Consider the following 71,665-nt stretch of genomic DNA (forward strand, 5'->3'; position numbering starts at 1 on the left):
ACCCTGGCCAGGGGGTCAGAGGTCCTGCAACCTCTCGGTAAGCCCCCGTGGCCTCCTCCCACTCCCCATCTTCACAGTCCCCAACATCTCCCTCCCATTTAGTCCTCAGGTTGCCAGGATATCAGGCGAATTATTGATTAGTTTCTTGTAGATAATCAAAAAAGTTTATTTGGGTAGTGGTTCTGTAAGGACTCTGTCCTCCAGACGTGAGGACTTCAGGATCAAAGTGTGTCTGGGGATATGTGTCATCAGTGCATGCTGTAGTTGCCGATATCTGAAGGATTCTGTGGGTGCCAAGTCATATTGGGCTTGCATGTCAGCCAGACTGAGTATAGCGCCCCCTTTCCACACTTCCCCCACTGTGGATACACCAATAAGATTCCATTTCTTGAACCCTCTGAGTCGTCCCACCTCCCCAAGGCGATCACTGCACCACAATGGGTCATTGCAGTTGGCTCTAGAGAAGGATTTAATCATGTTTAGGAAGTCGAGGAATGAGTTAGAGGTGGAAAATGAATGTGTCTTGAGAACTGGGCGGTTAGTTTAACTGAGCAAATTGAGAAGCAAGATTGTGACCATGGTATTGTAAAGACTAAGAGGAGAATAATACAGTTATATTGGTGGCCAGGATGTGATAAGAAAATTGAGGAGGTTGTGAGGAATTTTGAGAAATTTATTAATTTAGATAAAACATTGATAACTTTCAAGCCTCCCTTACATCCCATTGAGGCTCTACAAATGCAGTGGGAAAAAAGCAGAGTGGATATTTTTGGTCCTGTATGGAAAAAAATGGCAATTTGAAGTACACATTGGTAATGGTGGATCACTCTGCCAAATGGCAAGAAGTCAAAATTGTGGATAGAGCTGATGCTAAGAGTGTGATTGAAGATTGAATGGTTGGATGGAATATTTGTAGAGAAGATCTTCCGAAGGTGATCATTAGTTATAATGGTGGGCAATTTGTGTTTGATATTTTTAAGGATTTTTTTTTAAAGAAGGGGTAGAACATAGGACGACGTCCTTGGATCACCTAGAAGGAAGTAGTAATGTTGAATGGTTTAACTGTGTGATCAAGGGTATAGTGGAATTGTCTCAGAATAATCGTCTAGTATAGGAGAAGGTGTAATGAAAGGTCTCAGATCTCCCCTGGATCAAGGTATGTATCGTCACTTTCCCAGGGAGAGAATATCAGTTCCAAACGTATGGAATATAACATATACACAGCACTTCCTAAGGTGGGCAAACTTTCAACACTCCCCCAAAGGCAAGGCAAGAAAACAATATATACGCAGCACTTCTCTAGAGCGAAATATACTTTGCTCATCAATTGCCAGGAGTAGAACAACTTCCTATAACACAATTACCTGCTAGAAGGGAATTCACCCATCCTTCTACAACAGAATACTTGGCCAAGAAGAGTCCACACCTCCTGCTACAAGGAAAAGACGAATTGGTATATCTGGGATGTATTTATTAGTAAATAGCACCACTTGGTAAGCCAAATGCACCTATCATAGCAGACTCTAACATATCAATAGTATGGTTGGAACACAATCAGGGCAAACATATATGTAGAAATATATATGTATGGATATAAGAATCAGAAAATAAGAAGGAAAGGAAAGAATCAGTAAAGAATCAAGAGACAGTTAGTAGCAGAGACACCTCACCTACTGCTTCATCATTTCACCCCACTTTGCTCAAGGGAAGTCCATTGCTTGAACCGGGTGAAAGCTCAGAGGTGACACCAGCCTCCACTCTTCCGTGACAACACGTCTGCTCCATGGCGTGAACTTCCACCAGGCCAGTGTAGGCTCCCATTTTTAATACAAATTCAAACACAACGAAGCTTCTAGCAAACCTCGCCCCATCGTTCTCATGAGAGCCCGTACCAGCCTGCTCCAAGGCCACTGCATCGGTTGATCAGGCCTTTGCTATGGCTCTGAGACAGACCGTGTACATTCCTCTGATAAGAACCAGTTCTCTCTAGTCAGTAAAGTGTGAAAAACAGGAGAAGAGCAAAACATGCCCTCCCCACCTCTGTAGCTTCGTGCAGGCACAGGAAATAGCTTCAGTCACGAAAATTGAGTTAGTTAAGCCATGCACACAAAGGCCCAAAGCAAGATGGAATCAGAAAAGCAAGGATGACATGAAACCATGTCAAAGGCAATAGTCAGCACTGCCATAAAGCAAGGTAAAGTCAGAAATCAGAATGACATTAGACCACGTCAAAGCCAATAGGTCAAAGTCATAATTCACCTAACCCAAATAACATTATACACTTAATCCCTCAGTATCCAACATTGAGAACATGTGTGCACCATCACCCACAACACTGCACCTCGACATCCCACACCTCCTATTCTTGGCAAGACTATTCTACTAAAAGACAGCAAGATTACAGGACATAAGAGAAGCAGGCATATGCAAACCCATCCTACATTAAGGCTAGGGTAACATAACACACTTAAGTCAGTACAAAATGGTGGTGGTTGAGGGTCATCATAGGGTGTCAGACCACAAAAGTGGCTCATTCACTACAGAAGGAGATACTGGAAACGGTATGGGCATATAGGATCACTCCCAGTGAAGCCACAGGTGACAGTCCATTTGAACTGATGAGAGGCAGGACAAAGAGGACTAAAGATAACATGGGTTGGTTGTCTCGTACCTGTAAGGTTGAATGGTCTCCCAAGGAGGTAAGAAGTAAGATTGTGAGCAGACAAGAGAAGTACAAAGCTAAGTATGATTCATCTTGAGGAGTGAGGAAAGGGGAACTTCAAGCAGGTGATGTTGTGAAAGTAAAGAAGGGCAGACTAGTGAGGAAAGGTGAAAGTAAGTATTTAGAACCCAAGTGTGAGGAAAAAAATATATGCAACGCAACATTGCTGATTGATGGAAAGGTATAGAATGCTAGCTGATTAGTACAAAATCCGAAAGGGAGGTTATTAGACCCAGTCGTTAAAATGATTTTGTTGAATGAAGATTTGATATGGAGTTTATAAGTTATATTTACTATCAGAGTAATAAGTCTCATTCTTTGTGATGTTGTGGTATTATGTTTACATTATTAGAATCGATAAAAATGTGTACTAGAACTCTGCAATAGGGTACTATTTATTGCACATACTGTTGGCATCTGGTTTGGTTCTGCAATGTTAAACATGCTTAAATATTTGTTTTTAGAATGTAGTTTTATTTTGTATCTCTTATTTTGTTTAAAAGGAGAAGCTTTACGTTAGTGCATAGCATATTACATGTATAGGGGTTCCAGAACATGGATGGCAGTGGAGGTGGGAGGGGAGTGCGCATGGATGAAGGAACAGCAGTGTGTATTCTCTGCTGCTAGTATGAGTAAGAAGAGATAAACCACGATTTACAAAGATATGTGTGGAGTTTTTCGGATGAAACGACATATTTGATATTGTGTTCCTCTTGCCTGCTGTGTTTGATTCTGTGTCCTGCTATTTTTGTCGGTTCTATTTTGTAACATATCTCTCATGTAACGTAACTGGTTCTATTGTACAGCGCTCTGACACCTTCGGGTAAAGTCCGCGCTTTATAAAAATGCATAAATAAAATAATAAATAAATAACAGTTACAGGATAATAAATAAATAACAGTTACAGGAGACAGACCCCAATCAAGTGTGACCAGAAACAAATGTGTATTCCAAATAACACCACATCACTTCCGGACAATAAACAACCACCGAGAAACTACAACGCAACACAAGATTCAAATAACACAAACAAAACCAAAAAAACATAGCCAATTGAGCCTACCCTCACGCTCTACTTAACCCGTTCGACGCGCATGACGGAACGGTTCCGTCATTTAACCAATGATTAAACCATTCAAAACAAAGCGCCACCCAATCATAAGCAAGTCGCGTCTGTTGCGGTCAACCAATCAAAAGAGGAAAACACAGTCGCATTCTTAACGTCTTGGAAGAGCGCGCGGAATAGAACAAATTGCGAGTTGGGGGTGGGGCAGGGACGCGCAGTATTTACAAAACCTGAGCTCCCTGGTAACCTGAAATCAAACGAGCTGACGTCAGTCACTCCCCGACGCATTTTCTTTAGAGTAACTGCGTTCGCCATTTTGTAAATTTCTGGACAAAACGGTACCTACAATTTACAAATTAGGAAAAGCTTTATTTACAAGAGTTAAATTTTAAACTGTTTGCGTTTTTCAACGTAATGTCATCAAATTACAATTTCGAATAACGTGTGAAAATATTGCAAGGTGTGCTCGTCTATTTCAAAACTGTACAACTATTATGCCCTACAAATATAAAAGATACTATGGCCGTAGTTAATTTGTAGAAATGCACTAAATGCCAATAGGCAATAACAGTGGTCAACCACCGCTCTCGTTCAAGATGGTCGCTAAGCTACCTCTTTTGGCGCCAAAACGGCTACTCCCTCTTCCATTTTGTTATTCAAAATTAGGAGACTGCGCGAGCGCCGTTCTCCTCAGTCACAGGCCCGGGTCGAGGCAGGCAACGGGAGGGCGGGCGCGCAGGGTTATCTGGGGCACCGGAAGCGGAAGCCAAGGTTTGGTCCTAATACAGCGGCGGCAGAAGGTGGTGGTGGGGGGGGGGATACCACACAACACCGAGGCCTCACCATGGACACTAAGAAGATGCGTGTAGCGGACCTGCGCACCGAACTGCAGCGGCGCGGACTTGATTCGCGCGGCCTCAAGGCTGAACTAGCCCAGCGACTGGACGAGGCGCTGGAGGCCGAAGGGGGACAATCGAAGAGTCTCCGACCACCGCGGGACGAAAAGAGTGAGGAGAGCCTTCAGGAAGAGGAAGAAGAGGAGGAATCGGAGGAGAAAAAAGAGGGAGAAAGCTTGCGGAGTCCTCGGTCCCGAGGGAAGAATAGATCCTTGGCCAAGGTCCAAAGTGAGGAAGGCAGTGAAGAGTTAGAAGGTGAAGAAGATACAGGGAGCAAGAGGACGAGGTCCCGAAGGGCCAAAGAGACAGCAAAAACAGCGACAAATGTGACCAAAACTGCGACACCGACCAAAGAAGCGACCAGAACAGGCAGTCCGTCCAAAGACGCAACCAAGGCAGCTACCCCTGTCCGTGGCAGAGATAGGGTGACCACCCCAGGACGTAGTAAAGGCGCTGACGGCAACGATGAAGAGGAGACAGTGGAAGAACAACCTGGGTCCAAGAGACGACGATTGCGTGGAAGGGAGAAGCCGGCCACCCCTGTGCACGGAAAAGCAGGCCCTGACAGTGAAGCGGAAGACAGCCCAGAGGACGAACCGGAGGCCAAGCGGCCCAGGCTACGGGGGAAAGAGAAAGCAGACATGCCGGTGCGTGGCCAGGGAGCACTCGGCAAGGGCGATGAGCCGGAGGGTTCGGAAGAAGAGGGGCCGGTAACCGGGTCCCGGGGATTGAGCAGAAAAGCGAAAGCAGGCTCTACAGCCCGTGGGAAAACTTCTCGAGGCAAGGAGGAGTTGGAGAGCTCAGATGAGGATGAAGATGTACCACGGCAAACTAGGGCATCCCGACTACGTGGGAAAGAAAAGATTGATGATGCAGATCATGGGAAGATTGAGCACGATAAGGGTGGCGAAGAAGAGATGGTAACGGAGGAAGAAGATGCGGAATCGAAGACCACTGGATCACGTGGTAAAACGAAGGGTCGGAAAGGCGCTGTTGAAGCACGAGGGACCATAGAAAGGCCCAAAGATAAAAATGAGAATTTTGATGAGGAGGATGAAGAGCAAGGAACAAGACGATCTAGTCTCCGTGGCAAGCCAGCCTCATCTCGTGGAAAGTCTGGAAAATCTGAGGACAATTTGAGTGAAGCAAGTGAGGAGCGGGAAATAAAGAGCCCACGGTTGAGGGGCAGAGTAGCTCGTGGCCGTAAGGAAGAGGTGGGTCCTACTGATGAAGTGTCCGGAGAAGTTAGAAGCCCAAGGTTGCGTGGGAAGGCTGGATTTCAACTCCATGAGAAGGAAGGTGGCGGAAGTACCAGTGAAGGGCTAGATGAAGATTTAAAGAGCCCAAGGGCACGAATGACAACTGGACGAGCAAAGGCTGCAGCTTTGATGTCTGAAAAGGACTCAGAAGAAATGGCGGAAGGCTCAGTGGAAGAATTGAAGAGCCCACGGCTTCGTGGAAAAAAAGTAAAGGATAAAGCTGATTTACTGGCTCGAGAGAAAGCAGAAGCACCCACACAGGAGGAAGTTAACACTGAAAAGGTAGAAACATTGGTAGATAAGAAGGCTGAAGCCTTAATCCAGAAAAATCTAGAAAAGGAGAATTCAGAAAAGGAAAGAGGAGAACCTCTGCTCCTTAAAAAGGGAGAAATTTTGACCCAGGAGCAGACGGAAAAGGCTGAGGCCCACGAACAGGCTGAGAAGGAAAAGGCTGAGGCCCTGGCCTGCGAGAAGGCGACGAAAGAAAAGGCAAAGACCTTGGCCCGTGAGAAGGCAGAGAGAGAAAAGGCTGAGGCGCTGGCCCGCAAAAAGGCCGAGAGGGAAAAGGCGGAGGCGCTGGCCCGTGAGAAGGCGGAGCGGGAAAAGGCTGAGGCGCTGGCCCGCGAGAAGGCAGAGAGGGAAAAGGCTGAGGCGCTGGCCCGGGAGAAGGCGGAGAGGGAAAAGGCTGAGGCACTGGCCCGGGAGAAGGCGGAGAGGGAAAAGGCTGAGGCGCTGGCCCGGGAGAAGGCGGAGAGGGAAAAGGCTGAGGCGCTGGCCCGGGAGAAGGCGGAGAGGGAAAAGGCTGAGGCGCTGGCCCGCGAGAAGGCGGAGAGGGAGAAGGCTGAGGCGCTGGCCCGCGAGAAGGCGGAGAGGGAAAAGGCTGAGGCGCTGGCCCGCGAGAAGGCGGAGAGGGAGAAGGCTGAGGCGCTGGCCCGCGAGAAGGCGGAGAGGGAGAAGGCTGAGGCGCTGGCCCGCGAGAAGGCGGAGAGGGAAAAGGCTGAGGCGCTGGCCCGCGAGAAGGCGGAGAGGGAAAAGGCTGAGGCGCTGGCCCGCGAGAAGGCGGAGAGGGAAAAGGCTGAGGCGCTGGCCCGCGAGAAGGCGGAGAGGGAAAAGGCTGAGGCGCTGGCCCGCGAGAAGGCGGAGAGGGAAAAGGCTGAGGCGCTGGCCCGCGAGAAGGCGGAGAGGGAAAAGGCTGAGGCGCTGGCCCGCGAGAAGGCGGAGAGGGAAAAGGCTGAGGCGCTGGCCCGCGAGAAGGCGGAGAGGGAAAAGGCTGAGGCGCTGGCCCGGGAGAAGGCGGCGAGGGAAAAGGCTGAGGCGCTGGCCCGGGAGAAGGCGGCGAGGGAAAAGGCTGAGGCGCTGGCCCACGAGAAGGCGGCGAGGGAAAAGGCTGAGGCGCTGGCCCGCGAGAAGGCGGCGAGGGAAAAGGCTGAGGCGCTGGCCCGCGAGAAGGCGGAGAGGGAAAAGGCTGAGGCGCTGGCCCGCGAGAAGGCGGAGAGGGAAAAGGCTGAGGCGCTGGCCCGCGAGAAGGCGGAGAGGGAAAAGGCTGAGGCGCTGGCCCGCGAGAAGGCGGAGAGGGAAAAGGCTGAGGCGCTGGCCCGCGAGAAGGCGGAGAGGGAAAAGGCTGAGGCGCTGGCCCGCGAGAAGGCGGAGAGGGAAAAGGCTGAGGCGCTGGCCCGCGAGAAGGCGGAGAGGGAAAAGGCTGAGGCGCTGGCCCGGGAGAAGGCGGAGAGGGAAAAGGCTGAGGCGCTGGCCCGGGAGAAGGCGGAGAGGGAAAAGGCTGAGGCGCTGGCCCGGGAGAAGGCGGCGAGGGAAAAGGCTGAGGCGCTGGCCCGGGAGAAGGCGGCGAGGGAAAAGGCTGAGGCGCTGGCCCGCGAGAAGGCGGAGAGGGAAAAGGCGGAGGCGCTGGCCCGCGAGAAGGCGGAGAGGGAAAAGGCGGAGGCGCTGGCCCGCGAGAAGGCGGAGAGGGAAAAGGCGGAGGCGCTGGCCCGCGAGAAGGCAGAGAGGGAAAAGGCGGAGGCGCTGGCCCGCGAGAAGGCAGAGAGGGAAAAGGCGGAGGCGCTGGCCCGCGAGAAGGCGGAGAGGGAAAAGGCGGAGGCGCTGGCCCGCGAGAAGGCGGAGAGGGAAAAGGCAGAGGCGCTGGCCCGGGAGAAGGCGGCGAGGGAAAAGGCTGAGGCGCTGGCCCGGGAGAAGGCGGAGAGAGAAAAGGCTGAGGCGCTGGCCCGCGAGAAGGCGGAGAGGGAAAAGGCGGAGGCGCTGGCCCGCGAGAAGGCGGAGAGGGAAAAGGCGGAGGCGCTGGCCCGCGAGAAGGCGGAGAGGGAAAAGGCGGAGAGGGAAAAGGCTGAGGCGCTGGCCCGCGAGAAGGCGGAGAGGGAAAAGGCTGAGGCGCTGGCCCGCGAGAAGGCGGAGAGGGAAAAGGCTGAGGCGCTGGCCCGCGAGAAGGCGGAGAGGGAAAAGGCTGAGGCGCTGGCCCGCGAGAAGGCGGAGAGGGAAAAGGCTGAGGCGCTGGCCCGCGAGAAGGCGGCGAGGGAAAAGGCTGAGGCGCTGGCCCGGGAGAAGGCGGAGAGGGAAAAGGCTGAGGCGCTGGCCCGGGAGAAGGCGGAGAGAGAAAAGGCTGAGGCGCTGGCCCGGGAGAAGGCGGCGAGGGAAAAGGCTGAGGCGCTGGCCCGGGAGAAGGCGGCGAGGGAAAAGGCTGAGGCGCTGGCCCGGGAGAAGGCGGAGAGGGAAAAGGCTGAGGCGCTGGCCCGGGAGAAGGCGGCGAGGGAAAAGGCTGAGGCGCTGGCCCGCGAGAAGGCGGAGAGAGAAAAGGCTGAGGCGCTGGCCCGCGAGAAGGCGGAGAGGGAAAAGGCTGAGGCGCTGGCCCGCGAGAAGGCGGAGAGGGAAAAGGCTGAGGCGCTGGCCCGCGAGAAGGCGGAGAGGGAAAAGGCTGAGGCGCTGGCCCGCGAGAAGGCGGAGAGGGAAAAGGCTGAGGCGCTGGCCCGCGAGAAGGCGGAGAGGGAAAAGGCTGAGGCGCTGGCCCGCGAGAAGGCGGAGAGGGAAAAGGCTGAGGCGCTGGCCCGCGAGAAGGCGGAGAGGGAAAAGGCTGAGGCGCTGGCCCGCGAGAAGGCGGAGAGGGAAAAGGCTGAGGCGCTGGCCCGCGAGAAGGCGGAGAGGGAAAAGGCTGAGGCGCTGGCCCGCGAGAAGGCGGAGAGGGAAAAGGCTGAGGCGCTGGCCCGCGAGAAGGCGGAGAGGGAAAAGGCTGAGGCGCTGGCCCGCGAGAAGGCGGAGAGGGAAAAGGCTGAGGCGCTGGCCCGCGAGAAGGCGGAGAGGGAAAAGGCTGAGGCGCTGGCCCGGGAGAAGGCGGCGAGGGAAAAGGCTGAGGCGCTGGCTCGGGAGAAGGCGGCGAGGGAAAAGGCTGAGGCGCTGGCCCGCGAGAAGGCGGAGAGGGAAAAGGCTGAGGCGCTGGCCCGCGAGAAGGCGGAGAGGGAAAAGGCTGAGGCGCTGGCCCGGGAGAAGGCGGCGAGGGAAAAGGCTGAGGCGTTGGCCCGCGAGAAGGCGGAGAGGGAAAAGGCTGAGGCGTTGGCCCGCGAGAAGGCGGAGAGGGAAAAGGCTGAGGCGCTGGCCCGGGAGAAGGCGGAGAGGGAAAAGGCTGAGGCGCTGGCCCGGGAGAAGGCGGCGAGGGAAAAGGCTGAGGCGCTGGCCCGGGAGAAGGCGGCGAGGGAAAAGGCTGAGGCGCTGGCCCGGGAGAAGGCGGCGAGGGAAAAGGCTGAGGCGCTGGCCCGCGAGAAGGCGGAGAGGGAAAAGGCTGAGGCGCTGGCCCGCGAGAAGGCGGAGAGGGAAAAGGCTGAGGCGCTGGCCCGCGAGAAGGCGGAGAGGGAAAAGGCTGAGGCGCTGGCCCGCGAGAAGGCGGAGAGGGAAAAGGCTGAGGCGCAGGCCCGCGAGAAGGCGGAGAGGGAAAAGGCTGAGGCGCTGGCCCGCGAGAAGGCGGAGAGGGAAAAGGCTGAGGCGCTGGCCCGCGAGAAGGCGGAGAGGGAAAAGGCGGAAGTGCTGGCCTGCGAGAAGGGGGAGAAGGAGGAAGCGCTGGCCCAAGAGAAGGCGGAGGCGCTGGCCTGCGAGAAGGCAGAGGCCGTGGCTTGTGAAAAAGAAAAACCTGGGCTTCCCCAAGCTACTCCCTTTGACAAGGAGAAGACTGAGGCTTTAGTGCCAGAGAAGACGACTGAGACCATGGCCTCAGAGGAAAAGAGGGCAGAAGCCTTGGTGCCAGAGAAGAAACCAAAGAGTTTTCTGGAAGAGGCTAGCGAAGCTATGCTGAAGGAGAAAGTTCGTACCAAGGACTGTGACCAGGTCAGAGAGAAGAGTATTGCTCCAGAAGAGCAGAGAGTACCAGAAGGTCCACTACCTATAGTCCGCCCAGAGAGTGCCCCGAATCCACAAACACCGCTGGTGTGCAGCCTAGGAATGGAAGAGAGAAAGCACGAGGGAATTGGACTGAAGGAGTCGGAGACTGGGCAAGATGGCGTGAATGGGAGACGGAAGCGAACTTGGGAAGAGATGGAGCCAGAGGCTGGACCCAGTGAGGATGGGCAGAGTGGCGATGAAGCACACAATGACGATAAGGAGGGCACAGAGGAAGAGTTGGGTATGTACTGTTTTCCATATAAACAGCCATTGCTTGTTAAGCTTACATTTTAACTAAGTCCACTAAATATTTCCTGTTAACACATCTGGAGCATCTCTAACATTTGCATCACAGACCTCAGACCAAGTGATTGATTGTTCAGGTCCTTGGAAAAACCATGACTCAATATGTACATCACAGTATGAAGGACTAATATAACAATATAACCAGAAATGGGTCTACTCCCACACATAAACTTGCAACCTTTTGCACCAAAGCCTCTTTCTAAAATACATGAATTGGTTGTGTTTCACTATGCTGCCTGTTGGCCCCATTCCACTGTCAACCCCAATGGATTTGCATAAATTTACAATCCCTCCAACCTATATTTCTGAACACATTCTGCTGTCCATTAACCTCGGTCTGATTTCTGTTATCACATCAATCATTTTTCTGCAAGTTAAGAATGATAGGAGCAGAGAAGTGTGTGTAATCATTCACTTGCATGTTCTGTTTTGACTATGGAGTTGCTGCACCCACCTAATATGTGCATTATTGTGACCAGGAAGGGGTGGTGTTTACTTTGTATCAAAGAAAGTAGTGGATTGACTTTCAAGGATCATTTAAAGTGAGATGGCCACTATGTTGATGATTTGTATTACAGGCACAGATGATGATCCCAGGAGTGAGCGCTCTGACGCTGCTAGCTCTGACGACCAGCGACGTGGGGTGAAGAGGTCCCGTGAAGACCACGGTCGCACTTATCACGAGTACAAAGAGGAGGCATACTACAGCCGGTAAGGGTATTCTCTATTTAAATCTCACACTACGGAATTACTATTCTTTTCTTTTGCCCTCTACATTTGCCTTTAGTTCTAGTTTTGGTTCCCACACTCTTTGGTATTTTTCTTTTTTTACTCCAAGCCACCGTCCGTGGGCCCTACTTAACACACTTTTCCCAGCTCCTCTCCTGTTAAACTCCTCACCCTCTCAGCAAGCCAGTAGGTAATAAAGTGGCGTACTTGCATCTTTTGATGTAACAGTTCTTTTGTGAAGGCGCATTGTAGGATGTAAAATGGCAGTTGGTGCACTAAACAAGCATTAATTACCAATAACTTAATGCTGTGGGTGTTTCAGTAAATATTTAGGCGTGTGTGAGATCTTCCACTGGTGGGTGGTAATTCCCAATAACTTAATGCTGTGGGTGTTTCAGGCGGTAAATATTTAGGCGTGTGTGAGATCTTCACTGGAGGTTGGTGAGCAGGAATGATGGGGTGAACAGGGACTTTAGTAGGTGGTGGGGCCATGTTTATTGGCTTCATAAAACCTATGATGGTGAAGTGTTTCAGATGGGTTGCAGAGATTTTTTCACCAATCTTTTCTTTTTAGTTTTTTCCGGTATGATGTTAAGACTTACAGTTTGTGTGAATGTTGACCGAAGAATAACAATTATCGAAGAACGGGGTGTTAATCATTTGAGTTTTTATGTGTACTGAGGCTCCTACAATGGTGGGATTTTTAGTATGCTACATGGCTGTATAATTGCATTTTCTTGAACTTGGAAATCGAACAAGCTATTAGTTAGCTGTGTTTTCTCTCCATGTAGATCAAGATCCCCAGTGCCAGAGGAAGAAGAGGAAGCTCCTGTGGATGAGACTCTTGTGTGCCTTGACACATGTATGTGTTACGACTGCTTCACATTTCTGTGGATTCTTTCCCTGGTTTCTAGTAGCATTACAGAGGCATATCCGTTTCTATGAATGTCTACAATTTACACAAAATGGTTTGATCTTGGTTCTCTTTCTGCTTATATGAAGTGATTCTCTTGAAAATTCTAACAGTATGCACACAGGTGTTTGCCTGATCAGACTAGTTTCAAAGTTACTGGAAAATTGCTTTCTTTGTCTACACAGTTTACTGATACCACAGCTCTTTCTTTACCAGCAAATCTGAATAACGGGGCCATCAAAAACCTTTGTAATATTGTGAGGTCTTAATGGAACTGGATATGAGAGTTGTCCTAAGTTCTTTTGTGTTTTGGGTGAAGTTTTTTCCCAAGATACATTAAATATAATTGCCTTCTTCCAGACACCAGTGATCTTCACTTTAAAGTACACAAAGACCGATATGGAGGCCAGCCTCTCTTTTCGGACCGTTTCCCTGCACTCTGGTGTGGTGCCAGATGTACCTTTGGTGTGTCCAAGGGTCGAGTCTGCTTTGAGGCAAAGGTAAACATTTTTTATTATTTTATGGTAGCTATTTGGAATGAGGAGGTAGTGCACTGTCTTTTCAAACACTTACTCTCTCTGTTCTATAACTTTTTAAATTATTGGAGCACAGATCTCTGCTACACTGAGTTTTGAACATAGTATTCTGACATATGCTTTGGCTCTAATATTTGAGGCTGTAAAGCCCAAAACCTTTGTCTTCCAGTTGTGATACACACATATGCCTGCACCCTTTCTTGATTCTAATTTGGTGCTGACTTATATTATTTTGAGCAAATTGGGTGACTAAATGAACAGGAAGGTCTTTAGTAATGTTGAGGTATTGGTCTGTTTAAAAAAAAAAAAAACCAGTCCAACCTAGATGAACTTGCCATTCAGTTTCTATTTTCTGATCTCGGAGCAATGTTTTTACTCGATATGCTTTTCCTTTGGTACTACAGTGCCGTCATAACTAAAAAAAAATCTCTTGTGGTATACAGAGGACCAGTGAAAGTTGCGTGTGAACAGCAGTGAGGGTTTGACTTGCAAATGTTGGCAGAATATTCGACCTTGCTGATTCTGTTTTTATCTTTTGCAGGTCGTGCAAAATCTCCCTCTTCAGGAAAACTGCAGTGAGGTGCCTCTGCTCCGTGTGGGCTGGTCTGTTGATCGTTCGTCTTCACAACTGGGTAAATACTCCTATCTTTTCTCTTTGGGTGGCAGATTTTGAGTGGAGCCCATGTTAATTACGTCCCACTGTCTTACAGGGGAAGATGCCTTCTCATATGGCTTTGATGGAAGAGGTCTGAAGGTTACTGAAGGGGAATTTGAGGCATACGGGCAATCGTTTGGTGAGAATGATGTCATCGGCTGCTTTGCTGTAAGTAGGGTTACTCAGAGCTCTGACCTGGCTAAAGAAGTTGGAGGGATAAAAGTGAGTGCCAATCTGGAAGGTGTGAGGGCGGAAAGGGCACCAAGTGTAGATTTGCAGATGGTGATCCGTTGAGCTGTATCATGGTAAACATTGTGGGAAATTAGGCGAGCTGGGTCTAAGTAAAATGAAAATGGGTTCTACAGGACTCTAAATGAGTGGTGGGTCTTCATGACAAAAAGAACTCTGGCCCAGAAAATGAACTGGAAAAGTAGCCTCAGTGATTCCCCCAGCTGACATTTTTACCTCAGTTTGCAGTAGATTTATTGTCAGTGTTTGGTGGTTATTCTGGATTTTATCATTGCTAAAGTTGGTGTCACATGCTTTTTTGACACATCTTCCTCTTGTGACTTCTGCGGACAACCACTGAATCAGTACTGGAAGACAGGGACCCCGTCTAAACAACTTCTACTTTTTGAACATAAAAAAACAAGACTCAAAAATACAGGAACAAGTACATCTCAAACAAAATATGTATTTTATCTAATTGGCAAACTAAACAGTCATGTACTCCCTAAGTAGGCATTGCGGACGCCCAGGGGTCCGTGGACCACAGGTTAAGAACTAGTGCTTCATGTGAACAGTTCCAGCAGCCTATTTATTTTGGGTGCTATCTCTGTGTAGCCAGGATCTTCCTAACTGTTCCTGTTGAGCTCCCTGTGGCTAAGACATTACATTCCCAACATGTATACGTTGCAAAATGATTTGAGTCAAGTTTTCTGTTGTAGTTATGTTGATATTGTGTGATTGACTGCATTTGCTGCAGTTTGTCCCTTTCTGTACTAGATTCAGACCCAGAGGCTGTTGTCTGCACTGTCATGTTTTAGGTCTCACCTAGGCAGCGCGCATGCGTTACTCTAGGAGGGCCTTTAGCCATCGGTCTTCACTTTTCAAGCACTGCACTCGTGCTTGTGACGGCATCCACCTTGCCGGAGCGAGCTGCGGCGTGCCACAAGCACGAGTGCAGTGCTTGAAAAGTGAAGTCTGCTCTCAAGCGCGGATGTGCGCCCCACTTGCCTCCTGGTCCCCCTCCCCCTCTCACAACCTCTTCCTAAATCACTCCCTCCTCCTGACACCCGACTTATTTCTCAGTTTCCCCAACCATGCACCCCTCCGCTTTTGCACTTTACTTAACGGAGAAACCTTTGTGGTTAAATCAGTAAACAAGAGTAAGGTTGTAAATTAACCTCCAATGTGTTTTTCTTTTAACCCCACTGTAGCTCTTGTTCTGTTCAATGGCGTACTTTTATTTTAGTGGGGTTCTAACGTACTTTACCTCAATTCTCATACAAAGGCACAATTAACTCCCAACTTTAGTCACCCTCCCTGCATTCCACCAGCCTCACATCCTCACTGTGTGCAGCCTCTCCGCCCCTTTGCCCTCACATCTCCCACTCCTCCGTCACTCACCCTCTGCCTCTCCCCACCAGCTGTCTCACCCCACCCTGTCATACCTCCCAGCCCCGCATCGCCCCCTCTCACCCTCAGTCTTATCCCTCACCTGTCACGTGCCTGCACGCTTTCACCCACCACTCCCCTCATAGTGTTGCTTCCTTCCCATCGTATCTCACCCCTGCATCACCTCGCCCCCTGCCTCACCCTACCCTAATTTCACCACCCTCGCACTCTGCATCATTCCTGCCCATCCTATCTCCCCCTTTCTTAATCCCTCCCTGTCTCACCCCACCCTCACACCCAGAATCACCCCCGCAGACTTCCAGCGCCTGACCCCATTCATGCTGAAAGCTGGCAGTGTTTGCTGCATCTCGTGATTAATCCCTTTGAGCCCTCGTCCTGCCTGTCGGTGCTGCTGGGAGCCATGCCTGCCCTCCTTCCGGAGCGTATTCCTCACTCTGCCTTAAACATCTGCCCCAGTACTCTGCACCACTGCCCTTGCACCTACCCACGGGGGGGGCAGGGCACCCCAACGCCAAAGGAGTCCGCTTTTGAGACCTTATAAGTATTTCGTTATGCAGCACAATATCCTTGGTGCACCAACATTAACTGTTGCATAGTTAAACACTTATAAGGTCCCAAAGGCGAGACCAATTGGCTATGCCAATGCTTGTTTATTGTTATCCTGTGTATTTTCCTAATCCATAAGGGAATCTAGCCTCAACAGGTATGCTTGGAGTTCTGTTTCTGGTTAGTAAGAGGTGGGAGAATGGCTGACTTGTCCTGTCGTCCGCATTTACTCTTCTCTCACTCCTTGCAGGACTTCAAGAATGAAGTGGTGGAACTCTCCTTCTCTAGAAACGGATGTCCCTTGGGCATTGCTTTCCAAGTCAGCCAGTCGACTTTAGGAGATCGGCCACTATTTCCACACGTACTTTGCAAAAACTGCATTGTGGAGTTAAATTTTGGCCAGAAGGAGAAGTCCTATTTTGCAACTACAGAAGGCTTTGCCTTCCTCCACAATGTCACACTGGAGGATCGCGTGCGCACTCCTATGCCTCCGAAAACTGTGGAGGAATGTGAGGTAATGGCGCTCATCGAGTAGAAGTTTGAAGTCTCTATCTTGGTTCGAAAGCTTCAGCTTTGTTAGAGAAAGTTGCCTGACGTGGGAGATGCGAGTCTGCTGTCTGAGCAGTATCTTCAGTAAAGCAAATGAAGTTAACTTTCAAGCAAGCGCCTGGGAATTTTTTAAAACAACTATTGTATAGAACATTGCTGATGTCCACTGAATTGTTACAGATTGAGTCTTTATATATCTGAAAATAACAAAGGTGTAATATAAATGGGTTTTTGTTCTCATGTAGAGAATCTTAACCGATCCTACTAGGTGAACTCTCTCATTAAACAAGTGACTGTTTAAATGAGCACTTTTATACATATGTTTAACGTTATGGTTGTGTTAAATGTGTAATAGAATTAACATAAAATGAATACAAATTTAATTGAAATGACTTTTAAAGTAACGTGATTCTGTTTTAAAACTTTAATAATTAGATTAATTTTTAGACTGAAAACGTGCTTAAATATTTGCGTTTGGACTAGAAGTACCTACCAACTTACCTGTGAAGTAAAGGCACCCACGATGTAACTTACCTTGATGCAATGGTAATCCTGATGCACTTACAGCAATGTAGTAATTCCAGATGTAAAAGCATGCAAAGCAGCAACTGATTTTCGGGTGAGAAGTTTAATTTGTTTGCGTAGTAGCTATTTGGAACATAGTTGTGGCCCAGCAAGTGTATCCTGGTGGAGTTACTCCTGTCCAGTTTCCTAGTGGATATGAGTGGATGGGTGAAAGTGAGTTTATTTTCTTATGGGTGCATTGTAATTTATTACATAGCTTACTGTGTAGTTGCTGGCTTCGCCAATGCAAACTTCAAGCAGGTGTCTAGTATGATGTACTCTATTGTGGAAATCAAAAAAAGTCCTCAAGAATAAGTGTATGGATTTGGAGGATGGGGTTGGGTGAAGTGGTGAGACTCCTTAGACCCATGGGATGCATCCGTAGAATTCCTTTCTCAAAGGTATGTATTCTTCTCTCCTTACAGGTGCTATTAATGGTCGGCCTCCCAGGTGCTGGAAAGAGCCATTGGGTTCAGAAGCACACCCTTGAGAATCCAGAGAAGCGTTATAATGTCCTGGGTGCAGACGGGCTCTTGAAGCAGATGAGGGTAAGTACAAATCCTTGCTTTGCAAGTCCTGTCATCTTTGCTTATTGGAGCTAACTGTCGAGCTTAAATGCCAGATTCAGTTGATTTGCATGTAATCTTTGCTCTTGCTTAGATTTGTGGTCAGGATCTATGTGAACACCAGTCTCGTGGGGGGATCTGTTCTGAGCTGCACTACATATTGGGTTTGTCAGTCAGCTTTATGGCACTATGCCTTGTCCTGCCATTGCACATACCATGATTAGTCTTACTGTGATACCGAAGAAATGTATTTGCTTACCTGTATTGCAGGGAGGGCAGACGTAGCTCTTAGCTGTAGCAGGAATTGAAAGCACTATACCTAGGGCACCCCAGATCTATTCACTTCAGGGATGATCCTCTGAATGCTGTGAGCTCCCTACTATCCTTATCCTCATGTTACTTATCATGCAATCAGCGGTGTTGCCCATCTTTTCCCTTTTCTACTAGATGCAGGGACCTGAAGTCAGAGAAATTGATTCTCAGCGTCTGGATACATTAATCAAACAAGCCACCCAGTGCCTGATTCGGCTTGTCCCTGTGGCTTCCAAAAGGAAAAGGAACTTCATCCTGGATCAGGTATGCGTCATTTTAGCCAATTATGGTGCTCAAGGTTGAATTCTGACTTTTTCTCTTAAGTCTTTGAACGTGTAGTCCGTAGTTTGTCTCATGGCTTAAATGTTTTTAAAAGCTTTTCTGCAGAAGTTACAGCAGCCTTGGACCTGAAAGTCAGATGTGTATTAAAGTGAGCCTGGATTCCCCTGCTGTGTGAAGGTGTAGGTCTGATTGCAAAGAGACTTCCAACTATATGGCTAGTACAGATACTTAACATTAGATGATGTTGAGGCACTTGCTGTCAATGTGTCTTGTATGTATTCCTTTGTCTTTAAATTTAACTATTTAGTTGCTGTCCAAGTGTGCCGGTCAATGGCATGTGTGGCTTTAGATATACATGCTCTGCATTCTCTTGCCATCTAGTGTTGGGTTCGAAGTTGTGCAGCTTGTTTTTCTCCGAAGAAGTCTTTTGAGTGACGAGATAGAGGGACTCCTCTCGGTAATGCTGCACATGGGCACCAACCCATTTTGACATTTTCTCACCGCCGTCTGGTTTGGTCGTTTGTTCCTCTCCATGTTCAACTCGTTCGGTACTTAACTCTTTTTCAAAAAAGAGGTCCAAACACTTCTCAAAGGGGCTATAGAACCAGTTCCCCTTCATCTAAAAGGCCCTGTACTTTCTCATACCAAAGGAGGATGGGTCGCTCAAACCAATACTAGATCTCTGACCTCTCGTCTACTACGTTCTATCAGGACACTTTCACATGGTCACAGTATAAAGTCATTCCACTTCTACAGATGGGTAACTTTAGACTTGAAGGACGCTTACTTCCATATACCCACTGTGAGAAAGTGCAATCTTTCTTGCATGGTATGCCCCCACTTTTTGCTGAATTGCTGAACACCCCTAAATCTAGTATTTAGTGGCACCCTGAACCTTCCTTCCCCAGATTCCAAAATCCGAAGAAGAGCTAGAAGAAAGAAGACCTGCCCTGCAGCTGCTAAGAAGAGGAAGACACAAACTGCTTTGGCCCCAGCCCTACCGGCCTGTCGAACCTTGAACCTGCTCCTGCTCCAACCCGGCATCTCTTGTGGCCAGCAACCTCACAAACCCCGGAGGACCTGGCTACCTTTTGACTCTAAGCCCCTGGAACTCCCATGAGTAGAGGCTCTACTCAAAATCTACTTCTAATCCCTGGCAGCAGCCCGGAACCGCGAACCCAGCGCACACTGCACCAGCCAAGCCTGGCCTGTGCCGGAGTGAACAAAGACCACGAGGACGACCCCACGGCGACTGTGACCCCGAGTCCGGCACCCTAGGACCTTCCTCGACACTCCTGAAGAAGCCTGCAGCCTCAGAACAAGGTGCTTCCCCCAACCACGATCAACAGAGGGTAAGATTTCCCGACACCAAAAGGCACCCCGGTGCCCCGCGGCCCTCTGTGCCCAATCCCGGGGTACCTACCTATCCTCCCAACTACCCAACTTACCTCTCGAAGTGGTGTTGGCACCTGAAGAATCCTCGTCCCCGAGCTTGCAGTCTTTTTCTAAACCGGAGATTTCCCATTGAAATCAATTGAGCGCCCGAAGGCTCAAAAGCACCCTGCACCCAGCCGCCCGAGTGGCCCTGGCAGTGCAACCTCTACACCTATCTACTTCCCCACTTGCCCTGAGCAAGTGACCAGGAGCCCAGCTCCCACAGCCGCGTGGCCTGCTAGTCAGCAGCCACCAACCAAGGCCCCCCTACCTCTCATAGGATAACATTGGGCCTAACTCTCTCTGCACCCGGTCGCCCTTGTGCCGCTGGGGGTGAACTAACTGTACCTACCTGACCCTGGGGGACCCCTGAGTCTATGCCCAGAACCTTAACTCTGCCAGTTGAGTACTTACCTTTAAACCGGTAACTCAATTTTCTCCATAGGGTAACATTGACTGGCTTTTTCTGAAATTTCTTCTAAGTGTGGACTTTTCAAATCTTAAAATATTCTCCAAACATCAGCCGAGTAACGAAAATACTCACCTGCTCTTAGGTGAGCTCCCAGTGCTGGATCTTTGTGCCCAGCACTGACTCTGAAAAAAACTTACAACTGTACTTACCAGTAACCCAATTTTCTTCCATAGGAAATCATTGACTGTTTTTCTGTGAAATTTCTTTTAAGTGTCAATTTCTGTAATCTTTAAATATTCTTTAAAAATCGTATAATATCTGAAAACGTAATTACTTACCTGTTTTGGATAAAGGTCCCAGTACCGAGTCTAGGCACCCAGTACTGAATTACAAAAGTAACGAGAACATACTATACCTGCAACTTGAATTTTCTGCCCTAGGGAATCATTGACTGAGTTCTATGAAATATTTTCTAAGTGTCAACTTTTAAAATAGCAAAATATTGTCTAAAAATCATCACAGTAATTAAATCGACTTTAATCACTTGATTCTAAGTACTGACCCAGGACTGAATCTAGGATCCAGTCCTGGAATTCCAAAAGTAATCCTAAAAGTAATCTGTGGCAAATAACATGAAACTTCCATTGAACTCAATGCATTATTGTGTCTAAAATGGTGTTGCATATTGCAACCACTTGTAACTGTTTACAAAAGTCAATTGCATATTGCAAAATTATTTATATAAAGCATCTCATTCTGAGAAAGTATATTTTAATTCCAATTGCTGGTTCTAAAACAAAACAAACATATATTTTTATATATAAACCATTGGCCTAGAATTCAGTTATTGAGTGTGTGAGACCATTTGCTGACTGAGTGTGTACAACAAATTCTTTACACTGTCCTCTGATACTGCCTTACTGCTCGACCAAGCTACCACTTTAGAGAGTAAGGTTATATCTAACTTTAGCATCTGGGGACTGTGGACTCTGTACACCCTGTACCTATTTGGGAACAGTATATACAGAGCCACTTCCTCACACCCACTCATCCTGCTCATCGCTAATGCCTCAGGTTTGTCATAGCAGGAAAACACTACCAATTCAATGTCCCCCACCACTCCTCCCCCTGTGTCCCTACTGCAATAAGGGTTTTTACAAAGTGCCTAGCAGTAGTAGCAGCAGCACACCTACGTCGGCAAAACATTCATGTATTCCTGTACTTGGATGATTGGCTAATCATAACAGTGTCAACAACACATATAGATAATGGACATGCTACACAACTTGAGGTTTGCCAGCAATGCCCCCAAGTCTCACCTTCAGCCTCTACAAATTTTAACCATATTTAGTAGCAATCCTCAACACAGTTTGTTTCGGATTAGCCTACCCCAATCCCTCGCGGAGAAAAAACCTTCAGACACTTCTACATCAATTTCAGAGAAAATTTGCTTACAGTTTAGACTGTTATGAGTCTACTAGGTATGATGGCATATTGCATTGCCATAGTTCCCAACGCAAGACTAAACATGTGCCCACTACAGCAATCTTTCTCATCAGTGTTCTCAGTCACAGGGTCACCTCCAGGATCCAGTGTTGATAGATTGCCAAACTCATCGTTCTCTACAATGGTGGAACACCAACAATAACATAGAGAGCTCTTCGCAGCTAAGATGTAAAAGAGCACTCATGTTTTACATAGATTGAACTAAAACTTTCAGAAAAATAAAACGGTTTGTTGCTTTTTCACCATCACATATCCAAGTCTGACATAGCCAGATGGCTAGTAAAATGCGTTAAGACTTGCTACATTAAAGCCAAGAGACCTTTACCTATTACTCCCAGAGCGCACACTACTCGTAAAGAGGAAGCAACAATGACTTTTTAAGGAAATATCCCCATAGATAAAATTTCTAAAGCGGCTACATGGTCTACACCACATACATTTACTAAACTCTACTGTGTAGACTTTTTTTAGCAGGCCAACAAGCCAATGTAGGTCAGGCAGTGGTATTTACACTTTTTCAAACTGCTGCAACGCCCACACGCTAGCCACTGCTTCTTAGGAGGGACTGTTTTAAAACTATGCAGAGCATGTAGATCTACAGCCACACCCACACCTGCCATCGGACAGATTACATACCTGTAAGCATCTGTTCGTTGCATTTAGTGCTGTAGATTTACATGTGCCCTCCCACCTCCCTGGAAGCTTGTGGCTGTTGCAATTAGTTTATACAATTTTCATGGACATCTTTATACTGACACTTTACTTACACTCCTCTCTCACCCGCCTGTGGGAATACAATCCAAAGGAGTCGCCTATGCGCAGGTATCACCGAGAGGAGGAGTTACTCTACCTTGTTACTCGAAAGACTTCTAAGAAAAAACAAGTTCCAGAACAGAACCCAACACTAGCTGGCAGGAGTATGCAGAGCATGTGAACCTGCAGCAGTACATGCCACAAACAGGTACTTATAGGGTGAGTAACATAATCCTTCCACTTTGAATGGTATACTTTGTAGCTCTTAGGAGTTCTTTCAGTAGTTTGTTACTTTTGTGTCTTCAACTAAGCCAATTTTAAATGTGTGCATTTTCTGTGCAGAGCCAGAAACTGCAGCGGTTATACATTTTTAAACATCAGGAGTGTAGTTGGGCTTAAAGTTTGTGTGACCCAGCCCCCCCCCCCCCCCCCCCCCCCCCAAAAAGAAAAACCACCACTACAGGAGTAATCCAGTCTGCAGTGGCTGCTTTGGTGTTCTAGCCATGGATTACTATTTACTGTTTGACTAACGGGCGCTTTGTTTTTTGTTTTGCAATTCTTGCACCCTAACAGTCCCTTGTGTACCCACACCCTTTTACCTGATTGATTAACTTTTCTCATAGTGCACAGTTTATAACTCTGCTCAGCGAAGGAAGCTCCATGCCTTCAAAGGATTTTCCCGCAAGGCTGTTGTGGTGGTCCCAAGTGAGGAGGACATAAGGAAAAGGCTGGAGCTGCGGCGGCAGGAGGGAGGAGAAGAGGTCCCTGAGCATGTGCTATTAGAGATGAAAGGTATGGCACCAATGCATTAAAGGTTTATTTACGTCCTGGCTGCTTGATGGGTAGCTATAGAGCAGTAAAGTAATTAGATAAAGTATCCAACCCATTTAGGGATTATGTGAAGTGATTTAATTGCCACTGTTAACAGACTCCTGTGTAGTACACTGATCTAAGTTGTAATCAAGTCTGCTCTCTCATCCTTGTCTTAGCTCTCTCATCCTTGTCTTAGCTCTCTACCCTTCAGGACTGCTTGAGCTTAAATAACCGTACAGGAGGGCTTGTAGAGCCTTCAGTGTCTTAAGTGCCATCTCTTACTATCACCAGTGGCACAGTCAGAGTTACCTGCAAAAGCCACAATGTGTTACATAAATACAGTGGCTGCGGGAAAGTTTCCTTTTTGGTTACCAAAAAGACAAGTTTGGAATAATTGCTGCCAGTTAATTTTAAAATAGTTAACAGTGAAAACTTTAGCAGATGGTCAATGTTGTGTATCAATTGCAATATCTGATGCATCTAGGTTGCATGTTTAGTTTAGCCTTTTTCATTTTTGATCTGCTATTTAAGAGCCCGTGACCCAGTGTCCTGAGGTTTGTGCTACATCGTTTATGATTTGTTTGCAATATGTTGAGCTGTTGATTTAGTTATGGAAGTTTACCAAAAACTACTTAGCCAGTCTGTGCTTTTTCCAGGGTATCTTGTGATCTCCCAACACTCCACTCGACTCACCTTCTGCTATTCGTTCTTTTGACTTTACACTTAAACCCAGATGTAATTTCTCCCTCCCTCTTTCCAGCCAACTTTTCCCTCCCTGAAAAGTGTGACTATGTGGACGAGGTTTTGTATATTGGCCTGTCAAAGGAGGAGGCAGAAAAGCTGGTGGCTGCAAACAGAGAGGAGGCTTTGAAAGTGCTCCCTCCACACGACAAGCGAGCAAATAGACGAAACAACCGCAATCGGCCTTACCATGGCTTCGGGCAGGGCAGCAGTGGTATGTCCTTGTTGTGCAGTGTTAGACTATTCTGTCCCTGAATGGTCAGTCCCACACAGTATGCATGTATGTGTCTTCGGTGAGTGTCCATGAGGTACGGTTATTTATTTGTATTCTTCCAGGTGGGGGCTCAGGCAGAGGATATGACAATCGTCCATATGCACAACAGCAACAGCAGAACTGGGGTCAGGCTGGAAACCGAGGGGTAAGTCAAAACAATACTTCATATATTCTATATGACATCAGGCATGGTGGAGGGTGGGTTTGTTCAGGATTTCAGTGACGGTTCCTATGATGCAGAACTAGAACTAAATGTAACCTCTTCTCTGCATCGTTGATTCTTCATTGGTAATCCTAAACGCCTGAATAGAGTAGCAAGCTTTAAAGACGCACCAGTGACTGTTGGCCTTGGCCAGAAGGAACCAATATATTGCAATCATTATTTGTGTGTATATATGTATGTATGTATATATATATGTGTGTGTATATATATATATATATAATCTAAAAATGTAGTATAATACAAGTATGTATTTATGTAATGGAAATTGTCTTAATATCTTTGTACTTGAAATTTTTGTATATCAGGGCAATACTGTCTAGTGAAAGTATAAATCGATTCCAAGTCACTGCTCTACAAATGTGCTTAATAGGAACATTTCGTAGCCTAGTAGTGGAATCGCTTTTACTCTAGTAGAGTATTTTCTGGTCTGTCTAGAAGTTTATTCGCTGACTGATAGTTTGTGATTCATAATGCTAACCACCTAGCAGTAGATTGTTTATTGTATCCTCGTATAATATAACCATAGTAAATGAATTGCTGATTAGACTTGCGTATCCCCATTACTTTTTGGAGACAGAATTTTAGAACTCATATCTAAGCGGAGGGATTGTTCAACCAGAGTGGAACGGTTTGGGAAAAGAGGCAGTAAAATAGATTAGACCGAATTAAGTAAAACTCCAACTCTACTGTGGGGAGGAATGAAGGATTTGTCCTCATTACTACTCTATTAGAATGAAAAATATTCTATGGCTCTATAGTTAATAGAGCTTGGATTTTGCTAACTCTTCAAGCTGAGGTTATAGTTATTAAAATTGCCACTTTCCAACAAAGATGTAATGTAGCTTTATAAAGGGGTTCAAAAGGGAGTACCCATTGTTTTTATTAATATCCTATTTAGTTCCCTTGGAGAAGGCTTTCGATAAATAATTGACTGCTAAGGAAATCTGTATATTTTCTGTAAGCATTGATTGGCCAAATAGAGAAATAAGGAAGTATGGCCTCCTTTTGGTAAGTAATAGGATTGTGATAATTGTTTTGGCATATGCCGATTGCTTCCACTTCATGAAATAACATTGTCTAGCAGAAGGACAATTAGCTTCTTTTAAAATCTGCAAGCACTCTGGTTGTAATCCTAGATGACCATACTGTCTAGCGTAAGGAGCCATGCTGCCAAATTCAGTGATTTCCGACTTGGATGTAGAATCTGGCCCTGAAGTCTCAATGACAGTTGGGTTTTAGTGGAAGTCTCTTGTGTGGTTTGATGGAGCATTGACAGGAGATCTGTGTACCACCACTGCCTTGGCCACTCCGAAACTATTGGGATCATTTTCTCAGGTGATGTTGACAATATCTGAATTGGAAGAGGTATATGGGGAAGGGGCGGAAATGCGTACGGAAAAACAAGCAACCAAGTCATACGGACATTGCATCCAAGCGACCAGAACACCAGTCGAAATGTAAAGTGTTTTAATTTATGTTTACTGCTTTCTGGTTATCACCCCTTTTATTTTTTCAGATATTTAATTTTGTCGTTTTTTTTTTAAAGGTATTTAATTATTATTAAACTTTTATACTTCTCATTAAATTTCTGCCATGTCATTACTATAATTTTATAAAGCTCACCAGAAGGTCATAGTTTCTGCTAATTTCTCCTGCGCTGCTCTGCGAGGCATTAAGTAAGGGCTTTTAAGCTTTAAACACACGCTCGTGCGTGTGCTTTTTTTTTTTTTCTTAGCCCCCAATTGGCCTGTGCATATCTTTTTTTTAAAACACAGCACGCAATTGGTGCAAGGTGGGTGATTGTCCCGCCTTGTTTGTTCGATGGCCTAGGGTCCTCGGGCGCGAGCTTCAATGCCATCTGTCTCCAATTATCGCGTTGGCTGTAATTGGAAACAGATGGTGCTCGCTTTTTTTGTATTTGTTTTCCTTAACCTCGTGGTTGCTATAAACAGTGCCTCGGAGGGTGTGGTTTCTCTGCCGCTTCAGTGTGTCTATCACCGCGCTGTTACAAAACAGCCGTCACACGTCTTTTCATAAACTTACACACAGGCACCTTGCTTCGCTTCTGGGCCGCTGCGGTAATTTACAAGAGACAAAGAAAGGAATCATGTGAGTTTGTTGTGCTCTTCGCTACCACTAGAGATGTCGGGCTATGGTTGGAGAGTGTTGTTCTTGTGACTCGCGGCCCATTCAATGCAACATACACTACAAATAATACCACAAACTGCCACATAATTACACGCCACAAACAAGTACAAAAAAACATTTTTTCATTTAATCTTTTTTTAATAAAGATTTTCAGTTCTGTCATCATTTCTAGAAAAATAGCAAAAATAATTAACACTTCTTATTATAACTTTTCAACGTAATGCACAGCAGCAACACTACTCTACAACATAGCCAAAAATTGGGCCTAAACACAAAGTCCCAAAGGCACGACCTATTGGCTATGCCAATGCTTGTTGTTAGTTGCACATTTTGCAAAAACACTAAAATGAGGAATAAACTGATAACCACCTTTCCCGCAGTAAAATCACAATAGACTTAGCAAATAGCAAAGAGTTGCATTTTTAAAAGTCATGGCACTTCGTTGTATAATGCAAAGGCTCTGTCCCCCTCACACACATTTCAGCCCTCTTTGTTAACATGTCTGTTGTAGCTTCAACCCCCTCATACCTGGTCTCAGCCCCCAGGCCAGCACCTTCTGTGTGCTCTTGAAAACACACAATAGCTTTCCACGTCCAGTTATAGTGGCAAGACAAGAGCCCAAAGTGAGTGACTGAAATGGAATACAAAACTTTCCTGAAAAGGTTTAGTTTACAGATGTCCTCTGTTTAGCGCAGCATTCATCTTCGCTGACTGGCTTTACAATAGATCAGCACCGCAGTGTTATTTGTGGCCGCTGAAGTCTCGCTCCTTCGCCCATTTATTTATTTTTATTTATTTTATACAATTTATAAAGCGCGCAAATACCCATGGGTGTCCCGGCGCTACGGACAGTGAGCATGAACCAAGAGCTATAGGCTATTGGCTGAAAAGCCATGTTTTTATCATTTTCCTGAAGGCAAGTAGTGTCGGACTGGACTTGATGTGGATGGGGAGAGAATTCCACAGCTTGGCGGTGGCGACGGTAAACCGTGTGTCACCCCATGAAGCTGTTTTAGTGCGAGGGACCCTCAACAAATTCGCTGCAGATGACCGCAGAGATCGGATGGGGGTGTAGGCACCAAGAGCTTCCTTCAGGAACGTAGGTCCAGTATTGCGCGTGGCTTTATAAGCGAAGCAGAGGGCCTTGAATTTAATACGGCTTCTTATAGGAAGCCAATGAAACTGTCGTAGCACTTTTGAGATGGATTTGCATTTAGGGGTACCTGATAGAATTCTGGCAGCTGAGTTCTGGACCTGTTGTAGTTTGTTGAGGATTTTGCTCTGCATTCATGAAGAGACCATTACAATAGTCAGTTTGTGACATTACTAAGGTGCTGACCAGGGTCTTTCCAGCACTGAGTGGGAGGAATGGTAAAGAGTTTTTAAATCATTCTCGGCGTGTAAAATGATGATGAAACAACATTGTTGACATGAGGTGTGAAGGACAACTTGTCAAATATGACACCTAGGTTCCTGACCTTAGATACAGGGAGTGGAGGAGGTCCCAGTTTGGTAGGCCACCAGGAGGGGGACCAACCCGGGGATAATTTGCCAAAAGTAATTACCTCTGTTTTTTCAGAGTTTAGTTTTAGGCAATTGTTAGCCATTCATGTACTGATGGCTATCATTCCGTCCTGAAAATTGGCTGCGACTGCTTCTCCATCCTTATGCACAGCCAGCACCAACTGTGTGTCATCGGCGTAGGAGGTGAGACCCATCCCATGTGTTTTGATGACTCTTGCCAAGTCCGACACATAGATATTAAATAGTGTCGGACTCAACGAGGATCCTTGCGGCACGCCACACGGGAGGGCAAATGACGGGGAATCAAAAGTGCCAAGACTCACTAATTGGGTGCGGTTAGAAAGAAAAGAGGCCTTTGGCTCAGTCTGATACCGATGGTTGTGACAGTCGATCAAGGTAGCATGGTCGACCGTGTCAAATGCCGCTGACAAGTCCAAAAGTACCAGGACAGCAGCACCACCTTGATCTAGTATTGTTCTGATTTCCTCTGATGCCTTAATAGGGGCTGTTTCGGTTCCATGGCCCTTACGGAAACCAAATTGCGTGTCATCCAGCAAGTTATTATCTTCAATGTATTTTGACAGCTGGGAGGCTAGCAATGGGCCCTTGTCAGTCATCCTCCTCTCAGTGCTTCCACATTTTCTCCATGCCCCACAACTGAGACGTTTAAAAAAAAAAAAAAACCACAAGATTTTGCAAAAATTGCATAAGTCAGTTGCAAAAACTGAAAACTCCATTCTTCTGAAGAGAACATCTCCCCAGCCTCCCATTAATGCATTTACATAGCAAGACACATTTTAAACTCCATCTGGCACTTTTGTAGAAAGTTTTGTTTTGCTCCCATCTACCTAACCTTACACCCAATCTCCACTTTTTACTGCCCATAGTCTTATATTTGCTTACTTTAATTGATAGGACACATTAAACTCCTAGTCAAAGGAGATATATAGTTTTTTTTTGTATGGTTTGAATCTCTGGTCTCGAGATGCTTTTGAAGCCTTTTCTTGTGACCGTGGCGTAATATGCTCTTACATGCCTGGGCCACAATACTGCTGCACTCCAATTTGGATTCCAAAGATATTCCCTTTAGTCACATGACTTTGGGTAGAAGGTTGACGACTTAATGCTTACTTGAAGAGCTGATACGGCGGTGAAGCCCAAATTTGGTGTAAGTCACTTTCTAGTCAGTGCTATACTTTCATAAAGTGAAAATGAAATTTTTAGCAGGCAATTGCTACATTTAAACTTTGATTAACTAGTTTACAACTCCAAATGTCTTTTGTGCGCTTGTAGACTCTAATTTTTTGGTTAACATTAAATCCTCTAAGAATATTCCTATTGGCGATGCATTGGCTCTCCAACTAAGGTTATCTGCCATAAGAGTTAAAAACAAAATGAAGAGTTAACTAATCAGTTAAAACAATAAAACTGATAACACTGTAGATTTCGCCCTCCTTCGACATCTATATAGCACAGACAGATCAAAAAGGGGGGTTCCTTATTGATTTTAGTGCCGTTTCAGCACTCAACTTGTAAAGTAATGGTCAAGTCCTGGTTATGTCATGTTGATTTGTATTGCGCACTTATCACAGAGGGCAACTAGGCACTTGGGCAAGGTGTGTGGTCCTATGGTGCTTATGTGAAGAGCCAGGTCTTCAGCTTTTTGCAGAACTCAAGAAGTGAGGAGGCTCTGAAGTGTTGAGGGAAGTCGATCCATGTCTTGGGTGCGATGTTGTAGAATGAGCGACCCAGTGTTGCTTTTTTGCGCATGCGGCGAGTGAGGCAGAGCATAGGTGTCTGGTGGGTTGGCGAAAGTGTATGCAACTGTTCAGGTATTCTGGTCCTGTGTTGTGAAATGCTTTTTATGTGTCAGTGAGAATTTGACTTGCTTGCGCTTGTGAATGGCGAGCCATTGAAGCTTCCTGCAGTGATGTGGGTGCGGCTTGGGAGGTGGAGTACAAGTCATGCGGCTGTGTTCTGTATGGTCTGAAGTCTGTGTAGGAAGAGTTTGAAGAGTCTGGCATAGTGTGTTGCTATAGCCCAGCCTGCTGAGAGCAGTACTTACGCCTTTTTTGAGTTTAGCTTCAGGCAGTTGGCTCGAATCCAGTCTGCTATCATGGTCCTGCAGTTGGTTCTGGTGGAGTTTGTCTTGTCTGTCAGAGAGAGGGTGAGTTTGGGGTCATCGGCGTAGGAGATGACAGTGATGTCTTAGATTGGATGATGTTGGCCAGCGGTGTCATGTATATGCTGAAAGGAGTGGAGCAGAGGAACGATTCCTGTGGGGGCATCTCAGTTTCTTGGTCTTTGATGTGAAGGATGGCAGCCTAACCCTTTGGCTTTTTCCAGGGAGGAAGGAACAGATCCGTTTGAGAGTGGATCCTTGTATGCCAATCTCCTGGAGTCTTCTGATGAGGGTGTTGTGGTGTGGGAGACAGTATAGAAGGCCGCAGAGGAGTTGAGCAGGCTGGGGGCTGCTGTTTCTCATTGGTCCAGGATGTTTTGAACATCACCAGTGGCCACAATAAGTGCTGTTTCGGTGCTCTCTCTTTCTGAATCCTGGTTGTGTGTTGTCTAGAAGATGGTGAAGGTCGAGGGGGGGATTGTGAGTTGCTTATTAATGGCCTTCTCACTTTGGCTGGCTAGGAAAGCATGGATATGGGTTGGAAGTTGCTCAGTTGATTTTGGTTGGCTGTAGAATTCATGAGGAGGGCGTTGATTTCTGCAAATTTCCATTCATCCAGGAAAGTGGCGGACGTAATGGGAGAGGTTAATGTGGGTCAGTGTGGTGCTGATTGGTGATGTTCCCAGTTAGTAGATGTGGTGGGGGGAAAAGTGGATCGTCTGCATGAATGCCGCTGTTTTGTTTCTGGTGATGGTTCTCAATTCAGTCAGGTGGGCATCTTGGTTGGTAGGTTACTAATCAGTTCTCTGGTGCTGGGTTGGTGTGCGAAGTTGGTGTAGATGTTAACGATTTTGATGTGGAAAAAGTTGGATTGGTTGTCACAGAGTTGTTTGAAGGCAGCAATGTTGACGGTGGCTGAAGGTGAGGTGAAATCCTTGACGATCAAGAAGATCTCCTTGCAGCTGTTGACGCTTCCTTCTATGAAGTCCACTGGTGTTTTTTTTTCTTGGTGTCTCTAAATTGTTGGTCACGGCGTCTGAGTGCAGTCTTGTAGGTAGTTAGGTTGTGGTTGGCTCTCCATTTCCTGTCTAGCTGTTTACAGTGTATGGTGTCTCCGAGGTCTTCTGTGGACCAGCTGGCTGCTTATTTCATCTACTAATGTTGGGTTTGAGTGTGAGGGTCTCAGCGCAGTTCTTGATCCAGTTATTGATGTCCTTGTCGAAGGTGCCTGTTGGGCTAGGCTGATTGGTGCTGAGGGCCCTGGGAACAGCTGCTTCTGTGATTTTGCCCCATCTGTGGCTTAGAATCTTGAAGCTGGTAGGGGTGTTTTCTTAAGGTGTGTTGATTTGGAAATGGAGGATAGTGGTCGGTCTATGAGGGCCTTGTGATGGAGTTGCATTTGAATCTGTGGCTTGTGGTCAAGATGGGGTCCAGTGCGTCTCCTGCGGTGTGTGTTGGTTCTGTGACAAGCTGGGCGAGTCTGATGTTGCTCAAGCTTTCGAGGAGTGCTGTGGAGTAGGGGTAGTTTCAGTCTTCCAGCTGAAGTTGAGGTCCCCGAGGAGAATGTAGGCTCTGCAGTAGATTGTGGCAGAGTGGGTCTGTCACATGGTTGGTAAAGGTGGCTCATGGTCCTGGTGGTCAGTAGGCAAAGGTTCAGTTTAGGGTGAATTATTTCAGAGATTTGCAGACGTTCTCCATGGATGCTGTGCATTTGATGGATTCCTTGTAGACGATAGCGAGTCCTACAGGCTTGTGAAGTTGGTCCTGTTGAGAGATCTTGTAGCCCTCTGGTATTGCCTTAGCGATGTCTGCAGTAGATGAGGGGTTGAGACAGGTTTCTGTGGTGAAGAGGATGTCTGGTGCGTCGCTGCTCAGAAGGTCCCATTTTTCAGTTGTTTCCCAAGTGATCATGTGTTAAGAAGCATGCATGTGAGTGAGTGTTGCTGTGCGGGTTTGATGTGGTGTAGGGTAGGGGTGTATGCATTTTTATTCTTGTGTGGTGTGTTGAGAGGGGATGTTGATCACATTGTTAGTATTTGCGTGGGGGTGTGGGTGGCTGCTGGAGAACCTAAGGAGTGCTGCAGACCAGGGTTCCTGCCAGTCCAGGTGTAAACGGGTGCAGGTGGGCTTGCCTTTGGCACTTCCCGTGTTGCAGCTGTGATTAAGTAGGTCCTTGGAGGAGGGGGGAGACCAGGGTGTCATGGTGTCATTTACTGTGCTGATGGGTAATAAAGTCCTCGTGCTTGGTTGATTTTAAAGACTGTTTTGGTAGGGGAAAAAACAATATTGTTACTCCCTGTCCAGATGGATGGTGGGAAATTCAGTGATGTCACCCGGTGCTGATGAGTGGTGGGGATAAATGCACTTATATTACTAATATCATTTGTCTTCCAGACATTTGTTCATATATCAAGCCATGCCTTGAAAAATTGTAACCATGTTACCAGAACTGCAGGTTCAGTGACTTGAATAATCTACCTGACCTAACTGCAATGTGCTTGACTTATAAACTGGTCTCAAATTGTGTGATCCTAGGCAAATATTTTATTTCACTTATTCGCCTTTTTCTTCATTGATCACATATGAGAGCACCGTCAATGTGTGAGTTCAGCATGTCTTCTCTATAAAAACCTCTTTTTGATTTAAAAGACTTAAATTTGCTCCATGTAAAATCAGAATATAGCCCATATAAAGGGTACCCGCGACCACTGACTTGCTTGCCTCTTAGTTCACTAATCGAATTATGATGGTGGGGGGGAAGGCATGTTTGTCGGCTTCTGTTTAGATGTGCTTACTTTTAATAAATATATTACTGAATCATGAAGTGGTAGCGTACTGTCACAGGCAGCTCATTTTCCATTGAAATGGCCACACACTTTCCCAGTGACACGCAGCTTTACTGATAAAATTTAGTGTACACACGATGTGTCTAAATTGGGTGTCATCAAATACTTATTTGCACATCACCCGTTAAATTATTCTAATTTGTTTTGATCCTATTAATCTTTACATGACCCTTCATGATTACAAAAGAAGTGCTTTCCTCACTGCTATGTTTTAAATTATTTGTACAGTTAATTTACAAGCTCTTGGGCTGTTAGGAAAACACACTCCATGTACCGCCGCACAATTGTCAGACACTTCACTTTACAAATTCCTTTAACTTTACAGTGAGAGAAATGCTGAATGAGTACCGGGGTCGGGAATCTAATTTGGATGCCCCTGCTTTAGCATGGCACAAGATCGAGGATGAGTAAAGCTTCGACACAGTGGCAGTGTATGTCATGCATTCTTTTGGTTGGAGAATGGAAACAAGGCTACATTTAAAAATCCCATGAGTTCCTAGTAGAAAAAGACTGCTGAATAGTTCTTTCTGAGTACTGCTGTTTGGTAGATGGTACAGAGGTGATGGGTTGGTGCGCAATTTCTGATTAAAGTGAAGTTTCTCTTCCGGTCCTTCCCATCTGTCTATCTCTAAATATTGCTACAAGAAGACTGACAGTCTGGTGCAGAAATCACTGTGCCCCTTTTGAGGTACTTCTGATTGGTGGCATCCCCGTTGTCTCCTGCTGTGAGAGGTGCCATCACTTTGCACAAACGCGGTGTCTAAGAAGTCTGAAAATGACATTTAAAAGCGAACCAACCCAAACAAGTTTTGAAGCCTTAGACCGTGAATCCACATTTCCTGTCTGGAAAATGTAAATGAAAGTGGGATTCAAACTACCCCGCTTTGTTCCAGTTGCAAGATGTTCTTGCCTATGGACTCCAGAGTACTTGAAGATTTAATTAGCCAGAACAGGTGCCTGGCAGCCAGTCTCCAAGAGTTATGGGGATAGCACCTAAAGTCAATGTAGGAAGCTGGCTCTGAATATACTCTACCACAGTATGGTATAGTGTGCACGGAGTCCAGTGGATCCCAAGAGATATAGCAGAGGCTAAAGTAGATTATACATCTTTTGCGGTAGTGTGGTTGAGCAGTCGGGCTTATCAGAGGGTAATGTTAAGCATTTGTTGTACAGTCAGGCAAGAAATGTCACGCTTAGACTGAATCCAGACTAATTATTTGTATACAAAGTTTTTACTTTGTTGTTTTTATTTCTAGAACCAAGATTCCCTTAGTAGCTGGTAAGTAAGACTTTCTATACATTTATATTTTGCAAGCTACAGTGTATACTGGTTTTGCAGAAGCATGTAAGTTACTTTGCAATAGAAGAAATGGGTTATACCACTTTAGAGTACTTGAAATTACTCCACATTACTTTCAGATTACTTTGTAGTTACTTTTCTAGTTTGGCATGGAACAAACTAGTAACATTGTCTAAGCTTCACAGGACATCAGTAAGCAGGTCACCCCTTTTTAAAGACACTAAGTTACTTTTGTTGCAGTACAAGACAGTTCAACACGGAAGATTTGTCAGGGAAAACCCACCATACAATCCTATGGCAAAAACAAAGTGTTAGGTTTACAGTTAAGTAAACGGTTTTGGATACAGAGTTTTGGGGGGTAGAACCAAGGTTCCCTCAAGGTTCAGGTTGGCACTCAAGGGGCAGCAGCACTAGTGCGGCCGGGTGCAGGGTGCCAATGTTAGCCAATAGTGCTATGAGGCACCTAGGTTGGGGGTTGCTCACAGCCAGGCCACTCTGTCTTGGTCCTGGGGTTAAGGGGAAGGCAAAGGGGGTCCCAAGTTGGCACCAAGACACCACCACCACCACCTGCGGCAGCCGGGTGCAGTGTGCTTAAGAGGTGTTGGGAGCCCAGTGCAATCCTATGGAGGGTGCCAGTTTTGGCTTAGGGTTGCAGGCTCGGTCCAGGAAGCCTTCTGGGAGGAACCAACAGCTGGGCAGGTAAGTGGAGATGTCCCTTGACATCAGGACACTTCGGGATCTGGTCACTAGGACACTGGGTCGGAGACTGCAGGGGTGCCTTTTGAAGTCAGAAATCTGCTTACTGCTCCAGTTGCAATGGAGGGGAGTGATCATGAAGAGGCGGTATGCAGCGACACAGAACCAATTGCGGTGACACCCCTCTGGTTTGGGGGTCAGAACTGATGGGGGGCCACTTCAGGATGGAAGGACACGGGTCGTGGACGACGGGAGCAGAGGTAAGACCTGCAGCAGGGTTTCTTGGTCCGGTAGGGGTTGGATCTTTTGTGGACAGGATTGCTGTCCTCCGTAGTCTCAAGTCATAGTTGAAGTGGAGGATCAGTCCTCCAAAGTCTGGAGGTTGCTGATCCATTTTGGAGCCATCGTCTTTTTTTTTTTCCCCGAAGCTGCAGGCAGGCCTGTAGGGCTAGCACCCGCCAAGTCAGTCGGACCTGGAGTCTTCACTGCTGCGACGTCTTCCGGATTCCAATCTTAGGTCGTCGAACTGGTTTCTGGGCTGCCCCTAAATACTATTTAAGGAGTGTATTAGGGGTCTCGAGGTAGTAGCCAATGGCAATCTGCAAGATGGCAGGCACTGAAGTGGGCTTCACCTTGCCTCCTCCACATGAGGGCTGGGCTGTCCAGGATTTCCCCTCCAAAAAGAAGGGGGAGAGACAGAAAAGGGGCCTGCTCCTAAAAGCAGGAAAGGCTGGGGGTCATCTCGCAAGGCCTTCGAAGCTCCCCTGCCACAGATGGCTCTTCATGACCTGGGGGAGGTGTGAACACATCTGCCCAGGAAAGGTTTTGTTCCTGGGCCCAGGGAGCGAAAGCTCCCACCCTAGGGGTCCAAAAACTTGTCTCGTGGTGGCAGGCTGGTGGTCACCAGTTAGGAACCCACTAGAGGCTTGTTTGGTTCAGGGGTTCCCTCTAGAAAGGACCCCTGAGTGCAGAGAATAGTAAACGTGACACTGGAATCGGTGCAGGTTTATTATTTTCTGATGTTTGGTCATTACGGGTTTCCTAGCATCATGATGGCTTTGCTGAATCCTGTGATGTTTGGTATCCGTTTCCAGACCATATACTCAGGATGACTTTACTGAGCACTTATAACATTTAAGAATGGCCTTAGATATTCTAGGGGCCTCTCTGTTAATGCAGATAGGTCCTCACATGAGTGAAAGTGCACCCTGACTTAAGGGTGACTTACCTAGGCCTCATGCAGTGCTGGGTAGGCATGGCACACATGGATGTGTTCCATGTCGACTCCTCACTTTTAGCTGCACCAAAACACACAGGCTGCAATGGCAGTGGTGCATGTTTGTGGTGAGAGGTCTCAGAGGGTGGCATAATACATTCTGCAGCCCTAAGAGGCCTTTCCCTGGCTACCACGCCCATGGCTCCGCAGTTACCCTTTACAAGGGACTTACAGGTATGCCAGAGTTGTGCCAATTGTGGAAACAATGGTACAGGTTTTAGGAAAAGAACACAAGCCCTGGGTACCTTATTGGCAGGGACCCAGGTTGCACACTGTCAAAGTGCATCAGAAACCTGGCAAAAAGTGGGGGGTTACTGCAACAGAAATCCACTTTCCTGCAGTCAACACTTTCCGTTGGAGGGGAGGGTGTGCCTAAAAATTTCAAATGAAATATTTTGTCTGTGGCATGTATAGCTGTAGAGACGCATGCTGCGCATGATCCTGCCGTCTAGTGATGAGCTTGGATGTGGACAGCTTATTTTTCTTCAAAGAAGTCTTTGAGTCACAAGATATGGTGACTCCACCTATCACTGGTAATGCTCATGGGCATCTGCTCCACTGTTTGGCTTGGAAGGTCTGGTTTGAACGTGCATCCTGCAATCTCCGTGCCAATATCATGTGCTCATCATCACCGGTACCTCTTGGTTCTTCCACCTTGATTCACATGGACTTCTCTTCGTCGAGCTAGACAACAAAGATCTTTCCTGCCCCCTCTTGGGGCTTTCTCCATATCATCTTCCATCAAGAATGCAGTCTCCAATATGCTTTTGCAGAACTCTCCACAGTGCCATTCGAAATGCCCCATTACAGATCACCATTGGTAGTGTAACTTCTGACTTTTACCGGCGCAACTCAACCAATTATCCGACCACCTGCACTGAAGAAATTGCTCCAGATCCGACCATCGACATCTACAGCCCCTTCAAAGCTTGCTTTGGCTTCCAAGATTCCTTTGGCACCGAAAGGCCTTTCGGTGTACGATGTACAGAAGCCAACATCGGCATTGAAAGTGTTCGGCACCCAAAGCCCCATCGTCAACTGGGTCGGAGGATCAATAGCAGCCAATCCTGCTTCGGCTCCAGGAGGTGCTTGACACCCGACCTAGTCTCACCATCCACCCTCACTTTCTTTCCCTGAAACTGACCTTTGAGGAAGAGCTTGATTAAGAACCCTGTTCTCCACCCACATTGAGGAAGCATTGACTGCACTAGTCCAGCACCACTTAAGCACCCTGCAGTACCTCTTCCCCCACCACCTCACAAGGGATCACCATGCTACTGTTATGGGTTTGCGGGGTGGGGGGGATGATCCTCTTATCCCCTTGAGCCGTACGAGGCATCGTTTGATGTAATGCCATCACACTCGTTTTTGTACCAATAACAGCACTGGGTCTACATTGTTATCCGTTTTTTATGACATCGGGCTAGCAGTAGGTATGGGTAAGGCCGCTTCCATGATTTTACCTTTCCACTGCCTTCAATACAGTCTTGCATAGCTGGTTAATTACAAAATGTATGATATTGGCTTGCATTCGAAAGCTCACCAATGGTTTGGTTTCTTCTTAACATTGATCGTACTCCAGAGCAGCTCGGCACTTCTAGATCCCATTCCCACAAATCAGCTTGCAGAGTCCCACAAGGCTCATCTTTGAGCCTGACTCTCTTCAACATTTACGTGGCCCCATTAGCACAAAGCGTAAGAAAATGGGGTCTTGATGTCTGCTGTTATGCCAACAATACTCAATTGATTATTTCATTGGGTGAGAGACGTGATGAAACCTGAGGCAAGTAGCAGGAGTGCCTAACCGAAATAGGTTGGATGACCAGTCACTGCTTTAAAAGTTCTATGCAGATAAGACTGAGATCCTGCTATTCGGTGAGGTAGCCTATTTTGGGAGGCATTTCATTGGCCTAAATCTCTGGGGGATAGGCCCAACCCTAAGAACTCAGGTGATTGTGGACGACTTTCAGTGCAAGAGATTGTCAAGGCCACTTATGGCAAATGGCTCGGCATCCTCAAATTATTGAGAAGATTATTTAACTGGATTCCAATTCCTTGGCAGAAAACCATAGTCCAGGCCTTGATTACTAGCCATTTGGACTATGGTAATGCCCTCTTTGTGGGCATGGCATATTGCCTCTTTACAAGATTACGGGTGATTTCCCAATGCCGCAGCCAAGCTAATTTGTAACCTAGACCGATTTGGCTTGGCATCAGCAAATAAACAGGTGCTGGGGACAACGACCCAAGAGATGATCATATCAACACACCTATAGCTACAGACCCAGACCTGTACCCAACAAAGCCATCCCCTCATGATGATACTACTTTGTATCACAAGATCATCAACAGGGATTCCACCATATACAAGGTAGAGATTCATAGGGATCAAGAAGACTAGGACCCATGAGTCAGTGTGGTACCTACTAATGCTGAAAGGCATGAAAAGAACTGCTCCTAAAACCTTTAAAGACTGTAAAAAGTAGGATAATCCACCAGATATCATGGGCCAACTTGTACCTTACTCTCTGGTGGTTCTTACAGCGCAAAAGCACTAAAATGCACAGGGCCCTGTTGATGCTCCTCTGCCAGATAGAGAGCAGAAAGATTGATGCAGCAGGCAAATGTGTCACTGCCAAATCTGTGAACCAATGGAGAATTGCAAAGTATCGGACTGCTCTCACATCATGACCGTGCTCACTGAGATAAGATCCAGGAGCTCCTCCAACACCTCCCAGATAAGTACAAGGAGCGGGGACATAACTGTGTCAGAAGGGAAGCTCATTTCGAACACCATTTGCTATGCCCTAGAAGCAGCTGACAACAGCAACACAGGGCATTAACTTAAGTGCCCTGATATAACGCCGTGCCTGGCTTCATGTATCTGGTTTTAAATACCTCAACCTGCCTTTCGATGGGGAGGACCTCTACGGACCACAGGCTAAACAGACACTACAAAGGCGATGGAAGCTCTTCAGGTGACTTCTGCACTAGGTTCCTTTGGTTGGTCCCACTATAGAGGGTGTCCAAGCCCCTCCCCCCCCAAGACATCTATCTCCTACCAGAGGTAGCAGCACAAACTAATGCCATCATGGGGAGGGTACACGTGTGTTAACTCTAGAGGGGCCCAAGCTAAATATCAGCCCCCACAGTTAGTGAATCTCCCCCCCACCCCCACCCCCCCATACATCACAACTGCCTGGGGGTGAGGATAGACTGCAGGAGTTTCCCACCTGTTGGTGGAGAATCACCTCCAGTCCGTTGGTTATTTCCAAAATCGGGTGGAGTTGCTGCTTAGAACTCACCTCAACCACGCCAGATATCCTTCCCCGCAGACACACCCTCAAGCAAGAACACCAGCACCTACTTCAGGAGGAAGTAGAGGCACTCATTCGCATAGGCATATAGACCCCATGCTGCACAACCACCACGGCAAAGGAGTGTACTTGTACTTTCTCATCCCCAAAAAGGATTGGTCCCTCAGACCCATACTCTACCTCAGGCCTCTCAAGAAATGCATCCTGTCGGAGCACTTCCACATGGTGACACCCCTGGATGTCCTCTTTTTATTGCAGCAAGGTAACTTCATGATTGTCCTCGACCTGAAGGACTCCTACTTTCATATCCCGATTCACCCTGCACATCACCAGTACCTTGAACGTGTTAAGTGGCCAGCATTACAGCTTTAAAGTATTCCCCCTCAGGAGAAACGGCATCCACATCTTCCCTTACTTGGAAAGACTGACTGATCCAGACCGCAGCCTAACAGCAGTGCTTTTCACTCACCCAATTCACCATCAACCTTGGCATGAGGGCCTCCTGCATTGCCATAGTTCCCCATGCCAAGTTACACATGCACCTGTTGCAGGAGTGTCTAGCTGCACTGTGGTCACAAGCGGAGGGCCGCCTGGATGATTTAGTGTTGATATCGGGCCACACCAATCGCTCTGCAGTGGTGGAACAGACCCTTTCTCAACCTAGTTCCGCAGGTGACCATTGCAACAGATGCTTCCTGTAAGAAACTGGCTCTATATATACTTCACCAAAGTGAGGTACAGTGTGTATAAGAGTCCAAGGGTCTCCAGAGTTTTGGCAGAGGTTAAAGTTGGAACCTTACTCTCTGAAGTAGTAGCTTGGTCGAGCAGTAAGGCAGTATCAGAGGCCAGTGTTGCGCATTTGATGTACACACCTAGTCGGCAAACGAATTCACACACTCAAGAACTGAACTCTAGGACAATTGTTTTGTATAAAAATATACTGTTTTATTTCTAGACCCAAGCAAGCCTGGTACAGGTAAGCATAAAAATACTTTTCAGTAGTAAACTACTTGTAGAACACAGTTCAGAATTGCATTGTAACTTGTACTGGTTTTGGTTACAGTATCTGAAAGAAACACGTTAGTTAGATTCCTCACCTTAGAATATCCCCAGGCGTCAAACTGGATCCAGAAAGATTTTTGTAGCAATACCCCTTGCGCGTCGCTAGGCGTTGTCCTAGACGCCGCCCTCGCGCGCTGACGTCAGTTCTTCTTTTTTCCGCGCCAGTAAGCGCCGATCCGGGAAGAGTCATTTTTTGACTAACTTTTTGACTCTTTTTGGTCTATCGACTCGACTCTGGTGCCGGTAGGATGCCTGGTTTTAAGGCCTGTGACGCCTGTCATCGCCCGATGTCTGTGACGGATCACCATCGCCGGTGCCTTTACTGCCTGGGGGCCGACCACGACGCGGAGTCGTGCCCCGACTGTCAGGCCTTGACATCGAAAGCTAGGTGGGAGCGGTCCTGTAAGCTTCTCAAGCTTCGGCACTCTGCTCCGCGCCGCTCTCGGTCCCGGTCCAGGAGGAGGTCCAAGGACCGATCGCGGAGCCACAGCCATAGTCATCGCTCGTCGGGGTCTTCGGGTAAGTCGAAGCACTCCAAGAAGTCCAAGAGACGACATCGCTCTTCGGACTCCCCTCGCCGGTCGCACGACTCGGCCGAGGGTCAGGGTGGTCCCACCCCCGCGACTCGGCCGAGGGTCAGGGTGGTCCCCATAACCGCCGGTCCCTGGGACTGACACGACTCCGGCGGAGGTCAGTGCCTTCCTCTCGGCCATGAGGGGCCTGGCTCCGCCGTCGACGCCTGCGGGCCCCGCGGACTCGACTGGGCGACCTCGCGTGCCGGCGGCGCCGTCGACGTCTCCGGCCCCGACGCCGCAGGTCCCCGAGGGATCCAGGCCTGCATTTCGGTCGGTGCCGATCGACCTCACGCCGCCGCCTCCTCCGCTGGCGGCGACACCGGTTCCACCTCAGACGCTGTCGTTCCCCAGTTTAGCCCCGGTCCGGGCCAGACGCCGGCGCCGACTGGTGAACCCTTCATCTACTGCCTGGCTCCGATCATTCCTCCTGTTTATCAGGAATCGGATGACGAGGGCGACTGGGAGGGGTATGATGACCCTATGGCCGCTCAGGCCCAACTTTCTCAGGACTGGGCAGAGGAATTGGGGGATGCCAGCGGTCTGGATACCTCCCCGGACGCTGGTTTAATCTCTCCTCTGACTGTGGCCTCGGAGGAGGGTGCAGCCTTCTCAGTGGTGCTGCGCAAGGCGGCCGAAGCCCCCGGGCTGGAGTTGCCTGCTGTGACCGTGAGGACTAACGTCCTCACTGAGGTCCTTCAACCGACAGCAAGCTCCACTGAGCCTCTGCTGCAGTTTAATGAGGCCCTCATTGACGTTCTGCAGGGCACTTGGTCCAAGCCCTCCACAGTCCCTCCTGTGGACCGGAACGTTGCCCGGTGCCACCGCCCTGCTCCGGGTGACCCCAGTTTCCTCTCCCAACACCCCACCCCCGAGAGTCTGGTTATCCAGGCCTCAACCTCCCAATCCTCCTTCCCGTCCGCTCCTCTGGATCGGGAATCCAAGAGGTTGGAGCAGTTTGGCAAGAAACTGTTCTTGTCCCTGAGTTTGGGACTGCGGTCTTTAAACACCGCTTGCCTGTTGGACCGTTATTCCCACTCTCTGTGGGATGCAGTGGAGGACGTGCTGCCCTTGTGTCCGGTGGAGGCCCGGACACGACTCGCTCTTGCTGACGGTCAAGATGCAGCGCGGCATGCCATACGGTGTGGACTTTGACACCACGGACTCGCTGGGTCGGGCGATTTCCACCACGGTGGCGCTTCGGCGTCACGCCTGGCTGAGGTCCACGTCATTTTCGCGGGATGTCCAGAGTTCCCTCATGGACATGCCTTTCCCTCATGGACATGCCTTTTGATGGCACTCGCCTTTTTGGTGAGAAGGCGGACAGTGCGCTGGCTCGGTTCGAGGACTCCCGGGCCAAGTCCTTGGGTCTTTCGGCCCCGCAGCCGCAAACTTCCGCCTTTTGTCCCTTTCGTGGCCAAGGAAGGGGCGCCTCCTCGCATCCGCTCAGCCACCGGCCACAGAACCAACCTGCACGCGGACGTGGATTCCGCCGAGGCGGTACTGGAGGTCAACGTGCCGGTCAGTCCACATCCACCCCGGCAGCATCCGCCTCAAAGCCCTCCTAGTCCGAGCTTTCAGGCCCATTCCACGCCAGTGGGCAGCAGAGTTCGCCATCACCTGCTCCACTGGCGCTCCATCACGTCGGACAGGTGGGTCCTGCAAATCGTCCGAAGGGGCTACTCCCTCCCCTTCGAGACGACCCCTCCAGCCATGCCACCGCTGAACCACCGTATGTCGGGGGATCATTTGCATCTTCTACGAGAGGAAGTTTCGGCCCTCTTGGCCAAAGAGGCCGGCGAGCGCGTTCCTGGTCCAGAAGTAGGTCGTGGTTGTTATTCCCACTACTTTCTGGTTCCCAAGAAGGGCAATGGGGGCCTACGCCCGATCTTGGACCTCAGGAGTGTCAACACCTTCCTCCGGAAGGACCGGTTCAAGATGCTCACTTTAGCTCCGGTTCTGGCTGCCCTAGACCCTGGAGACAGGATGGTAGCGTTGGACTTGCAACACGCTTATTTCCACATCCCTGTCCTGCCGGCCCACCGGCGTTACCTGCGGTTCACGGTGGGTCAGGAGCACTTTCAGTTCACTGTGCTCCCCTTCGGCCTCACCAGTGCCCCTCGGGTGTTCACAAAAGTGATGGCAGTGGTCGCAGCTCATCTGCGCCGATCAGGGGTTCCAGTCTTCCCCTATCTCGACGACTGGCTGTTGAAGGCGGGCTCGCCCCAGCAAGTAGTCTCCCACCTCCAGACTACAGCCGACCTCCTGCACTCGCTGGGGTTCTCCATCAATGTGCCGAAGTCGCACCCGAGTCCCTCCCAGAAGCTCCTTTTCATCGTAGCGGTTCTCGATTCGGCGCAGTTCTGGGTCTATCCGCCGGCACAGCAGGTCCGGGACATTCAGGCCCTGATTTCCATCTTCCGGCCTTTCGGTCAGGTTGGTGCTGCGGCTTCTGGGGCTGATGGCCTCCTGCATCCTGTTGGTACCTCACGCCAGGTGGCGGATGCGGGCTCTGCAGTGGGACCTGAAGTTTCAGTGGGCCCAGCATCGCGGCAACCTGTCCGACCATGTCCTGATCTCGGAGGGCACTGCGAGCCAGCTGCAGTGGTGGCTCACGAATCGCGATTGGGTCAGCGGCAGATCCCTCTCCCTACCCCAACCGGAGCATGTCGTAGTGACGGATGCGTCCCTCCTGGGATGGGGGGGCCATATGGGAGAGGCGGAGATCAGAGGACTCTGGTCTCCGGCAGAGACTCTGCTCCATATCAACCTATTGGAGCTGAGGGAAATCCTACTTGCACTGAAAGCCTTCCTTCCCTCTGTCCGGGCAAGTGTCGTGCAGGTGTTCACGGACAACACCACCGCCATGTGGTATTGCAACAAACAGGGCGGGGTGGGGTCGTGGACCCTTTGTCAGGAGGCTCTGCACCTCTGGACATGGCTGGAACATCAGGGCATCACCCTGGTGGTTCAACATCTGGCAGGCTCTCTGAACGCCAGAGCAGACTAACTCAGCCGCCGGTGCATGATGGATCACGAATGGCGTCTGAACTCGGACGTGGCGCACGGTCTCTTTCTGCAGTGGGGAGAGCCTTGGTTAGATCTATTCGCCACCGAAGAGAATGCGCAATGTCAGCAGTTCTGTGCGTTGGAATTTCCAAGGCGGCACTCCCTCGGAGACGCTTTTCGTCTCGAGTGGAGTTGCTGTCTGGTGTACGCCTTTCCGCCTATACCACTTCTGCCCAGAGTGCTGAAGAAGATCAGGCGTGACCGGGCCCAAGTCTTCTTGGTGGCTCCAGATTGGGCACGAAGGTACTGGTATCCCGAGCTACTCAGTATGTCCATCGATCCTCCGATACGACTGCCTCTTCAGGAGGACCTTCTGTCGCAGCAACAGGGGACGGTCCTCCACCCGAACCTGTCCAGCCTCCACCTCCATGCGTGGAGATTGAGCGGCGGCAGTTGATGCCATTTGACTTGCCTCCTGAAGTCTGTGATATCATTCTGGCAGCCAAGCGTCCCTCCACAAAGACGGTATACGCCTGCCGGTGGAACAAATTTGTGGCATGGTGCACAGCAAAGGCTGTGGATCCCCTTTCTGCCCCTCTTTCTGAGGTTCTCCTCTTTCTTCTTTCTTTGGCCCAGCAGGGCTCTGCTCTGGGCACCTTGAAGAGTTATCTTGCTGCAATCTCTGCTTTCTTGAGGCTTCCTGATCAGCCTTCTCTTTTCAAGTCCCCTGTTGTCTCCCGTTTTCTCAAGGGCATTACTCATATGTTCCCTCCTGTTCCCTTCGTAATGCCTCCGTGGGACTTGAACCTTGTTCTTACTTTTCTGATGTGCGCTCCCTTTGCGCCCCTTCACAACTGTCCACTTCGTCTACTGACTCTGAAAACTGCCTTCCTGGTGGCGATCACCTCCGCTAGGCGGGTGAGTGAGCTCCAGGCTCTGTCAGCTAAGCCTCCCTTCCTTTCGGTTCATCCGGATAAGGTTGCCTTTCCTTCCTAAAGTCGTGACTCCCTTTCACATTGGGCAATCTGTCACGCTGCCCACCTTCTTTCCACCTCCGCATCCTTCCAAAGATGAAAAGAGGCTCCACCGTCTGGACCCAAAACGTGCGCTGTCATTTTATTTGGCCCGCAAAAGCCAGTTCCGGGTGGACAACCAACTTTTTGTTGGATATGTAGGTGCGAAGAAGGGTAAAGCTGTGCACAAGCGGACCATCTCGCGGTGGGTCGTGTTGTGTATTAAACTCTGCTAGTCTTTGGCGAAAAAGGTCCCTCCTGTTGGGCTGCGAGCCCATTCCACTCGGGCCGCTGCGGCGACGACTGCCCTGGGACGGGGAGTCCCCTTGCAGGACATCTGTCAGGTGGCGACGTGGGCTTCACTGCATACGTTCGCCAGGCACTACTGCCTGACAGCCAAGTCCGGAGAGATGGCCACTTTGGCCGTTCTGTTCTCCAGGACTTTCTGGTGTGATCTTGGTTCGCAGACCCACCACCGGGGTTGGTATTGCTGGGGTATCTATTCTAAGGTGAGGAATCTAACGTGTTTCTTTCAGATGAACAAGTTACTTACCTTCGGTAACGATGTATCTGTAAGAAACATTAGTTAGTTGGATTCCTCACCGACCCACCCAGCCTCCCCGTTCTGCAAACCGACATCTAGGGTTAAGGTTCTCCCTTTCAGGGCCCTAGATTTTTTGGCACCAGTGTCGGTCTCTTGCATGGCTCGGCGTCCCTGGCGCGGAAAGCTATGTACAAGAACTGACGTCAGCGCGCGAGGGCGGTGTCTAAGTACTCCGACGTCATTCCGGCGCATGACGCCAACGACGGACGCGGAGCCGCAGACGACGCCTAGCGACACGCAAGGGGTATTGCTACAAAAATCTTTCTGGATCCAGTCTGACGCCTGGGGATATTCTAAGGTGAGGAATCTAACTTAAGTAATGTTTCTTACAGATGCATCGTTACCGAAGGTAAGTAACTTGTTCTTTAAGTAAGCAGTTTGCAACATATTGCAAGTATAGTACATTCAATTGAATGGGCTTTTTAAGTAAAATGCAGTTAATTACTTTTCAGATTACTTTTGCCAACACAGGACTGGTCCTAGATTCAGGCCTGGGACATTTCCTGAAAACAGGTGAGTAAATGCGTTTTGGTTAAAGGTACGATTTTTAAAGAATATTAATGCATTTCAAAAGTTGACACAAACTTTTTCACATAGAATCACCAATGTTATCCTATGGGAGGAAATTCACTTAGCAGGTAAGTTATGTTATCGATACTTTTTCTTACTCCGTGCTGGATCCTGGATTCAGCACTGAGACAGTTCCTGAAAACAGTTGAGAAAATGCGTTTTGGTTATTCGGCTGATTTTTAAGGAATATTTGTAGTTTTCAAAAGTCGACACTTAAAGTGTCAATGTTATCCTATGAGGAAAAATGTGTTATTGGTTTCAAGGTAAGTAATCAGTCTTTTGAGTTAGGGTTCTGGGGTTAGACGAGGTGTGAGGGGGGGGGGTGTCTCCCAGGGTCAGTGATGCACTGTTGTTGCACCCTCAGCGGCACTCGGGGGGCCGGGTGCAGAGTGTTGAGACCCAATGTTATCCTATGGAGTATAGGGGGGCTCCGGTTGGCGGCGGCTGGCAAGCAGGCCACAGCGTTGTGGGAGCAAAGCTCCTAGGGTTAAGCTCAGGGCAAGTTGGGGACCAAGTTAGCACAAAAGAGCCAACCTCAGCGGCGCTAGGGCAGCCGGGTGCTGTTTTGAGGTCGGGTGCCCTGTTGACTTCAATGGAGATTCTCCAGGACAAATAAACACTGCAGGGTCGGGGACGAGGATTTTTCAGGAGTGACCACCACTTCGAGGGGTAAGTTGGGATGTAGAGGAATGGTTAGGCACCGCTGGGTTGGGCACACAAGGCCGTGGGGCAGGGGTGCCTTTGGACGTCAGATTTTCTTACCCGCTCTGGTTGCGGTGGGGGGGGGGGGTCCTCTGCAGGCGTCGTCTGGAGGCTTGAGGCAGGTCATGGGTCGCCGGATCTCGGTTCCGGATCGCCGGGGGGGGCCTCCTCGTGGTGTTTGTTTACTCCAACACGGGCCGGGCTCGGCGGGTGCAGAGTGTTCTGGATTCGCGGTTCCTGGCTGGCACCAGAAGCTGCAGTTTAAACACGTCCGGTGTTCACGGCAGAAACAGCTTGGTAAGTGAATGCAGGCAGGTCATCTGGGGTTTTTGAGGTTGCTGGCCGCTGGACATGCCGGGGATTCGCAGAAGCAGGTTCGAGGGAAGACAAGCCTGTAGGGCCAAGTCAGTGGGCGTTGTCCTCTTGTTAGCTCTGCGCGGCTTCTCGTCCTTCTTATCGTTGCTGGATCTGAGGAAGGAAGGTTCAGGGTGCCCCTAAATACTAAATTTAGGGGCGTTACAGGTAGGTAAAGGGCAGGGACCAATGGGTCCCTTCTCTGGGGGTGAGGTACACCCCCTATTCTGCTACCAGTGGGAGGGGGGCAGGAGCCTGTCCCTGGTTGGTTGGATCCCCCATCCTAAAGATGGCGGGGACTCAAGGTTGTGCTTCACCTCGCCTCCCCCACCTTAGGGGTGGAGTTGTCAGAGGTGGGCACACCTCTTTTCCTCACTTGTTTTTCCCGCCGGTTCTCCTGCCCAAAGTGGGGGGTAGAACCAGTGGGGACCAGTTGCTGAAAGCAGCAAATGGTCTGGAGAGGCTCACAAAGGCGGCATGCCTTTGAAGCTTCTCCTTCGTGAACCCTGCCCATCCTGGGGGAGAAGGCTTGGCACCTCGTCCCAGGATATGCATTGTTTCAGGCCCCCGAGAGCAGCAGGCTCTCGACCCAAGGGTCCAGAAACATGTCTGGTGGTGGCAGCCTCTCAGTTGGGTCACTGATAGTTGGTAGTTTTTCAGGGGGCATCTCTAAGATGCCCTCTGGTGCATTTTACATTAAATCCCACACTGGCATCAGTGTGGGTTTAATGTTTTGAGAAGTTTGATACCAAACTTCCCAGTCTTCAGTGTAGCCATTATGGTGCTGTGGAGTTCGTAATGACAACCTCCCAGCACCATATCCTCTTAATGGCAGCACTGCACTTACAGGGCCAAGGAATGAACCTGGACACTGTAAGGTTACAGGGCTAATGCACCTGTACCCTCACCACTTGCATAGGGCACCCAGCTAGAGGGGTGACTGATGTATGCCAGGGCAATGGTTTGTGGGCATGGCACACAGGGATGTGTTTGTTTTGTTCTGCACCCAGACCCTCAGCCTGCAAAGGCAGTGTGTGTGTGTGTGTGTCAGGGTACAGGGCCTCTAAGGGTGGCACAATAAGTGCTGCAGTCTTTAGGGGCCTTCTCTGGTCACAGTGCCCTGGGTACCATTTACCAGGGGCTGACGTGGCCAGAGATGCCAATTGGGTTTTGTTTTGGGGAAAGAACACAGGCCCTGGGGTCCTGATTAGCAGGGCCCCAGAGCACATCCAGTCGAAGAGCATCAGTAGTCTGACAACAAAAATAAGGGGGGGGGGTTTTACTGCAACAGAAACCCACTTTCTCACACTTCCATCACCAGGTGGAGGGCACACTTGAAAGATTGGACTGTTCAGGGTATGTGGGGCACCCATTCAACGGGGTCGCCACATCTGGTTGAAATTGCTGGCCATCCAGCTAGCACGCTAGTTCTTTGCTCATTTTCAGCACAAGGTAGCTCTCATTCGCACATACATGACCACCACATGCTACTTTCAGAAGCGGGCCGCACTCACTCCCCACAGTTGTCTGCGTTGGCTCAGGGCATTAGGCAGTTGGCACTCCATCACTAAGTCCATCTACTAGCAAAGTATCCCTTATTTCCGTCATTAGGGGTTCCACAATGTAGACCTCTTTGCCAAAGCCGAAAACAAAACGTGAAATGCCCACGCTTCGCCTCCAGTTATACACATCTAGAGTTCATGACCAATACACTATGGATGAACTGGTCACCTATATTTTCCTACGCTGTTCCGCCTCTTGCTCTACTTCTAGTTGGTGGTTCGAAGGCTTTGGCAAACATCCCTCACTCTCATCCTGGTGGCACCCACCTACCCCAGACAGCCCTGTTTTACCACTCTCCTCGACCTCTCCCACGTGCCTCATGAGAAGCTGCCCCTCCTGCCAGACCTTCTCACACAGAGCTACGGCACCGCCAAATCTTAAACGGCGAAAACTTGTGATTTGACTACTGAGGTCTTAAATTTGACTACCTACCTCAGCCTATCTCCAGATTGTATGTTCGTCCTCAAGGATGCATACAGGCTTACAAGAGCCTGCTATGCAGTTATATGGAAGAGGTTTGTGCACTACAGTGGTCCAAGGCACATCAACCGTCTCAAGGCAGCGGTTCAAGATAGTCTGTTATCTGCTTCATTTGCATAAGTCGGGTATTGCTTATACTTCCATTCCATTGCTGCCTACCTTCACAACAAGCAACCTTTGTCTCAAGTTCAAGCCATCAAGGCTTTCATGGAAGGATTTGAGTCATTCCGATCATTGTGCCAGCTGGCCACGGAGTCTCCGCATAGTTCTCATCAGACCTCCTTTTGAACCACTTCACTCATGCCCTTTGCTGTACCTTTACTGTAAGGTAGTCTTCCTAGTGTCCATCACCTTCCGCAGGCGCAAGTGAACTTTGGGTTCTAACCCTTCAAGAACCCTTCTTTCAAGTTCACTCCTATAGAGTAGCCCTTATGACAAACCACACATTTCTTCCCAGGGTGGTCTCCTCTTTCCACCGCAAACTATCAAACTTCCAGTGTTCTTTCCACATCCAGTCGATGGCAAAGAAGCTCTTCACACACTAGATGTCAAAAGGGCACTCCTATATTTCATGAGACCCAGAAGCAGTCTTTTTTTCCTAAACACACAAAGGCATTGTTTTCTCTAAAGCTGGAATTACACAATCGTTGGTCAGATGTATCTAGCCCTGTTCCGCTAAAGCCAAACGATCTTTGCCTATCCCTTCCAGAACCCACTCTACCTGCAAAAAGGGGGACTCCTACTTCCTTAGGCAACATTCCTATAGCTGACATTTTGCAAAGCAGCTACCTGGTCTGCTCCACACATGTTCACCAAGCATTACTGTGTGGGTGTCTTAGCATGCCAACAAGTTAACATTGGCCAAGCTGTACTACATACTTTTCCAGTCCTCTGCAACATCGTCTGGCTACCTACTGCTTAAGTAAGAACTGCTTTACAATCTATGCACAGCATGTGTATCTACAGCTATATATGCCACAAACAGAAAAGGTTACCCTGTAAGCATCAGTTTGTGGCATTTAGTGCTGTAGATTCACCTGCTCGCACACTCCTCCCCGGAAGCCTTTGGTTGTTGCAGAGGCCTTCTTTCTTCATTCTTCACATTCTATCATCTTCTGTGTCTTTATGCTCTTATTACCATACTCACCTTTCTTCTGGAAAAATAATCCAACAGTGGAGCCCATGCGCATTACCAGTAATAGGCGGAGACCCCATATCACTCGAAGACTTCAAAGAAAAACAGGTTGCACACATCCAAGCCCAACACTAGATATCAGGAGTGTGCACTGCATGTGAATCTACAGTACTACATGCCACGAACAGATGCTCACAAAGTGACATTTTCCTTTTCTACTTTAACGTTTTTATTTGTTTTATTTATAATTAAAGTATTCCTTTCAGTGATCCCTTGCTGAAGTCAGAATTGTGTCTACTTATCAGAGAAGTGTATCATTCCAGGTTCACCCATGAGTTTCATACCTCTTTTCCCCCCTTAAACTGCAAGCACGGAGAAACCTAAAAAATAGTAAACAATGCAAAAACAGGTTTTTTTCTTTCTTTTTTTTACCCCTGCCTGTTCGATCTTACCCTAGCAAACCTTTTATTGGTGTCATTTTTAGGGGCAAACCATATTTCACATCACCCACAATTAAATTAATTCTTTATTCTTCTGCTATCCTTGTTGTGGGGCATTATTTAACAATGGTTTTTAAGTTATGGAACAAACCAGTGTTTTTGAACCGTTGTAAACGGTTCTCTTCTACATTGGTTAGTCGTTTCTGCACAGAATTTTCTGTTTTGGATGCACCTTGGTCTTAGCATCTGTGTTAGAATGAGTTCTTGAGGTTGGAATGAGATTTGTGTGCTTATGTTACTTGACCTGTTGAACATGTGCTCTTGGTCATAAATTAAAAATTCTTCCCATTACAGTGGCAGAACTTCTACCAAGATCGAGACCGATACTACAGAAACTATTATGGATACCAGGGATACCGGTGAAGACTCTTGTCTGCACTCCTCGGCCAAAGCCGCTGAATGTGCCGCTGTGCCGTCCACCTCTGGAAATAAAACTAGAGGCCTGGGGACAATGGGGGCGGGGTCACGGGGATCAATATGTACATTTTCCTTTTTTTAAGAAGCGTTTGTTAAAATTAAATTGTCTAATTCTGTAAAGCATTTCAAACTTAGCTAAATATTTGTAACCCAAATGTTTGTGATCGCCGCGCTACAGCAATGCGCACAGTGTGACTGAACAGGGACTGAGTCCTTCCCTCACTCCATGAATGTTGGGTCCCACCTTGCCACATGCAGGTGCAAAATGGTCCATCTTCCAGAAGAGGCCCCTACCTATACCATTATTTCTTTCAGGCACAAAATTTGTTTCTTTGAAAAAAAACTTGTGAGCCTACCACCCTGTTTTTTTCTCCTGCATAGAATTTGTCATGGTTTTAACTGGCGGGAATACAAGAATCTGGTGATATTGCTTTGCACCAGCTGGAATCCTCCACTGAGGTTGGAAGCACTATAACTGTTTTTTGTAGACTTTGTTCAAACGACATTAATTTGCTAGCCAGGGAAAGGCAGTTTTATACTATTATAACAAAAAGGACTGAGACCATACTCCTAATTTGATATGTGAAGTTAGGAGTTTATTACACTAGCTGATGTGGCAGCAGGAATATTTTGTGCACAGCAGCCCCTAACTTCTCTTGTGCTTTGTGTGACTAGTGAGCACGTAGCGGAGGCCACAACAAACCGCTGCTTCTGCTGCGCCGTGGCGAACTAGTCTGTATGTGTGTGAGCCGAGAGCTGGCCTCCTGTGCCTTGTGAAACTTGTCTACTCACAGGACCTTGATGCGGTCTCGTGCTACCCCTTTGCATAATAAGTGTCTGTTAAAACCTGATCACTTTATCCGCATCTGCTCTGTATCTTGTACACACAGGAGCCTAGAGCGTCCTGCTGATCCTGTGCCTTGACACCAGACTATATGTGCATGAGCACAGACCCATCTTTACGTGCTTTGATATGCAAATCTGTTGTCACACGGGACCAGTCTTGTCCACAGCTATGTACAACACTAGTGTTCACACGGTAGCTATTGCCATACGCCTCAGTTCGCATGCCTTTACACAGTTTTCTGTTTGCGCATGCGCACAGAGGCATCTTCCCATGCCTTGTGAAACCAGTCTGCACAAGAGCCATATACAATCCACACGTTCTTCGATGGAATATATATGCAGGTGACCCATCACACACTAGTGTATACACACTGGTGCTCATAGCTACCAGCACTGCTAGTTTCACCTGTGACAGTCTAGCAATCTGAAGCTGCCTGTTGCATCATCGTGACTTGATGCACAAGTTTGTAAGTGCACGAGCCCAAAGCAGTCTATAGAATATCTGATTGACTCAAGTCTGTATATACAAGATTCACATGTGTCCGCTGCTGTTGCTTCTATGTATTGACATATGACTTTACACAGGAGTCCAGAGCGGTCTGCTAATGTCCAAGCACAGTACCTCTGATCTGCTTTTACAGATGTGCCTGGGCCTTGTAACACTCTCCTATGTGCTCCTTAATTGGGAATTATATCCACAAGTCTGACATTTTGAGAAGGTCACTTGGCGATTGTTCACTCCTTTTGCACATCTTGACCAAAAAGGGATTAATTGCCATGGGTAACTGAGGCTCTGCACACTGTTGTGTGGTGGTTGCTAGTAAACTAAGCCAAGGATATTGTTGGAGGATAAGAGAAAAGTGAGGCAAGGAGATGAGCTGTAGGAAGAAGCATTTTCATTTGTGTCCATTGAACCCCACACACTTCGTTTTCTAGGTGCTTGTACTGCCATGTGTGGTAGCCTTGCTTTTCCATGTTTCGCATTTGAAGGCTCTGTAGAGGAGAAAGCAAAGGTCACCCCGCTGCCCGTTACGATCACACCCAGTAACTGGAAAGCGTGATCCTGTATTTAATGTGCCCGGGCAGTCAATCTTTCCAGCCTTCGTCCTCCTTATTAGCTCTTTTTAAGCTATTGTTTTTTTTGTATAAACGTTTTTGCATGGCATAAAGAAAAACTGCTCGTTCACTTCAGGACGCTGCCCCCTCGCCTTTAAGGCAACATTGCTAAATAAAGTAGGGTATTGCATCTTCAAATCTAAAATAGCCCCTCATTTGTGAATCAAGGGATTGGCATATAGCGAGTAGCCCTCTGACTCCGCTAGGATATCTTGGGAGGCTTTGCATCTTTTATTTAGCATGACTGCCTCAGGTGTGAGAGATGGAGTGGGAGCAGCAGACCTACCCAATGGAGTGGCCTTGTGCACTTGTATTTTATAAAACTAACTGCCACATGCAAGGTGGAGAGATCGTAGAGAGGGTCTTTCCTCATGCATATTTTGTTAAAATAAACTAAAAACCTTTAAAAAAAAAAAATTTGAAGCTGTAAACATGAAATAGAAAGCTAGATTAGTTTGTGATGTTGTCTGTCTTTATTTTTTTTATTATTATTATTGCTCCGGATGAGAAGCTTCAGGAAATTATGAAGGTTGCAAATGTTTTTCTTCAGCTATAAAACTTTGTGAGCTGGCCAGTAAAGGTTTTTGCCAAGATTGGGTGTTGGTGGTTTTATATCTGAATTTCGTTGCCGGATTGGTACGGATTGTGACAAAAACTGAAGGCTTCAGCCTCTGCTTCTCTAATAAAGGACCACTGGTCAAACCTGAATCTGTGTGAGAATCTTGAGTTTCTCAATACGTTTGCTGTATGTGCTCAGGACGGATTTAAATTTACGTTCCGAAGTTGGTGTTTCTCATTTGCTCACTGTTGGGCATAATTTCTGTTCATGCTAAGTTTTCCGTGCACATAAACACCGTTATCCATTTCTTTTCATGGTCCTAGATCTACAGATGTCATAGAATATTTCTCCTTTGAACATTCACTGTTGGTCCGAAACTTGTCTAAGCGACTTGGAACTTATAGCTGAGTTACTGTCCCTAATGTTAGTTTTTTAGCTCTCGCCTGCTAGCATCTTTTAGCTATCTTTTAACTTAGACCTGTTGTCTACAATACAGTGATCTATAGTGTGGACCTTTCTGTCAGCCCATTGTTGAGAATTGAATGATTTTGTTGTGTATCCCGTTTTTGATGGCTGTCTTCATGTTTATTCCTGCAGCTAAAGCATAGCTTCTCCAGCATTGGATCTTTTATATATTCACATGCTTGCATCATTCCCCATTGTTAGGATGGGAATCACCAGTAACTTTAAATAGCAGTAAACATTGTTAAAAATAGCCACAGCCAGAAAATGTTTAGTAGCACATCCACATCATTTGAAAAACCCCAAACTTCAGGCAATGAGGTGGAAGTGCTAAGCTCTACCTACTCCCATAGACTCCTCCATAGCTCAGATTTCTACTACATGTCCTCTGTGACGGAGCCCCCAAGAAGAGATCTGTTCCAACCATAACCTGTTCCTCTCCTGAGCTACCATGGAATTAAAACAGCCCTTTCTCCAGCTTTGAGTGTACTGCAAGTTGTTCTTAAGGTAAATGCTTGTTGTATGTGCAGTTGTAAATACACATGCTTTACATACTTCTGCCATGGAGTTATTTGGTTCTGATGTTTTATTTGAAGTGAGTCACAGGATGTCGAAACTCCTCCCTTAGTTCACAATGCACATGGGCACAAGTCCACCCTCTGTTTTTTCTACCATCAGGTTTAGGTGTGTTGAGCTATGGCTCCGATAACTACATGTTTGCTTGAGCTGACTTTGGGCCAAGCTTCAGTTCATTGTTTACAGAGGAAGATTACAGTTGTTTGCTTAATTGCACTTGATTGGCTCCATACAAAGTCTATTTTGGTGGTCTGCATGCAAATCAAAGTTACTGAAGTCCATGAATACTGATCCTAAAGACCCACCCGGAGAAACTGCCATATTGTGGGGGAAGTGCACCTCTACTGAAGGAGTGTGGCATCGAGCCCTGAAATGCCTAAAACGAAAGCTGCTGACCACCACGGGCCCGGTCAGATCCAAGAGAACATTCCTGAGCCAAGGCATCAGCTATTCCCTACTCCGACAGCTTCTTGACCACATGGCCCCAAGCATTTGTCTCCATAGCAAAAGCAAGTTTCCATGCTTCCTCCTAGTCCAAGGAAGAGAAGGCTCACTTTTGGGGAGGAACTGGAAAAGCACCTTGGCAAAGAGTGCCCTAAAACTCCAGGACCATATAACATCACCTTCGCCTACCATGTAGACGCTGGAGCTGCCCTCCACACCCTTTGGCTCCGCCACCTTTTTCACCACAGCCACACACCACCACCGAGCCTAGTCTCCAGATGCTGCTGCCTCCTCCAGAGGGGTCTATTCACTCCTCAGACCCATACAGCCCATAACAGGAGGGGGGCCCATATGATCAGTCCACTGGGGCAGGGAAAGGTGATGTTTCTTGGGAAGACTCCAATCTCTCCTGCCTATTCCCCCCCCTCCCCCCAAAGGAATACCGACAGCTGTACCCAATCAAAGCATCACCACTACCAGGCGATGACCGCATATGCTATCATACAGAGAGCGGCTCACCACAGCAATGCATGTTGTAGAAAAGGAGGATTTTTTTAATTGAGAATCTCTAACACTAAAATGGCGTTCAGTTCCTACCTTTCTTATATGGTATGCTAAAGTCCATCTCTGACAACTTGAAAGACCCTGTCAGGGCAAGGGTTTTTACACCCTGTATTGACGAGAATAAATCCTCCCGAGGACGCCCTTTAAGTCAGGGAACCAACTCTGGTGGTTCATACTGCCTGGAAAAGAGCATTAGCAAAGGCTACAGGGGGCACCCCAAATGGAATAAGCAGAGACCCTACTTGGAAGCATCGGCATTATTATCACACTATGATCGATTCCACTGGTGGGAGATGTAGGCCCTAATGCAGTATCTTCCTGAGGACTGCAGGAAGTGGGAGACAGATCTTCTTTCCGGGGGGCCATGGGGCACACAGGTTATTGGGCCCAACTGTGGGGGTTGAAGCATATTACTCCTAACGATCATGATTAATGAAGGTACTGGTGTTCCTACTTCCATATGATATATGGAACAACTGTTATTAACTTACGAATCAGGATTTCGTATGGCATGTTCCACTGTAGATAATATTGTATGTCTGTTTATGCTGAGTGACAAGTATGTGAAATGAAGGTCTGTGTGGCATATGTTGTCAGCAGTGCCTTTGAACCTGTGGATAAACCTACACTTTGGCATAAACTTAAATTGAGTGAACGGCTGTGCCTACTGATAACTTTGTACTGGGATAGTTGGTTAACGGTTCTATTGGGTACAAAAACAAATTTTCTGAATAAAATTGGAGTACGCAATAATTTAAAACAGCTTTATATTGGCCCCTCTATTTCCCTTATATTTGTCTGACTTACCGTTATTATTGAGCAGTTATTACTGACCCTCTGAAATTAAGATCAAAGGAAGTTTTTACCTCCTTGTATGCTCTTGACCTGATTTTAATGTACTTTACTCGGATTGGCGTGCAGAAAAACCTGGACATTTTAGCCTCCTTTCCATTAATTCATAATCTCTCAATGAGAAAAAACAAAAATAATGATAAAGGGAGCAAGAAGGATCAAATGCCCCCAGTCCTGGTTTTATAATGGGGGTAAATTAAAGGTTGTGAAAGAGCACTCTTACTTGGGGTGTTTCTCAAACAATCTCCTGTGGGCTCCACAGGATAAATTTAATTTTTCTAATACTAAGTCAATAGGTATTGGTTTATTGACATTTTTTAATGCACAGGAAAAGATGTGCAATTGCTATTAAATGGTTATGTAGCAAATCCTCCTCCTATAGCATTGTATGAAACAAGGCAAGATCCATGGCTTTTCCAAATATTACATATGAAAGATTTATTTTTTGGCCTTAGCAAGTTCAGCTCCATTGAAATGAGCACATTCCCAGATTATTTTCTTCAGTTGTTTAATTGTATGGAAAACTCATTAAAAACGATTCGGTGGAAAGAACTTTAACATGATAGGAAAGGGACCTATTCATTTTGGTAAAATGTATTCCCAGTACTTGAAACAGATGGAGTTGGGCTGTGTGAGGTGCTTTCCTGTAAGAATAGTAACACCTTGAAGGGACAGTTAAAAAAAAAAAAAAACACATGAAGATGAGAAGCTCCAAGGTTGAGCTACACCATTGCTCACAGATTAAGATTGTAACTGAGTTGCAGGTTTGTAAGCTATGGTATGATACAATTTTACTTGAAGGCTAATGTATGTCCTACTGTATGAAGAATTGTTATGAAATGTACGTTTGGTAAAAAGCAGCTAGGATAGAATACATGGATCCAAATGGAGGTAGGGAAGTAAGTTCTCCCTGGGCTGATTGGCCCTAAATCAGTCTTACCTGTGCCTGTAGGCTTGGAGAGTCCATAGTTCCTCAGTGGCAGCAGCTGAAACTGGTCAGTTTGCTGCAAGTGGCTCTGGCAGACTGCACTCAGTAGGCGCAGAATTCCTCACAAGCAGTCACCGGAGGTTCTCTGCGGCTCCTCTCTGCAGGGGAAGTGTCTGCTCTGCCCCATGATGCAACGATCCTGAAGTGGATGCTCCCATGACAGCCTCACTTCTGAAGTGGGGTGCCGCTAAGGTTGCACATCTTGCTGCTCCTGATGACCCCCTCTGACAGGGGTCACCGTATCCTCTCTGTACACGGGCTATTGACGATTTGGAACAGCGAAGTCTTCGGTGGTGCCCCTCCTGACCTACGAGGTCACAACTCACTACTGCACAAGGGTGAAGGCCCCTAACAGCATGGCCGTCTTTTTGCAGCAGCCCCTCTTGGCATTCGGGGTTGCAGCTCCTCACTACGCTTGGGTTCTGGCCCCATCGACTCTGCTCAGTTCATGGCTGCCCTCCTCTGGCATACGAGAGCCACCGACTTAGACCTGCACATGGGCAACAGCCTGATTGGTGCAGTAACAGTCTCCTTGCAAAGGAAGTCAGCTCAACAGATCTCCCCACTGGACTCCAACGCTCTCCTCTTCCTCACAGGGCACACTGGATTTAGCAAGCAGGCCGGCACTGGTGCTACATACAGGCTCCAAAGAAGGTGGTCTTGGATTCCCTGGGTAATGTCCTCTCACCCAGCACGGAGACTAGCAGGCTTTGCCCCTCAGTCCTTGTCACAGGCAGAAGTCTTGCAGAGCTTTTCCCTCCTTGCATGGCCCATCTGGCTGCTTGCCAGAAGACAATTTTGGGGTTCTCTGTTTCCCCTTCTTGTAGTCCATTTCCGGACACCAAATGTGATTTGGAGTCCCTTTGAAGTTTGTGGAGGTCTTCTTTTTTGGGTGCCCACTCATCTTCCTCTTGAAAGCAGTCTGTCACCGCAGTAGCGACACCAAAGATGACACCGGACAGGCTATGGGAGTGACTAGCGGTCAAACCTAGATGTCAGTCCCAGTGATGTGTATCAAAAGGCTAACCCAGGGGCCCCACTCCTACTCTTTATGATTTTCTTATCGGGCCCTACTTGCTGAGCTGCAAATACCCTTCCTTGTAACCTTTGACAGAATCAAAGAGCACCCATTAAAGTGTACGTGGGGGAGCGCGCGCAGAGTCTGGCTCTCCCCAGTCTGGCTCTCCCCTCTCCAGGGTTTGTCCAAACCAGCTTATAGGAATGCAGCAATGCACAGGTCTGTCCGGGAAAATTCCTCTGCCTCCTTTGCTCATGTTTCACCATGCAGGCTTGGTCTCACCAAGTGGAACTCCGCATCCCCAATGCATTGTATCATTTAGAGGCACACAGAGACTGGGGGTCTGTATACAGTATGCACACACTGAAAGCAATGTATCCTTCATGTACTGTACCACTCGGACACTTGCACATGCATTTAATATGTTGGCACAGCACTACATTCTTCATGTATTGTACTGCTCACAGGTACACATACACTCATCACATACATTTAATCTGTATGCACAGCACATCCGTCATATGTTCTAACGAGCACAGGTACACATACACCGAACGCATGCATTCAACATGCACAGTAATGCAGTATCTACGAATTGTACCTATCGCAGGTCCACACACACACCCCCAGCACGGATACATCACCGATACGCTGCACAGCATTGCAATCCATACAGATTAAAAAGGCCCCAGTTACGCATACTGATCACTACTCCTGGTGAAGACAGCCTCCCACCACTATGACGGTAGCACTTTTAGCATCCCTCCTGGTTCAAAAAGACTGCAATCCGTGAGACTGGCCTATGTCACAACACGGTTTATCCTTTATACCACCAGTCAGGCCAGATATGAGCCAAAACAAACTGGAAATCATCCAATTGTTTTGTAAAATGCGTTTGAAGGCATTCTTCGTGGAGAAACCCTATACACCGGACCAAAATTATTCAGGCCTCAAAGAAAAGTCCACCTTCTTTCCACCAGCAGCAAGCATACAAATGGAACTTCTCGTGTTTGGAAAATTTTTTTATGAGAGATCTCAAATTACTGGATTGAAAGCAGAGCTATACTAAGTGGAATCTGACCAAAAATGAAAAGGCTGCCTTGGAAAAACTTATGACAAATCAAGGACTTGTAATTAAGCCGGCTGATAAAGGCGGAGCAATAGTCATCATGAAGAGAGAAATATGAAGGTGAAATTATCCGCCAACTATGTAATAAAGCGCATTAAAGAAAAATATAAGATGATTGGACCAAATTGGTACAAACAAAATTGACCCAATTAATAGCAACGGGGGAAGAACGCGGCTGGCTTTCGAAAAAAAGAAGCCAAATATTTGATGAATGATGATCCACAGATGCCTCTAATGTACGTCCTTCCTAAGATACATAAAGATACAGAAAATACCCCGGGAGACCAATAATCTCCGGGGTAAATTCTATTCTTGAGAGACCAGCCAAAAATATAGACACTTTTCTGAAACCATTGATGAGAGAAACAGTGCGCTATATACAGGATACAATGCAAGCAATTACAATCTTAGAAGGTTATCCATTTGACCCAGAAGCTGAGATACTGGTGACACTTGATATTATTAGTTTGTACACTAATAACCCCCAAGTAGCGGATTAGAAGCACTCACTACTTCTTGGAAAAACGGATACGACCCCACAATGTGCCAACATCCTACCTGGTTGAGATGGCTGAATTGTGTCTTAAATACAACATTTTCCAATTCAATGACCAGCAATTTCTACAAATGAAGGGGACCGCAATGGGGTGTCCCTTGGCTCCAGAAATGGCGGTGATGTCCATGGCCCAATACGAGGAAAGATGGGTATTTAACAACAACCCATACGATGGTTACATAAAGATCTGGTGTCGTTACATAGACGATGTGTTCATGCTCTGGAGAGGAACATTGGAAGATCTATTAGAATTCCAAATATGGCTTAACCAGAGGAATCCGGACATCCAGTTCTTGCTTAATTCAAGCAAAGATGAGATCAACTTTCTGGGCCTCCTGGTGAGACATGAAAAAGGTGTTATATATACCACCCTTTACACAAAACAAACCGATATGAATACATTCCTGCACTTTTCTAGTTTTCGTCGACTGAATTTGCGCGAAAATTTACCATATAGCCAGTTTTTAAGAATTCTGCTCAATTGCACCAAAAAGGAGGATTATTTTAGGAATGCTAAAGCTCTCCTGGAAAAAGTGGTTGACCGAAACTATCCAACAAAACTGGTTTAGCGCTCAATTAAGAGTGTGGTATACTCCGCAAGAAACTCTTAATCCCTAAAGATAAGACAAGACAAAAGAAATGCCATTGATATGCATCTCTACTTTTTCTGGTATCACAAATGAGGTAAAGAAAATCATCAAGTAAAATTGGCATACGGTGAAAGGAATAGAGATATTCAAAGATACACCAGTATTCGCTCTCAAGAAAACCAAAAGCATGAAGGACAAACTGGTACGTGTGAACACCAAAGTGAAAAAAAGCTCCACATCAATACAAACAATGCTTGCTTTGCCCCCCGTTAAAGGTCATCGACGTTGTGGAAATTGCACATCATGTGCCAGTACCATTGAAGGTACAAAATTTGATTGTGGAAATAGAAGCATCCAACATGAAGAATTCACAAATTGTTACACAGCAAATGTAATTTATTGTGTTATTTGCCCGTGTCAAATGGCCTATATTGGCAAGACCTCACAGCCAATAAAGAAAAGAATGTCAACACCGGTCATGCATTTGATGTAAAGTACCAAATGCACCTATGGTCCAACACTGCATTGATGAAGGTCACGGTCCAAACCATATTAAATGTACAGTCTTGAAACATGTCACCGGTAAGAACATAGACCCATTATTGTCCAGATTTGAAGCCAAAACTATCCTGCGATTGGGGACAACTGAGAAGGGACTAAATGAAATGAGCAAAATTATACATTGCATGTAAAAGAGACCATCAAAATTATACATTGCATATAAAAGAGACCATCAGCCAAATCCTGCTAACATCTATACAAAGAAGATGATAGACTGTGTACCTATACGAGAACCCCAGGTGTCTGATCCACTAACTAGGCCCAGTTGCTCCCTGCTACCTTTTAAAATAGACTCTGGGATGCTGGATGAACATTTGCAGTGAAAAAACAACTTCAAATTGAAGGGTATTGGCAAAAGGGAATCAACAAACCAACAACCATGGAGAGTCATGAAGCCCGGAAGTCAGGCAAAGTCAGGCTCAGCCCGTAGACATAGGAAATACGTCAGAAGCTACTCTCTACACGGAAATGATTAGGTTCCCATGACAACTGGGGCGAGTCATGAAGCCCGAAAGTCAGGCTCTTCCCGTAAATGTAGGAAATACGTCCGACGCTACTTTGTTATAAGGAAATGATCCCGATAAAAAGGACATTGACGAGTAACCATGTGCAACAAGTAGCGGTCATGGAGTACAGTGGAGCCATTTTCCGCACTGGGTAACACCCGTAAGAAGACGACAACTTTTCTTCTAAAGGTAAATCCTCAGCATATGCGGACACGTGTGTAAGGTGTGCACGCGCAACTAAGGTGTATTCTGAAAGAATGGGCGCACCAAGGTGTTTATGCAGCGTGTTGGGTACTAAACTGGAGAACAAATCCGAACCGTTTTCCCTTAATGCACCGTATATAAAGCATGCCTGAGCACATAAAGCTTGCGAGCCACATTGTATAAAGAGTAACATAGACCCTTTATGCTTGAAATGCACACGCCTTCAAAACGCACAGTCCCCACACTATTGCACGATAGTCCCAAGTGTGTATAGAGACTATGACCTACGCAGGTGATACCAGCTCTAAAGTTTTTCCCTCCCCTATGCAACCCACAGACCGCACGAGAACAAAAGTTGATAAGAAGAGCATAACATATGAGAAAAAGAATTATCAGAGTCCCTGACAGACTTTCCTCAAAGTTGGCCATCTACCACACACCCAAGAATTTCCTGTATGTACATACTTAAATATAAAGAATAATCAGACAAAGTATAGCACACACACATTAGCTGATAGCTAGCAACACATTTATGTACTGTATTATGTAACTGCAGTGTCCCATGAAAAGTTTCTCCAGCCCTGATGAAGACCTTCAGTTAAAATATCCCATTGTCCCACTAAGAAGGTTGAAACGCGTTTGCACCCTATTATTGAGGCCAAGAGTAACTATTCTGAAAAATTGCATTAAAAAAACGGACAGTCTAAGTACCGGAAAACTGGCATAGACATGGAGTTTTAGACTTATACTCTGACCTCACAAGGACCACGCAATAAACAAGCATTGTGGAGCCAAAATCGATAGGCCCGACACTCAAAAACATAGTAGGACATATAAAGATCCATAGATGTTCCTATAAATGTCTAAGTTGATGTTTTTGATATGATTGTAATGTCTAATTTCTTTTGTAATGTCTAATTCTCTTTTTCAAGCGTGTTATTCAGACAAATTAGACAAACCAGTTGATGCGCTTATATTTGTCTTGTCTTAAATGTATGAATTGTTTTTGTGACATATAAAAGCATCAGTATGCTATTCCAGTGTTCTTTTTAAATGGAAAACATTTCATACAGCCAAAGGAGATGGCATATGATTAAATATTGATACAATCCATTTAAGGTGTATGTCTAAATTCAATGCATGGGAAAACATATATGTGTATCGAGATAAAGCACATTAATTGAATAGACTTCGAGTTAATACAAGGAACTCCTGTAGTTAAAAGATTTTCCATTGATGGTTGGAGAGGTATTCTTTTTGTTGAAATGGCCTATGTCATGGCTGTAGGAGAGTAGGGTCTGCTTTCTATGTTCACCCCCACTTTTTGCTTTTGCTTTACTGGTTTTCGACTTAGATGTGGCTGTGGGCCTGCTAATCAGACCCACAGCCCTGCTGTTCTCTCTCTAAATTAATACTATGTACTTTAGGTGCATAACCCAATTGGATAGGATCACCTTATTGGCCCCTGTACAGTGTACCTTAAGTACCCAGGGCATAGGTGTACCCTAGGCCTACCAGGGGCTGCAGCATGTATTATGCCACCCCTGGCCTGGCCTTCCATTATGACACAACTGGCTGATCACTCAGCTGGGGCAAGGTCGTGTAATCACCCCTTGCTTAGGTGTAGTATTCCTATACCTACCATTATATATAGACACGTGTACCTATCAGTCACTCCTATGGCAGGCCTTAACAATCCTGGAGGCAGAGTGCTTGGTAACCTGTGAGATGGTGCTCTAGCATGAGCTGAGCCTGTCTGCAGCTTTCGGAACCATGTCCTTATAGCTGTTCTATGATATAGCCTACCATATACTCTTAAAGTGCCTTATAATCTTAAACGGTTATGGTAACTATGGTTTGGCTTTATCAAAACATGTCGTGTAAGGTGTCTAACACTTTGGAATAATACCCCCATCCCATTTCTGGGGATGAGGATATTATCCCTCCCTTCTAGAGGGAGAAGACATGTTGTAACCTACTTACCCGGTTAAAGTTAACCAGAGCCCCAGCATCACAAAATGGATGCTGCTGCCACAGACACGAGTCTGACCTCCTGCTGCTGGGAGTGATCCTGGCAAGGGAGGCTTGGACAATAGGTTTCCTCCCTTGGGAGGTGCTAGCACCACCCCAGACAGGCCTTAGTGTATTGGGGCAGGGAGGGATGAATAGAATGAGACAGGCCTGGGGCACACAAGGTGTCCCGTGCCTAGTCCAGTTCAAACCGGTGCTGGGGCACTCCAGCCCCAGTGCGAAACTGGAGAAAGGGAAGGGGGTGTAACCACCCCCCTCCCAGGTCCCACCCATAAGGCGTGACCTAGCAGGTATCCCAGCCCCCCAGATTAGTATAAGAGTGGGAGTTGGGCCTCAAGACTTTAGATTATCCTGAACCTGCAACTTGAACAGAAACTCTGGACCTTCGACATTCGACGAAAGAAGAAGACTGAAGAATCTCCCTTGTGGCCAAGGAGTGGCTACCCTGTGCAAACAGGCACCATCAAGAGACTACCCTTTGCTTTGCTCCAGTTCTACGAGGGACCGACTGCAGAGCCCGACCAGAGCCTTGACTTCCAGACTTCTCCGACCCTGATCCACATCCACAGCCGTGCTGAGATCCGTGGAGGCGACGAGAGACGTGGGACCGGCTACCTGGGAAAAGTGGCTAGTATCTTCAAGCGCAGCTTCTGAGGCACCCTCGAAGTTGTGCACCGGGGATTGAGAAGCCCCAACCCCAAGCACCAACTGCACCGAAGATCAGCCCCCCCCCCCCCCCACACTCCACGAGTCCTGCGTGGGGCCCTTCTGCATTTTCCTGCTTGCCGCGTGTGTCCGGTTGCTTGCCCGCTGGCTAGTGGCCTTTGAGACGACGCACCCTGAAATCTTCAGCGCTGGTTTGGCTCCTCCAGACTGGCTCCCGCTTCTCTGCAAAGAAGAAGCACCCCAGACCTTCTTGGTCTGCACCAGAAGCAAGTCCTCCGTTCTTCGTGGGTTCCGCTTGCCAAGGCTTGGTGATTCCTAGTCCAACTTCGACGCCGCCGACAGCAAGAGCCTTCGTGGGACAGCTCGCCTCCTGGTCCTGGTCGTCCTCGACGTTCCCTGGTCCTCGTGGCTGCAGCGACAAGCTTCACCTTCACCTGCAATCTTCACGACATCGCCTGGTTCCTTCCTGGTTCCACGTGGTCACTGGCTAGTGACCTTGACTCTGTCCCCTCTGCTTGCAGGTATCCTTTCTTCCTGATCCCAGCCTTGGGATCCACCGGACACTCTTCACTGACTGCCTGTCAGCATCTTTCTTCAGGCATCCATAGGAGTCGACGACGAAACCCGACGCAACTTCACCCCTATGCACCCGCAGCCTGTGGGCTAGGTAACTTGGGTACTCCGGTGCTCATCAGGATAGTGACTATCCTAGTGTCTAGTTTTCCAGTCTCGACTTCCTAGCTACTCCGGAAGTGTCCTAAATCTATCTAATTCAAAACTGTACTATTTCTATCGATTATACGCATTACACGTGAGTGTTTCCACTCTGCACCTGAATCCCGTGGGCCTCCCACTTCCTAACCTTTGGTAGTATAGTGTAGCCCCAGCGATTCCCTAGGCCTAGGCCTATCCTATTTCCGTGACAGTGGTCCTTATACCACTTACTTAGTATATGGTTTGCGTGGCCCCTAGGGCCTAACTGTATTACTTACCTGTGTGACTTAATGTATGCATAAATAAGACTGTGTTGTACTTACCTCTAATCTCATAAAGAGTGCTGAGGGTTTGTCTAGAATAAATACACTTTATTTTATATATATATCTGTTGTGGTGTCCTTTCATCTGGTATTCAAGGGATTATATATGGTATCACAGCTGGCTTCACATGCCATTCAGAGTTTAGCCTAAGACTGCTCTTGTCCATGCTACCACTAGGATAGCTGGTCTATAAGGGTGACTTTACAACCAATCACCATAAGGGTATTTGGACTGATCTAAGGTGTACATTAGAACTAGTGACATCATACATCAGGCCAACTTCTCACAATGGCACACAAGCATGATCTGTAATTGCCTATGACAGCAAAAATCAACATTGGGGATCTAGATGTCAGTTAGGTTGTTGGGGCACCCAGGGCAGGGAGTCATGTTCATTACCATGCAGAGAACTTTTCTGTCCTAACACGGGGTGAGGAAATTGTTGCAAAGGAGAAGTGATTTCCAGTGCGAACATATTGTACACCGAGCATACTACGGACACTACCTCACTTAGTCCCAATACCAGTGTCTTGTTTCGTAGACATACGAATATCCAGTTTAAAGCCAGAGGTACACCATAACCTCAACATTCTATTCAAAGGGGTAATATAGCAATGGCAGTGGTGGCATCAATGGTAGCACATCATTCCTGGTGTCGGATTAGTAGCAGTTCTGTAATACTGGTGCCCCTCAAGGTTAAACACAAACACCTCGCTACCTCAGGTGTCTATTAACTGGTTTTCACAAACCCAGTATACATACAATATATAGATATAACTCCTGCACTAATATCCTTGGTGAGAAGGGCTGCATCATATAAGTACAGATGCAAAAAAGTTTAGGTGGTTCGAAAAACGGGTATAGTAGCCCTTAGTAGACAGACAGCTTGTTCTCAGAAGAGGTACTCCAAAATGTCCTCCATACAAAAAGTCTAAAAGAGGTCCTTATGCGAATTCCCCAGTATATCGCATATAAGTTTGCTAGTACATGTGGTCCATTTTGACCTTGCTGGTACAAAAAATAGGACCATAGGTTTTCGAAGCTGAAACGGCTATAATATGCCCGCTTAATGTCTGCAGAGTCTTCGTATTTGAAAACTCCGTACTGAAGGTCGCATCTAATAATGCGACCTGTTTTAGACTTTTTTGTATGGAGGAAATTTTGGAGTACCTCTTCTGAGAACAAGCTGTCTGTCTACTAAGGGCTACTATACCCTGTTTTTGAACCACCTAAACTTTTTAGCATCTGTAATTGTATGATGCGGCCCTTCTCACCAAGGATATTGGACTAAAGACATTTTCAACCGTTGACTTTAATGGATGACCTGCGCTTAGCGACTTAAATAGGACGTGGTCGTTTATATATGGGACCCCAGGGCGTCCCTGATATTTGAACACACCAACTGGACTGTTTTTACAAGCCTTGAAAAAGTTAGCAAGTAATGAAACACGTGTCGGCTGCCGATGCACCGCTCCATAGGAAGATTACTCATTTACATCTTCTATCTGCACGATACTGTGATAATCCAATTTGTGTTTTGAATGAATTTCAATAAGAGCCATTGCTTCATAATTATTATTTTTTTAACATTTCTGTCTGTATTTATCCATATTTATTTTTTTGTCATTTTATATGTATATATCCGCATTTATTTTTGGCGCAAGCGAGATAAGACTCTGGAGCTAGTATTTTTCCACGTTTATTTAAATAGACAGTGCACACGGTTGTTATAGGTTTAGCTATATTTATATATAAGCCAATTTAAGTGAATACAATACATTAGTGAGCTGCTGCTGTGTTACAATATTGAAAACACTATGTCACTAGCAATGATTATTAGATGTAAACACATTTAGACTTTAGACGAGTGCACCTGTGCACTGTCAGTGACCTGGCCAAAGAGGACATGAAAGAGCTGACAACTTTCATGATAATTGAGATATTATGGGTGCCTCCTTGCCAGTTCCAATAAGCCTCTCTACAGCATGCTCTGTGGTGCACGTTGCTGTCCACAGCTGAGCGAGCGAACATATTCCTTTGAGGCAGCGGGCTCTTTTTTCTGACCACCAAGGATCTTTAAAGTATCATGCCAACACCTTTGTCTTTTTTCCGCCTACTGTGTTTATGCTGCCGGTCTTTTAGCCCTTTTTGAGTCACATTCAAAAGATGTATTTTTGTTTCTCAAAGTGACTCAGGGCCACTGGTCAGTAATTTGCCTGTAGCACTTCCCAGTCTTCCATAGGAGCGATGAGAGGTAATCGAAAGCTCTGCACCGACGCTGCCTCTCAGTCACCAGACCTCGACTCCGCCCTGAAGCGAGATAGTAGTATCATCCGTTTCCGACCACAACTAGAGTGCATCTAAGGCTTCATCGATTTAGTTCTTCCCCTCCACCCCCGCGTACTGTGGCTCAGCACACGGACTGCACCCTCCATAAGCTTTTCCGTCAGAAGGCGTCTTTGGAATGGCACGTTGTGGCTGACTGACCAGAAGCTGAAAGGAGATTGGTGGTGCTTGCATACCTAGCACAGTACGTCATGGTGATCGCCTGGATGTGGCCAGTGTAAAAACTCTAATGCTTTTTCAGTTTCATGGTAGCGCCCGTTGCAGCCACAGAGTCCTTTAAGTGCGAGGAGCTCAGGCTTGGACAATATATTTGCAAAGATCCGAAAATAAGTTACACAACACAAAAACCATTTAAATGCACAAATTATACAGCATATGCTCCATGTTATCCAGCTCCTAATATTACTTGCAAGGATGAGATCCAAATGGCAATGAGACACGTTTTACAGGGGGAAAAAAAATCGGGTTTTACAGGCCCATACCATGCCGTAACGTAAATGGTTACTACAGAGCAAGTCTTAATCAACTGACTATTACCAACGAACATTTAGAAAAACACAGATGAATCCGTGAAAATCCAAACATGTCTAAGGATAAAAGGGTCGCAAAACCACACGCGCAGCTTCTACGGGAAAATGGAAGTGCTTATGGTTGTTACTTTGGCAGAAGCACTCTGTGCAGGAAGTATTTTTTGTCCTTTTAAGGAGCAGCCATTGAAAAAACTTTACTGAGGGGTATTGGTAGAATACGAAATTCATTTTCAAAATGACAGTTTCAGAAACTTTAAGAACTAATGCCATGCCAAATAATTGTATGTTTTGTTCGCAGGCTTCCACTCTGTCAACTTGAACAAATCCTTACGTATCAGTTTCTTCATTGTATGGGCTCAAGCATAAACATTGTTTATTTTAGTGTGGGAAGCCACGGACTTACAGAACAATGCTATGAATATGAACATAATTTAATTTACAATCTTTTGTGTAAATATTGTTTATAGGTGTTAACTACTATGTTGTGTATTGCTTTTAATAAGTTTTCGAGACCCAGTGACCATTTGGTTAATTACTTATTCTTGCCACACTTCCAATAAGCAGTTTAAAACAAAAGAAGAAAATAACTGAAGCCACAGGTAAGAGAAAGGATTGTCACCTTGCCGATCCTCACAATCTATCCTGCAATCAACTCATTTCTACTGGTCTTGCATTAGCTACTTAGCGCGTCCCCAGCCTAAATAAAGAGCAAACAGTGAAACAGAAGGGCTATGGAGGTCAGGCCAGAGGTCAATACAAGACCCTCATTGGAACGAATTTCCCGCGCATAACCAAAGGTTAATGGCCCAGCAGGTGTTAATGTGGGCAGTCAGAAACTGAAATCAGGAAGAGCGGCGCGGCAAGGTAACCACTTGGCTGGAGCACGAATGGCCAAACAATTCTCTGATTCCAGTGTGGTCGTATTTTTCCATTTCTATTTATAAATACAGACGGAACAAAAATATTTTTCCGTCTGTATTTATGTGTAAAAATCCGTTTAACCCCTTCGCTGCTAGGCGTTTTCCCCTCCTGTGCTAAGCCTTTTTTGGGCTATTTGGGGTAGTGCGCGCTTAGGCCCCTGTAACTTTTTGACCACAGTAGGTATCCACGCCAAATTTGCGTCCTTTTCTTGCAACATCATGGGGATTCTAAAGGTACCCAGGGTTTGTGGATTCTCCTAGAGGGTTCCCAGAAATTAGTCAAAATACAGCAACATTTTGGTTTTTTTGTGAAAAATGGGGAAAAGTGGCTGCAAATGAAAGCGTCTGGGTTTTTCTCTGCAAATGATATCAAAAAAGGGTTTGTGGGGCTGAAATCACCATTTCTCCAGCTTTTAGGGAATGACAGATTTTTGTCAGAAATCCAACATTTTTTACACAGTTTTGACATTTTTCTGAGACATACCCTATTTTTGCTATTTTTTGTGCTTTCAACCTCTTTCCAGATAATGGTAGAAATGGGTAGAAAAGCAATAATGGATCCTGGAAAGCTATACATTTTTGGAAAGTAGACAAAATTCTGAATTCAGCAAGGGGTCATTTGTGTAGATCCATCAAGGTTTCTTTATAGAAACTAACAGTTAAATATAGGAAAAATTAAAAATTGTTGAAAAAAGCAGCCTTTTGAGTCAACGTTTTCACCTGTAACTTCTTCTAATTATGACATCTCTTTGAAAGCAATGTACCGTTACATCCGGTGGACCTTCCTGGTTGTGGGGATATATAGGACTTGTTGGTTCACCAAGAGCCCAACGAACCCAGAGTAAAAAACTGAGCAGCATTTTGTAATGTTTTTTTTTTTTGTTCCGGGTATAATAGCAATTATTGTGGGAAAATGTATACATGGAAAAATCGGTATGGAAGACACCTATGTATTTCTGAAATGGGAACAAATTACAGAGTTTAGAAACAGTGCATATTTGCACATTTTCGAAATTGAGAATACTCATATGACAATTATTGGTCATTTTTCAAAATGACTTTTTTTTTACACAATGTCTTTCATTTGGAAGGGAGAAATGCATCAAAAATCAATAGGTAATAACAGTTGCTTTACAAATCTGAACTACCCTAAGTCTCCCGATAAAAAAGGTACCTCACTTGTGTGGGTAGGCATAGTGCCCACGACAGGAAGTGGCTCAAAACCTAAGGTGAACACACCACATTTTCACACTGAAAATTTACACATTTTTTGCGAAGTCTAGCTGTAGTTTTTGAACCCTAGCCCTGCCGGCACCTAGGGTAACCTAGCAAACCTATACATTTTTGAAAACTAGACACCCAGTGGAATCCAGGATGGGGTGACTTGACTGCCTCCCACCATGGTCTGTTACCCAGAATCCCTTGCAAACGTAAAAAATTGACGAAAAAAACACATTTCCCCCACATTTCTGTTATGGAAAGTTCTGGAATCTGCGCGGATCCACAAATTTCCACCCACCCCGTGTTCCCCAAAGTCCTACGAGAAAAATGGTACCTCACTTGTGCCGGTCGGCCTAGTGCCCGCGACAGGAAACGGCGCAAAACGCAACGTGGTCACACCTCAATTTTGCAGTGAAAAATGACCCTTTTTTGGCAAAGTGACTAGCTGTAGTTTTTTAACCCTAGCCCTGCCGGCATCTAGGGAAACCTAGCAAACCTATACATTTTTGAAAACTAGACACCCAGGGGAATCCAGGATGGGGTGACTTGACTGCCTCCCACCATTGTCTGTTACCCAGAATCCCTTGCAAACGTAAAAAATTGACAAAAACAAACACATTTTCTATTCCACGAGCGTAATTTGGGGGGCCCATTGCGGCGGCT

General features: G+C 47.0%; 1 protein-coding gene across 3 annotated transcripts; it reads left to right on the forward strand.

The window, feature by feature from the left end:
* Positions 1–4,465: 4,465 nt before the first annotated feature.
* HNRNPUL2 (heterogeneous nuclear ribonucleoprotein U like 2) lies at positions 4,466–53,949 on the forward strand. Of its 3 annotated transcripts, XM_085626070.1 has the most exons (14): positions 4,466–10,558; positions 11,202–11,334; positions 12,144–12,214; positions 12,626–12,765; positions 13,343–13,433; positions 13,512–13,624; positions 15,891–16,154; positions 17,179–17,301; positions 17,767–17,895; positions 22,642–22,810; positions 23,592–23,786; positions 23,909–23,991; positions 33,966–33,988; positions 51,157–53,949. In XM_085626070.1, the coding sequence occupies exons 1-14, from the start codon at positions 4,633–4,635 to the stop codon at positions 51,359–51,361; spliced, it is 7,665 nt and encodes a 2,554-aa protein (XP_085482196.1). In that variant the 5' UTR covers positions 4,466–4,632; the 3' UTR covers positions 51,362–53,949. The 3 variants fall into 3 exon arrangements, with proteins under 3 accessions (XP_085482196.1, XP_085482194.1, XP_085482195.1); XM_085626068.1 differs by lacking the exon at positions 33,966–33,988 and having other exon boundaries at positions 4,467–10,558; XM_085626069.1 differs by lacking the exons at positions 33,966–33,988; positions 51,157–53,949 and adding an exon at positions 46,011–46,094 and having other exon boundaries at positions 4,467–10,558.
* Positions 53,950–71,665: the final 17,716 nt, after the last annotated feature.

The sequence above is a fragment of the Triturus cristatus genome, chromosome 9, assembly GCF_964204655.1.
Source record: "Triturus cristatus chromosome 9, aTriCri1.1, whole genome shotgun sequence".
Lineage (NCBI taxonomy): Eukaryota > Metazoa > Chordata > Amphibia > Caudata > Salamandridae > Triturus > Triturus cristatus.

Excerpts from the sequence above, each read along its gene's own strand:
- HNRNPUL2 (XM_085626070.1), top strand. The coding sequence starts at position 4,633 with ATGGACACTAAGAAGATGCGTGTAGCGGACCTGCGCACCGAACTGCAG. Across the intron at positions 10,559-11,201 it reads GGGCACAGAGGAAGAGTTGG|GCACAGATGATGATCCCAGG; the intron begins GTATGTACTGTT and ends TTTGTATTACAG. Across the intron at positions 23,787-23,908 it reads CTTCGGGCAGGGCAGCAGTG|GTGGGGGCTCAGGCAGAGGA; the intron begins GTATGTCCTTGT and ends GTATTCTTCCAG.